Raw genomic sequence first — 60948 nt, 5'->3', positions numbered from 1 at the left:
CGATACTCGTAGACTAGTGTTCCAAAAATATATTTGTTTTTGAAATTTCCCTACATAAACATCTGTAGTCGCAACTATGTCAATTCTCTGCAGATACTCCTCCTGTCTCCGAATTACAATATTTGTCACTCTAACGCCGCTGAGACCTTAAGCGACATGCTTTGGCTGTGGAAGTTCGAGTACAAAAGGCATGTCCTTGAATGGAGGGTCTTGGCTAGTGACATTCTTATTTAATAATTTCTTACTTCCTTATGAACAGGCAAGGACCAAGGAATACGACATGCGAATTTTTATGTGGAAGATGATGACGTAAAGGTTAATCGTGGTCTACACGTGACGACATAGATAAGATACGCTACTCATATTGATGTGTTTTGTTGTTTGCAGCCGCACTGTTCATGACTGCCCCTATATTGGCGCCATAATGGTATCACCGTTCTCTAGGTAAGAAACAATTACAGGGCTTTCTGTCACCTGAATGCAAAGTGGCAGTGCCATTGAACATAACCTAGGGGCAATTTTCAAACATTCCATACCACTATGACTGGCTGATAATAGTATTATTGAGACATTCTAACAGAAGAGTATAAACCCCGAAAAGACTAGTCTAATACGGCGGGGTGTACAGTACAAAGCTTGTGCCCTGAGTACACAAGCGATTACGGCAAAAAATAAAAAAAGACACAAGGGACACTCTGTTAGCTCCTTTTACTTTCCATCTTTATTTCTGCAGGTTCGCGACTTTTGAGCATGTTTCCTAGCGGAAGAAGAATAAGACATTAGACTGACAGTCCAGAATATGACACAATGTTTTCTTGTTTTAGTTGTCCATGCCATTTTTACAGCTACGAAAATACATCACGAGTACAGATACTTCAGGATGTTGAGTTTCACAGCTTTAGTGTCTTCTAGAGGCTTTCTTCCTGCGACTTGTAACTTGAGAGAAGCATAAAGCTGTGTGTTGAAAGATGCCACTTACGTTGTACAATAACGTGGTGTCATTGCCCTTTTTGAAATTCGAACTACGATCGCCGATCATTCCAATGCCAACATAATCCTCTTTAGGGTTGTCTCCCCTAGCTTTCTCCACTTTATAATAAAAACGCCCACTGAAGATAACTTCCGCTGTGAAGTTGCATTTCTGAAATGCATAACAAGAAAGAACGATAACATTAAGTAACATTAGTAATACCAAATAAAGCAGCCAGGACAGGAGCGAACTTTGTGAATGACATATGAGCGTGTGCTGCTGAGACACGCATCAACACTTTAGAAAGGTATTACTTATGGTTCGGACAGTTTTAGCCCTTATTCTTTCTGTCTTAGCTCTGCGATCCCTGCGAGCAAGAATTAACCGAGCAGAAGGATTGCACAGACACGGTTGAACAAAGAAATATACCATTGTAATTCAGTTATAAGGACAACAGTTGGGCTTGACAACGCTGCATTGCAGCTGTTGAGTTGCTATGTACCATGCTGAATTCCCTTGCTATATTAAAGAGAATAAGTCTTTTTTGGCTACCGTGCACATTTTCTTGGCAATGGTATATTGCCCAAGAGAGAGAGCAACGCTGGAGCATTGGCAACAGCCCTCCTCTCACGCTGGCCTTTCCTGCTTTGGCGGCTGCTGGAGAGCTCCAGTGGCGGGAGAGGAGGAGCCATCGCCTATGGCGCATCGTACCACTGGCGAGAACAGGTATATATCGAATCGTCTTATACAGCCACTTTATATTACCACTACTGATGCGCTGGTGACCGGGTCGGTTCTGGACGGAATTAAGCAATGGAACATCAAATATTGCGTAATTATTGTCACGCTCAGTGGCTATGTATGGTGTTAGGCTGCTGAGCACGAGGTCGCGGCATCGAATCCCGCCCACCGCTGCCGCATTTCGATGGAGGCAAATGCGAAAACACCCGTGCACTTAGATTTAGGTGCACGTTAAAGAACCCCAGGTGGTCGAAATTTCCGGAGTCCTCCACTACGGCGTGCCTCATAATCAGAAAGTGGTTCTGGCCCGTTAAACCCCATAACTTATTTTTTTAAAGAATTATTGTCAAGTATAGTGACGGTGAATAATACCGCTGCAAAACTGTGAATGACAAAACTAACTTTTTATTGGGCGAACTTGCGCCCACAAAAGCAAGTTACACTCAAAGAACAGCAATAGCGGCGAACACGGTCTACCGATGGTCGTCGAAATCTGACCTGCCGGTCAAGCGCGTCGGCTTTTATACACGAGTCATCGAAGGTTCCAGAGTAAGCGACGGTGCCCGCGTGTCTTCCAGAAATTTCTACACAATTCGCGTTGCACATGCAATCACACAAGCTTCGGTAACAACAGAGCCATGGATAACGTACGAGAAACTTCCGATACATGCGGACGCGTCCCGCACTGAGGGACAACATTTTCCTGGCGGTGAGAAGCGCTCACCCGTAAAAGATAAACAAGTCCACGTGTCTATGCCCCCCTCTCAAAATCATCGTCTCGATGCTACAAATCTAATAGGAGAGTGAAACACAAAAGGACACTTATTAAACAAAAGTAACAAAAACAATGAAGCAAAGTCCAAAGCTACGCAGTCCAAAGAAAGTACAATGTTCAGCTACGCAAAGTCTCAAGGTTTGTATTTGTACCACACCTATCAAACGACCTTCGTATTTCAGGTTGTGAGCGACGGCGCAACAATAGCGGAATGCCGTTTGGCAAGACATCATAATCGAGTGCGCCAATGCGTCGGATGACCTTGTAGGGTCCGAAATAGCGGCGTAATAGTGCCTCACTGAGTCCTTGTCGGCGTATCGGGGTCAAAACCCAAACACGGTTGCCGGGATGCTACTCGACTTAGCGTCGTCGAAGGTTGTAGTGTCGGCTGTTGCTCCTCTGCTGGTTCTTAATCAGCAGGCGGGCGAGCTGTCGGGCTCTTTCGGCGCGCTGGAGATAGGCGGCGACGTCAAGCTTCCCTTTGTTGGTGACGTGCAGCAGCATGGCGTCGAGAGTGGTCATCGGGTTCCTGCCGTAAAATACTTGTGTTGTAAACAAACCATTGTGTTGTAAGTGATGCTTATACATGGCAGGACGGCATCCCAGGTCTTGTGTTCGACGTCGACGTACATTGCTAGCATGTCGGCGAGGGTCTTGTTCAGGCGCTCCGTAAGGCCATTCGTCTGCTAGTGGTACGCTGTTGTCCTCTTGTCGCTTATCTGGCTGTATTGCAGAATGGCTTGGGTGAGCTCCGCTTTAAGGCCGTTCCACTGTCAGTGATGATCACTTCCGGTGCGCCATATCGCAGCAGGTTGTTCTCGACGAAGAATTTCGCCACATCTACTGCACTACCTTTCGGCACCATCAAGACTGTGTACTTCTGTGTCTTCTGGCGTTTCATTGTAATATTTAGTATCGATAATGAGACGAAAGCTAGTGCTGCGCCTAGGAAAGAAAAGTTAGCTTACAGGGCCCTTTGCCGGCCCCGTAATGCAACGTTTCTCTTTTTTGGAGCGGTCGAGAGATTGTCACCGCTCCTTAGGCGCTGGCGGTGCAACCAGGCTGGAAGATGTGTCTAGTGCCTCTTCCGGGGCGTTAGACGCCCGCTCTTTCGAGAGGTTTCTTCGCCTTGAAGACCTCGCTTCTGGTGATGAGAGCCTGGAAGCTACCAACCCGGCAGTCGATGGCTCTTTGTTCTGGGACGGCGAAGCAGCGCTATCTGCAGCCGCCAAGGGGTCGGGTGCCGTCACCGCCGGCGCGCTGCGTGTGGGCCGGACAGCCGCCGGAGGCTGCTTTCATATAATCTATGAAAGCCATGCATACGGGTTGACTGTACTTCGCAGATTTCCGAATTACCCGATTGATGATGGTGACAGAGAGAGAGAGAGAGAGAGAGAGCAAATGATAAGGAAATGTAGGGAGGTTAACTAGGACTGAGCCCGGTTGGCTACCCTACACTTGGGAAAGGGAAAAGGGGACGGAAAGATTAAAAGAAGAAGAGAAAGTCCACCGGGGATATCGTTCAGTCACTCAGTCCGGATCATAGTCGCTGACTCAATCCAGTAGCCTTCAAATATCGCAGCAGAGCTTTTGTGGCCTTTTGTAGCTGCGATATGCGAGGCCATGGTCCCAAGATCTTCTTCAAGGTGAACGGTGTTCTATCTAGCTGATTGAGAGCTGTGCAGAAGTCATGTCTTTCGTTTTGAAAAGATGGGCAGTAGCACAGTAGATGTTCTATAGTTTCCTCGGCACCGCAGGCATTGCAGTCGGCGCTATCAGTCATTCCAATCAAAAACGTATATGCATTGGTGAATGTGACGCCCAAGCGTAAGCGGCACAGCATTGTTTCTTCATTTCGCAGAAGTCCTGGTTTAAAAAAAATGGAAGTGTTTGTGCACAGCGGGTCTCCGAAAGGTGCAAGCACATGTTCGTGGCATTGCTGTACTGGTACAAGTGCGACACTCGACTGTTTTAGGCCTTCATAGGCAGCTCCACTCTGCGAATCGTGCTGTAGCTTAGGCAGTAACGTCTGTATTGCTTTCAGAAGCTGAATATGGATATTACGCACTAAAATAAGGAGGCTAAAGACTTTATATTTACCTGGTCAATGTGTTTTGGGATAGAAACTACTGAGAACTCCATTCGTGAGTCGGGGCAGCGCCTTTATTTTTACAGATAGTTGATGCGCGTGATAAGGTCGTGTGCATCCATTGACTGGTGCGTGTTCGTGCTTACAGTAAGCAGTGTTCGATGTAGGGCGCGGGCCTGCTAAAACACAGCTGACCCCCCGCACCCCCGCCCCGCCGCAGTAATTTTCAAACCCCAGTCAAACTCGAGAAGTTAATAAGAAGCAATCGGACCAAAGTTTAGCAAGGGTTTTCATTTGGGCAAATTTACTTGTGTTATTGTAAATACATGACTTGGAAACAAACTGAACTAGTGTTAATGGAATTTAGGTGTGTGCAAAGTATTGGAAAGCAAGCTAGCAGCGCTGTGTGCAGGTCGAACGCTCCAAAGCAGGAAGGAGCATGTATGCCGTTGCTTCTAGATTTCTTGCGAGCGACTAAACTGACAACTAAACACGTTCAATGGGAAAACAGCGTCTTCTGCTTGCACCGCTAAACTAAAGCATGCTATGAAAACGATATGTCGCCTTGCGGCATAACATGTGTCATGATCAAAGACAGATTTTACGAGGTAGTTATCGTTCCTGCTACCGGGTCAGCAGACAAAAGTACGACGCACTCAGTGAATGTCGTGATAGGAGGACTTCGTTCGCTCCAAACTTGAACCTGGATCGGCTCTTTCTTGGTGGAGCCGCTGGGAGACAAGTATTTCCTTGGAGTAGCCAATAGAAGGAGCCTCTGTATCCTGTTCATTACGACTTGCTGTGAAGGTATGGGTACTGTGCAGTTCAATGTAGAATTCTGCTGTTGCGTTTATTGCATAACCGAAATTGCTGATGAGATTACCCTGCTTATCTCTGACTGCACACACCTTACCCTGTCCAATGCCAAATTTTCTTGTCACTGGTTCTCGGCTGCGGCCAATTTTTTACTGCTTTCTCAATCTTTCGGACGTGTAAATTTCGAATGTCGCTTAGTTTCTTCTTGCTAGTCAGCTTTGACAATTCAGCGAATCTTATCCTATCTTTCGAGTTAGACTATTTCATACTTTGTAGTTTCTTTATCAGGTCCTCTGTTGCTTGAGAGAGCTTACGTCTTTTTGTCTCTTTCTATCGTAATGTTTCTATCTGACAGCAGCAGCATACTTCCTGTTTTACAATATCGTAGAAAATACAGCAACTGATAGGTGCGAGACTTTGGGAACATTTTATCAGAAAACCACGATGTCATATCTTTTTGTGCCCTACTGTATACGCGGAAATTATTTCTAAGTTTTCCGAAATTTTTAAGAATAGCCTGGTCGTAGAAAACACAATTTTAGTCCTTTAGCTGGCTTATTCAGAGTGACGCACGTTACTTGCATGAGAAATAGAAATGCATATTCAACTAATTAAAAAAAAGAATTACCAATGAACTTATTAAATAATAAATCTACGGCACATATTGCAATTTACGAATTGTAGGCAATGAGTTTTTAAGGTGTATCCACTTTTAATGAATTTCCAGAATGGCACGAGTTTGGAGGAATGCACGATCAAGCTTTCCGAAAAAATGCACTGTTGTTCCACTTTATTAATTAAACGCTCTTTCATGCATTGAAGCACAAAAGTAACTATAGCGCCCATGTATTTCGTCCCACAATATGGGAAATTATATCTCCAAGCTGGTGTAAAACTGGAGATTCAAGTGGATACTTCTTACAAATTCACCGGCTACAATTGCTAAATTGCAATATACACTGTAAGAGTTAATTGAAAGGTTAATTAGTGAACCTTTGTTAAAAAGCTGAATATGCGTTTCGATTTCTCGTTTTTGTAATGTGCGCTCCTTCGAATAATACAACTCAAGGACAAGAATATTGCTATCGGCCCCAGGTGATTTTTAAAAATTTCGAAAACTTAAAAAAATGATAATCCCGTATATGCATATATTTGGTACGCCTTTAATACAGCATACTTTGTGAATAGAAGATCTGTTTGCAAATCATGTGATAATATGTGGATGAAAACAGGAATCATATTTTAAGGACATGCCTAAAGGTTTCTCTTGGTCGAACTCAGACAATTGTAAAATACTATTTCATCCCTGTGTAGAAAACGGTAGTAAGATTCGTAGATCAGACTGCGGCAATTTTTTATGGTGCCTGAAACTTGAAAAATAAAAATAAAGCTTGCGCTGCCTGTCTTGGCGTCAGTTGAATACGACTGCTTCCTTATTATTTATTAATCCCAAATACTAGTGAGGCGCAAGAAACCAGCACAGATGCAGTGCAGTTGGATGGATTCGGTGTAATAAATATGCATGTGCAATTACGCTGATTCGGAAGTGTTACAAACTGTCCTGTTCTTGTAGAAACGGGTGTAGGGCAATTAAAACTGCCTGTAAAGAGTCCAAAGTACGCAGCTTCGCTTAATGTATATATTTCATAATATTAAGAGAGGATAGACTACTGCGTATGCTCTTGGATCTGCATTACATTTTAAAAAAGACGGCTACTTCAGGGTTAATCTACACAGGCTTAGGAAAAACAAATATACAAGCGCAGCGTGCCATTAAATCTTGTACCAGTGCTTGCTGCTCTATGTTATAGAATAACGCGAACTACACATACCTTTTCGTAGTATTTTTTAGTGTAATTAATTGGCGTGGTAAGATTTTCCGGATTCCACATTATCCATGTTGCACCACTCAAATTAAATGTTAAGGCTTCGTGTTTCTGGCCCTTGTATTGGACTTGAACGCTGCCTTGCAGGATAAAAGGCGTCGTTATGCCATCACGTATATACCACATATACCAGTCACGGCAGCTACGATAATCCACGCCTTCCGGCAATTCGCAGTCACCTTGGTTCTTGAACTCGCCTGCTTGCGCTGTAACTTTAGCTCTGAAAAGCCAGATGGAAAGCACAGAGTTTTAGACTAAGATTACTAGCGAAAGCACGCGCAGCAAGATCAAGCACGTTGGAAAAAAACATGCTGTTCCCGGTGCTTACATTTTTGTGCGCTTGTCGCGGTGTATTTTTAGAAACATTGAGTGTTTAATGTTGACAGTTATTTTTGCTTATCACCTAATTCCCACCACAATAATAAATATACGCTGTTTTTAGTATGGAAGTGGCGCTAGGTTCTATATATATATATATATATATATATATATATATATATATATATATATATATATATATATATATATATGTGAAGTCACACCCGATATGAGTGAATATGCATGCGTTCATATTATAGTGGTATTTTGCAGAAGGTACGATGGTAGAAATTAGAAGATAACTGAGGCTAACCACAAAAACAGAACGCATTGGCAATGAGATGAAATAAAACTTAAGGAACCAGATAGTTGTTAGATAATAATAATAATATTTGGGGTTTTACGTGCCAAAACCACTTTCTGATTATGAGGCACGCCGTAGTGGAGGACTCCGGAAATTTTGACCACCTGGGGTTCTTTAACGTGCACCCAAATCTAAGCACACGGGTGTTTTCGCATTTCGCCCCCATCGAAATGCGGCCGCCGTCGCCGGGATTCGATCCCGCGACCTCGTGCTCAGCAGCCCAACACCATAGCCACTGAGCAACCACGGCGGGTTCGTTGTTAGATAGTAAAAAGGAGACGTTTGGGGAAATTCATGTAATAACTATACACTATTTCCTATCTGGAGCTAGTGCCGCACCAGCAGAGCACGCATACTCCGAAGTCTGACTCCCTCCTAGTATAATTAAGGAAAACTTTGAGGTGCGAATAAACTTTTATTGCTGAGCACCTCGAATGATTCCGCGCTTGCTAGGAAGGACGCTTAAGTTATTAGGAATAGCAGAAATATACACAGATTAACGCAACATATGACAAGGAATTTGGGCCAAAAATATTTTTGTCTATGACAGTTATGTGTCGATGATGCTTCACAGCTATGGTAGTGTTTAAAATTGACTACACATTGAATACGTAAGCGAATATCAGTAGCGAGTGCCAGTGTGCAAATCTGACATGTTTATTGAGCGCTGTAGAGCAGCAAGCTTAAGCGATTACAGTGGCTGTCAGCTCATTCACTGTGAGAGCACTCCCTCTCCCAATATAGCCCCAACGACCCTAACATTGATAAAGACTCTTGCAAGCTTTGAAAAGCCCCCCCTCCTCCCAAGTTTGTGATAACGATGACAACAATACGGACGACGTGACAACGATGCGAACCATGACAATGACAGCTGCATGACAGTGTATGACGGTGAAAAATGAAGCGGCCAGGCCTACAGACTGATGGACCTAGACCTGTTTCAAGCCCTTTACTGTCTCTTAGTAAGATGCTGCATGTGGTATCTGTAGCTGAAAAAAAAAGTTTTAGTTTCGCCCAAAAAACAGAGAAACGATAGCGATACCAAAGTATTAGACAATCACACGAAGTAATGTTCGCAGCTGTATTCGCCGTGTAAATTGCAGGAAATATTCGCTCAATAACTAAACATGCATGCTGTCACGCGCACACAGACGAAGATGAACATGTCTCACTCGATGTCACAACGCTGCCGTTATGAGGAGCGCCGGCAGTGGAGAGTGAACCCTTGATGCTGCCACTCGCTTGAGGGTGTCTGTGAAACCTCCAACACCAGGCTTGCGGAAAGACAGCGCGTATGAAGCAGCTATACATCCGAGCTGGCCGTTAGCGCTGGCAGCCGCCATAAACGTCTCCAACTTAAGGCTCGTGGGCCCCGTGTCCGTTCTGCTGAATGTGCGGCCATGGGCAGCCATGCCCGGACAAGAAGAGAAGACGCGCGAATTCATACCCTACTCACGCGCGATCACGTTAGTAACGCTCAGCGCGCGGGAAGATGATGCGCATCAAGCCAGAATCCCTCTCGGCTGACCCTCGCAACACACCGCCCGCGAGCCGTTCATTCTTACATTCTTATCGCACTTGGACGTTTTATACAGAACATCAATGCGAAGTAGTAACTTCACCAGGAGTGCCGATATAATTACTATCATAATAATAAACGGTGCATGAATGAAGAACCGACGAAGCGCATCGCAGTGCAAAACAACGCAAGGACGCATGAACGAGCAAAGGCAACCCTGTTTCCAGCTCTTCTGCCGCAGTAACCTGGCTTATAAGCACGACGCCTGCTGTATCCCATAGTTGTTTAGCAGCGATGGCTTAGTAGCAAGAGCTCCACCACTTACGAGAGAGTTAAGCGGTTGAACTTCTGATACTGATCGAATATGTCTGGTTTTCTTATCGGTAGCTATATAATCTAGCCTAAGCTAGACTGATTGTAGAAGATTTACATATAGGAAGGTGACACCATAGAGACTCCTCAAGCCGTCTTTGGGAGCGCATTATCAAAGCACACACAACTGCCGCGGTGAGAGGTATGCCATGTAGTGTAGAGTGGCGGAATGAAGGACACAGGAAAAAACAGAACACAGGCACCAGAGGGATCGCTCATCCATAGAAAACAATGTGGGTGAGCAATTATTGCAAGTGGTTGACGTTAAAATTGAGTCTGAGATAAAATAATGCATTTGGACAAGTGACACAACATCGCTGTCTATTAAGCTACAAAAATGGCTGACAAGACAGAGAGAGAGAGAGAACGGCTTAATGATACGAAATGCAGAGAGGTCGGCCTGGGATACATTCCTATAGCCAGCTACTCTGCGCTGGGGGCAGGGGAAAAGGGAAAGAAAGAGAGGAGAAAGAAGCGCATGACGGGTGACAACGACGACAGGAGGACAGAAAACATACAACGAGCAATTTGGACTACTCATTTAGACTACTGATTTGGACTACGGTCGTGTTCTTTAAGATGTCTAGAAACGCCTGGATGGCCTTAACGGAAAATGATACCTTCAAGGGTGGCAGGGAATAATATGCGGTCATTATATTAAAAAAAAATTTGACAGTTTGGGCTGAATTCGCTCCTGAAGAGTTGTTATTGGCTATGTCTGGATCTCCAGGAGAGGGCTTTGCCCTTAAGTGGACCTAATTAGTCTTGTGATAATACTTGAGTAGAGTTCCGCGTTTCCATAGTTCATTTTTTTCATCCGTTTTCGGAGATTTCTTTTACGACGAAATGCAATCCGGATGTTTTAGACCTTCTTAGCGACATATGTAGTTCAGCTTTCCATACCGTCAAAAAAACAAATACAAACGTAGCGTCGCCGCAGGAACTTCCTTATTTACATTCAAAATTTACAATAGCCGAACCATCTGTGGTGGTTACGGCTTATTATATATACAAACACATATACTACGCGTTTCTGCAAAGAGCCAAGGTACTTCCAGTGTAATTTAGAAAAAGTAATTTGGACAAAGTAACTTTAGAAATCACCTGTGGCAGTTATCACGAGTATAGACTTTGAGCTAGTCAGCTCGAAGTGGCGGGCATTACTCGCATACTAAATCAAAATGCATAATGCAAATTCAAACGTGTAACGACCTTATCAATTAAAATGACTAAATTTCTCACTAATTACAATATGACACATACTACAATGTACAAACTGTAGCCAGTGTGCCGCCAGAAGTATCCATTTGTACATAATTCTGTTGACATCATTTTCGAGGTATGCGCCATCAAACTTGCAGTAAAAATGCACCGTCGTTCAACTTATTTTTTGCTACCCACCTTTTTATGCAATGACGCATGAAAGTAATTAGACCACAAATTATGTTTTATTTCGCAAAATTAAGGAATGAATATCTAGGAAATTATTTCATCCTTTATTTCAATTCTTGGGGTTAACGTGCCCAAACGGCTGCTTGATTATGAGGCACGCCTTAGTGGGGGACTCCGTATTAATTATGACCGCCGGGGGATTTTTAACCCCACTAGTGCACGGGACACAGGCGTTCTTGTATTTCGCCTCCATCGAAATGCGGCTGCCGTGGCCGGAATTTCATCCCGCTACCTCGTTCTTAGCAGCGCCACACCATAGCCGCTAAGCCACCGCAGCGGGTAAAATGATGTCATCCTGAGAATTGGTTCTTATTCAATACGCCTTGGGACTTACGTGACTAGAACTTGTAAATTCTGATATTTGCCTTAAGGTAATTAGTCAAAGACTTAATCCCTGATTTTTTTTATTATTCGATTACGCATTTCAGTTTTTCGTGCAAATAATGTCTGCCTGTTTGAGCAATAAAGGTTAAGCATTAGAAATGTGCTATGTGCCACACATAATTTTCAAAATTTACTTAATATCTTCGCGGAAACGCTCGGTATATAAACGTTATTGACCCTTGCGGTTTATACGGGACGAAACATGGAAAACACCGATACAGCGTACGCAATGGACATAGGAAAAGCCAGTAGTTCCAACGCAGTACGTGGAAGATAGGGACAGCCTTGGGCACGCGCCCTGCGGGAAACCAGAGGCTCATCTTTTTTTCTTTGGGAGCATGCACGACCAGATGTCACGACTTTTCTAAACGCGATAGTGGGACCGCCTTTCGTTACTCTGATCTGGAGTGGGGCATTCGGAAACGACCATCAGAGTAGCCGGAGCGCCACTTTTAAACCATCCGCACACGATCGATCTTTTGGGAGTGCTCGTAAAGGACCATTCAAAGATTCCATAAGTATATACTGGCGCAGCCGAAGACGCGCCATGACGAAGACGACAATGCGATGGCGACGTGTTTGCCGACGATGTTTGCTGCAAAACGTTGCGAGCACACTGTGACAAGAATGAAATGACGAAGCCGGAACAGAAGGCCACACAACGACCACGACGGCCTCACGAAGACGGCACGACAACGACGGTACGAAAACAAATGCGTGACAACGAGTGTATGAAGACAAACGCATGACAACGGCATCATATACACTACTAAAGGACGACAGCATGATTAAGATGAAATGACGAACGAATGACGACGACAGAAAGACTAAGTCCGGGCGAGGACGAGTGCAGGATGTCGATGGCGGGTGCGATGGGTTGGTTTGCGCCGCCCACGATGAATGAAAGACAACACGACCTAGTGGTGCTCTAGGAGGTTTGCGTCATTGTGATCAAACTGTCCTGTCTCAATAATTCTCATCGATAAGGCATGCGCTTAAACCATTGGAAGCACCTGCTATGCTGCCCAGGTCTGCGCCTATAATTGGCGCGAACGGAGCACAACTTAGCACCGTCACAGCACGTGCTCTCTCACGCACATTACTCTTGCGGCGGACGGCGCCAACAGCGCGAAACGGAGCAGCGAGCTAAGGAAAGCCAACGCTCGAAATTTCGCGGCGATTGCTAATGTTCGTTCGTCACAAAAACAGTATCACTCGGCTAACCTCTAATTTATACTAATTCGTACTACTTTCGCGGTTTCTTGGTCCTGGTTCCTTCACCATTTTGCGGATACAGAGTCTAGTATTTAACGCAACCGGTTACAAGGTCTTTCACAGCAACAGTCTCATTATCCGCACTGCTAGCTCATAGGATGCGGCATTCTGTTTCTGAGCCCGACGTTGCTGGTCGCATTTCCTGCAGCGTCGGCTGCACTCCAACATGGCGGAACGCAATAATCCTCGTGTCCCGAGAGGGCTGGGTGCACGTTAAACTCCATGTGGACAATATCATTCTGGATCCCTCCATTACAGTGTCTCTCATAGCCTTTGGGCTGCTTTAGAACGATAAGATCAATCAACCAATCAATAAATGAATGAGTCTTCCACTCTATGACCTCTTAACATGTTCTATTACACACTACAGTAAACCTATGGTACAGAGAAATCTGCGGATAGCATGAGTCCACTGAACAGTTCATTTCTTAAAGGTCTTTATGACTTTTTATTTTGCTTCCCTGTATGACCACTGTATGACAGTGTAACTCGATAGTTCCATGTCATTCGTGCTAGATATTAAAGATATATTTTTTTGTTGCACATGAGTAGAACAGATTGCATTTTTTTATTTCTGTTCCTTGGTGGTTGTTTATCCAACCTACTATGTTACCCTCCTTTCCCGTCTTTCGTATGAGCATTTGTTGCGCGTTGTTTAGGTAAATATAAAGTATACTGGTGACACTCTTGATATAGTAATTAAGGTATTGTAATCGCAGATGGTACTCGCTTTTGTGTGAGAATAGTCTGCCATTTTTACTTTCAATTTTCCTTTGCGCGAATCATACTGATACATTTTAACCATTTTTCTTGTTTTCTTTTTGAGTTGTTCTCATTTTGGTATGGTATTATGAACAATCACGAAGGACGAGATTTACTTTTTATGTATACGAATTGGCTGCCGTTTTATTTCATTATCTATGTTTAACAAGATATTCCATTGGAGTGTTTTAACTATACCTTCTGTTTCACCTGCATATCCTGCAACTTTATGATCAATAAACTCAAACTCCTCTTTGAGAGAAAAGCGAAAAAGAAGAAGAAAATAATTTTAACATATATTCCATGCAATGGCATAACTGGTAAACATGAACAGCGCGCAATTATAAAAGGGCTCAAATGTTTCTGTTTAAAGACGATGAGGTTAACTCACTTTCCCTTATCGAAGCTTAGCTGCAGCACGGGGCCACCTCTGACTTTTTCTACGTAACTTTTTACCTCTTCGGTTAGGTTTACCATCTTAACCATGCCTAGAGGAAAGAAAAAAGAGAAGGTTCACGCGTGCAGACAAAAAGTGTCAGTGGTGTACGTGTACTTACGCACATTCAAGTCAGATGCAACGTCGTGTCTTTTGCGACACCAGCTCACGTACACGACATTACCCGATGCTTGCATCTCAGATGATTTTGAATCGTCATATTTGCAATGGTTATGACACCAAGTACTAGTAAAAATATGCCCCTATACATTTTATGAAGCGGTATCTTACACGAACATACTGTGTTGTTCTTTCGTTATTAGGTAATTATTTATTCGTGTAAAAGAAGCATGCAGCATAATATATAGTGCACATATAACAAAAAATATATTCCAGGTAATGCAACGTGGAGAAATATTGTTACGTTGCAGAAGTCACATATAAAGGTGCATTTACAACATATGCAAGAGAGACGACGACGCATAAACAAGATGGCTGTCGAGACCGATTCCACCTCTAGACGTCAAATCGTCTTCTTCTGAGTGGCGCCACTCTTGGTTGCTCCGTAACAATAATAATCAAAAAGCTTAGGCTAGTCTTACGAACTTTAAACTGATAGTATACATGTCATTCAACCATCTGAGTGTTCATAGATAGTTAGAGAAAAGAAACATAAAACTTAGAAACACGACTTTCTGAGGGCCACAGTATAGGATCTCCTCGCAGTTCCGCCGGAAAGCCGAAGCATCGACTGCGATAGGAAATTAGTAGATATCTGTACGAAGTGAGGATGGCAGTTTTATCGGCCGTACGCACTGGTAAGCATTCGCTGACTCACTAAATTACCAATGGTAGAATGTGTAAGCGTGACTCAACGCCGCAGTTGTCTCCAATCTGTGCGGAGGGGCGGTCGAGGAGGACATCGAGGCACCCTAGGAGCCGCCGGAGAAGAACGCCCCTCCTGCCTGGCCTCACCCTCCTGTCTCGCGCGCCACAGGAGAGGGCACGCATTCGGACCGCGTTACTCGCTCGCGAACGCGAGATTGAACTCATATGGAACCTCACGGCGACGGCGACGCCGACGGCGACGGCAGAAATGCGCATGTAGTGTCCATGTAATTGCTATCGCAATGATATTATTCACCTCTCTCTGCTAGGGCCCAATAATACCGGGTCTTCTGTATTTTAGAAACTCCTTAAGTTTAAATTTGTTTTGGAGTGCGAAGCAGCGGTTTCTGAAGTTCAGTGCGACGAGACTCGGCGCACGTAAACAACAGGTATTCACAGCAGGTTATTCAGCGCTGTGAGTAGTCTCATGTGCCTTCTATGTCCGTGTCGTTCTGCCTGCGCTACAACAACCTACAAGATGACTTATCAACAAATTCATATGGCTGCCGACACCGCATACGCAGTATTCAGAATTCGGCTGCAGCGAAGTTGTCGTGCCAGCCCAGCGAGGTCCTTTCGCTACCCGTGCTCAGCGTCAGCTTATGGAGAAATAATGTGTGTATATTGCTCGTTATTGCGCATAAGCGGTTCCTCCTCCTAGCCACGTTCTTGCACAAAATGCACCAAGAAGCACCAATAAGAAAGCCCACGTCTGCCCCTGAAGGAAGCCGCTAATGATCTGTGTGTGATTACTGAACGTGGAATGGAAATTGTGTCGGGAAATTTAGTGGTAGCCTGGTTCATCCATCGAGCGGCGAATATATGTCCGCGCAGTGTTGTGAATAGTGGCCCTCTCTAAATATTTCTATAAGCGCAAAAGCCGGCACATCAAGCATTTCGAGCAGCTGCCGTCACTTGTGCAGAAACCTGTACGTAGCATCATAGCATTCTAAAAGACGCCTGTCATCCTCCTTGGTGACCTGTGTCTCGCGCTGTGTTAGTAGACTGTGAAACTCTAACAAGAAGATCATATCAACACGTGCTCTGCATAACGCAGGAACATAGGCCGATGGCAGGCGAATTGGCCATGTGTATATATATATATATATATATATATATATATATATATATATATATATATATATATATATATATATATATATATATATATATATATATTTATATATATATACAACAGCCGGAACACCATCCTACAAATCAGGCGTAAGAAGCGGAAAACTGTCCATCGAAGAAAATCTTGTCGAAACAAACACAGCTAGTCTCGCTCACCAGGCGAAGCGCAGTAATAGCCCCTGGCGCGCCGTAACTGTCACTGAAACTGCCAGCATGTGTTGTCGCCTCGGCGGGAGTATCCAGAAGCGACTACTATAGCGAGCAGGGAGGCGAAGCAGAGACTTTTGCGTCGAGCGGCAGCAAGTAGCAACGCACGCGTCCTAGCGTTGACCGAGGGTAGCGGAGTGCTGTGGTAGTCTTCAAATAATAATAATAATAATAATAATAATAATAATAATAATAATAATAATAATAATAATAATAATAATAATAATAATAATAATATAGGTTATTAGATGTTATAGTTGCTTCACTGTTTTTACAGCAATCGATGCAGATTTCTTAAGCTAGTGTGTTGTTTAAACAGTATTATATCAAGATTCTTACGATATGCGAATGGTAGTAATTTCAAACTAGATTACTCTAGTACAGAGAAAGACAAAGAAAAGACGCATTGTTCATTCCTATCTGGTATTGCGAAACAGATTCTGTTTGCGGAATTTTATGCCCGCTTGGATAGCCTACAATTCAAAGCTGAATGCTGGAAATACTGATTCCTTCTTTTTCTGTCGAAAGACAGCTTCACTCTAGATAGCAAGCAACAATTATAATTTTGAAAGTGTTAAGAAATGGCTATATCTCTAAGCTTATCAACGCGATTTTGTTTCATGAACACAGTTAGGTTTTCGTTATCCCTCTCATTTACAGCCATGTAATGAAACTGTTCACTTTGATAAGCTTCAAGATCCAAACATTCTGGAGTTTGTCTTGAGCATTTGTCTGCATCCTAAAGTGTGCGTGTTTGTATCAGGTTCTGCTTTTGCAATCGCAGTGATTTACGCATTTCTTAAGATGTGTTGCTACAAAGTAACTTATTGAACTTCGTTGTCAAATGCACAAGATGTGGTCACGTAGTAACGGCAACATTACTACGCAATAAAAGGTGCAGACTCAGCGTACCTGCTCGAATCTATGCGAAATAAAGTTTTTATGAAGTGGTCAGCTAAATGGTGTTAAAATAACTGCGATATATACAGTTGTCCTTATGTTCAACGATTCACCGTATCATCTTCTGCAAGCTTTGTTTATCACCACATAGGCCACAACCTTAATGTCATGTAATGTTTATGCACAACACTGTTCACAAACAACACGAGAGTGCAAATGGGAGGTAATGTTGAGGCGCAGCGTGAGACATCAACAAAGTGACATTTGTTGAGGGAGGGATGGTGAGAGGTGCATGCAAAGGAACAATTTACGTGTGCATATGTATTTATTTATTCAGTTATTCATTTATATATCTCGCAGGCTTCAAGTTTGTAATATTTTAGGTGACGGGGAATAAGAAAGTAGTTACAAAAAGAAGAGCACAGCCTTATACAATAATAATAGAAAAAGAATGAACACCTTTCTGTTAGTTACTAAGACGATCATATGGGGCACTAATAAATGAAAGTTTATTGAACATGCCAAAAAAATGCTGGTTTGCAAGCAATAAATAGAAGCTACACAAAAAGGAGAAGCAGGGCGTGATGTGTGTCCGTACGGATATCTGCAGGAAACGCATCCAGCTTTGAAAGCGTAACAAAGGCCATGCTGGCACAAGATTCTCCCAGCGTTTTTAGATCTACAGCTTTCATAATTTCTCTAGGCCGCCGACCTGCACAGAATGTTAGCTTCTTCCTGTACCACGCACGCTCATATGTCCCGACATCCGATATTGCATTGTATAGGAAGAAGCTAGCATTCTGTGCCGATTTGCTGACCAGCTAGCTGCCTAGAGAAATTACAGAAGCTGCAGATCTAAAATTGCTGGGAGAATCTTGTGCCAGAATGTCATCCGTTAGAGATGGATGCATTTCCTGTCAGGAAACACAAACTAATTTTTGCTTCTCCTTTTTTTCTATGTTCGGTTTATTGCTTGTCAGCGAGCATCTACTCGGCATGTACATTAGACATACGGTTGTTAGATCATCTTGATTTTATTTTTTTTTTCGCATGTGTTCTCTGGTGCCGTTTGCAACTACCCTAGTCTTTCTTTTTTTAGACTGCAATAACTCACTTTAATGGCCCTTATGATGCTTCTGTGTACCTTATAAAAGTTTTTATTCGGGCAATGTTGCGAGAGGATATACTGTGGAGCAATAAGAACAGGGTACGCTAGCTCCTAATTACAATATTTATTGTGAAAATGCAAACATTTTTAAAGGTTACCAGAAAGTAGTACAGCAAGAAAGTCTGATAAAATCAGTGCTTGATAAAACTAAACATAATCAAAAGCTAAAAAGAGAGCAAATACAAATAAATATACAAGTCCTGGGAAAAAAAGCATTGTGGTAACCAACTGCGAATGCGACTATCTTCCAAGAAACTGAAGTATTTTTTTTCCCGATGGCATAAAACAGGATGAATGTGCATGCATAAGCAAGCTGTCAGTCTGTCTATTGTAAGAAGAACCGCGCTTATCGAAATGTGCTGGTATGCACGTTTGGCGATTGTAATGATTTTCTTTTTCGGCACTTGACATTTTTATCAGTATTTTCTTTCTGTAACGTTTTTATTTATGTTTGGTTGCATCAAGCACCACTTTTTACCTGGCCTTCCTGCTGTGTGTTTTTTCTGGTAAACTTTACAAATCGTCTCATTTTCACAATAAACCCTAGTTCGAAGTTAGCCCTCATCCACCTTTAGTGTCATCTTGTTGATACTGATTTATGCTATGCGCCCTTGCAACATATGTGTGCGTGTGCGTATGTATTTGGATAAGAAATAGGGGCCTTGGGCGAGGGAATCATTCTTCTCCTGTGCCTCCTCATGGATTCGTTACCTACAGCGCAACAGAAAGACAAGAACGAAGTGAACACACACAGCGCTTCGTTTTTGTCCGTTGTGTTGCGCTGTAGTTAAAAAAGAATACGCGGTAACTCGTCCACTTTTCAGTTCTTATGTCAGGCTCATGAGCCCGCTTGTGCCCTGGAATATCTGCATGACTGTGTATCCTGTAAGTTAATTTCTTGGCCAGGCGCTTGCAAGTCGGGTGTCAATCAACCGATTTTCCTGACAAACTTGTGGGATGTGCTGGCCCTGAAAGTTTCTGGTGAATCCATGTAGGTATGCAGGATCTCATAGCCTGGCACTGCAAGTTCTGTGCTGATTGCTTTCAGCCTCAAACAACCCAAAATATAGTAATCAATGACAGATATGAAATCATCGACTCACAGCCGCTCATAGCTTTACATAAATGTAGAAAGTAGCTTTAGTTAAACGTAGATCATTCCCGGCATCTTCCCAGACATCTAAAAGAAATTCGTCAGGAAAAGGCAGTGAGTTTAAAAGACACAGCCGCTTGAAGTGTGCTCCGCTCAGTTGCATATTTGGAAACTCGCTGAGGTCATCGTGGATCGTCTCAGGAGTGGAGCAGACGCAACAATGAAGACCATTTATATGTAATTTGTTTTCGTGAATTACCGCACATATATAACACCTAGTTTAAGTAAACTCAGCAGTGACTCCTAGCATAGTTATCCTAGCCTAGGAACAAAAATTGCGCATTCCCCGAACTGATTTTATCGCACCCTCTTTGACGTTTGGTGTGAACGTCCACGGTAGATAATTGGGTAGATGTAAATCATCGCCACAGGTCTGCATGCAGAAACACTTTACAGGTTTAGAATTTCTGTTCAAGACAACAGGTGTGAAGCATGCGCTCTGTGTGGAAGCTGCACAAGTTTGGGTGGCGCTTCACGAGCTTTAGGGCAGAGTGCTCATTTCCAACGCTGCGTGCTCGTGTTCGACAAGCACCTGGCGAGAGTTTTTTGCTAGCAGGTTGCGGGTCTAATCGCGATAGCAACAACCACCCCATGTTCCTCAATACCGAATAACGCCACGTGGACATTATCGCTGCTTGCTGCTGCAAAAACCATAACGCAGTGAGTGGATTATGACAACGTGACAAGGGTCCAACTTGTTTCGCTGTCGACCAATGCCTTAATTGGGGAAGAGCGGAGCGGCAAGTGCACCATCCAGCTGGTCAGCCCGGCCGAGTACAACAAACTGCGGAGTACAACAAACCTCTATATATGGCTTTCACAAATTACGCAAAAGCGTTCAATTCAGTAAAAAATACCAGTTCCCATGGAGGCATCCCATAGTCAAGAAGTAGAGAAAGCACACGTGGATATATGACAGAATCTCTACAGACTCCAAGCTACTTCAATTACTCGCCAGAGAACCAAAAAAAAAAAAAGAAACAGGGACAAAAAAAAAGTCAGGTAAAAATATAATTTCTCGAATTCCATTCATGGCACGATTAGAACTATTGACCCGGCGTGGTAGATCAGCCACCATGGCGTCGTGCGGCTGAGAACGAGTTCGTGATCGATCCTCGCTGCGGCGGCTGTGCTCTGATAAAATCGTAATGCCAAGACGCCCGTGTACAGTGCAGTAGTTGCAATTTAAAAAAAGAACTCAGTAAAATCCATCCGAGATCCCCTATTATGGCGTAGGTCATTATGAAGTCACGGACATGGCAAAAAAAAATGGTAGAAGTTAGGTTAAATAGAAAGAGTAGTCAAGCTGTTTTCTAGGAATGATTAGAAGTAAGGACCAAGGGCGAATATCCTGCGGCAGCGGATAAATGAATGACAGTTCTTTATTAGAGAATGAGGAGGCGCAGGTTCTCTGTGGGGATGAACAGGGCGTTCTGAGACTACAAAGTCGTTCACATGGTCAGAGTTTCCAGTAGTTCGAGTGATAATCACTTGTCCGGAGGCACGTGTTTATCAGTCCCCCTAAACCACCCTGATCAGACCGCTCTGACTACTATATTTGGCAAATAATAGCGGCGTGTTAGGATCAGGAAGCAGCGCTTTACGGTAGTTCGTGCACTGTAAGTCCTGTATGGCCATTCTCCCTGTATCGAACACAGAGCATTGCCATATGAAATGATGAAGGTCTGCGTGGCAGATGGGTGTACGTCACTGTCGTAACGTCGGGTCGTCGCCATTTTGCTATAGAGTACGGTGAGTAGGCTGAATTCGTAAAAAACATTATTGACGAAGACCTCTTAAGAGTGTGAAAAGGGATACTTGCTAGGAATGAGGATAGGTGGGGCAGCCTGCTGAAGACGTCGTTTACTTTAAATACGCAGCGACGTACGCACATCGTGCATGGTGGCTACTAAGAGAGAGAAAAGAGAAAGAAAGAGAGAAGAGAGAGGGAAGAGAGAGAGAGAGTCTCCCTACACTGGAGGTGGGGGAAAGGGGAATATAATGAGGAAAAGAGGGAGAGAGCGAACACTGAGTGCGTGTGGGAGGATGCACAGGGACGCTATAACGGTGGCTACCGAGGGGTTCATTTGTCTTGGGAACTCATACGGGTTGAGCCTGAGGGGTAGGGCCAGAGAAAGATTGATAGACCCACCTGCGGAAGCAGCAGCGGCTTGTGTCGCCGTGTTGCCCCCGGGCTCAACCGTACGCCACGGCGTCCAGATGATTTCTATCGCATTGTTTGATTTTACATGCCTACAAATGATGCGTTGAAAAGCAGAAGGTTTAGCGTCCTCCGAAGCTGGGCGAATTATTTCAGACTACGCTGTGTGTGAGTCCGTGAAGACACGAACCGGTTTCTGTATGGTGTGCGGGAGGCTTGCAGTCACTCCCCAAATAGCAAGGAGTTCAGCATGCACTAGGGTTTGCAGCGACGTATAGAGAGGCTGGATAATATCATACGTACGTACATGCACTGCATCATATATATATATATATATATATATATATATATATATATATATATATATATATATATATATATATATACAGGGTGCCCCAACTAACATGAAGCAAGCTTTAAAGATCTGCAAATGCGGCGTAGCTGGACCGAACTAAGGTAATGTTGTTTGTCGCCGCTTGGACACACTCATATTATTTTTTTACATTCCGCCTAATCACATAATTCGTCTTAATTAATTAATAAATTTCTCAAATATGATTATACCATAGTTATATTTAAGCTTCTCCTATATTATACTGTAATAATTATAGTTATTATATTTATAATCAATAATGGAGCTTTTTGTTCCATACGTGCTAAATAAAAGTGTTTTTCTGAGCGAGAAAGTAGCCTACAAACGCACGCACGCTCGCTTGCGCGTGCAGGCGTTTGTGCGTGTGTGCGTGTGCGTGTGTGTGTGTGTGCGTGTGTGTGTGTGTGTGTGTGTATGTGTGTGTGTGTGTGTGTGTGCGCGCGCGTGCGCGCGCGTGTGTGTGTGTGTGTGTGTGTGTGTGTGTGTGTGTGTGTGTGTGTGTGTGTGTGTGTGTGTGTGTGTGTGTGCGTGTCTGTGTGTGTGCGTGTTCACGCATTACGGTGTTGCGTGTTCACGCATTACGGTGTTGCGTGCAAACGTAACAAATTGCAGAATAAGGTCCTGATTCTTGTGATGAAGGGCGACATACATGACTAACATATCGCTTAGGGTCCCATCAAAACACTCGGTGAGCCCACCGATATGAAAGCGGTAGGTCGTGGTGGTCTGGTGACTAACTTGACACTAAGTGAAGAGGGGGCTTCGACAACCCCCAACAGAAACACCCGCCCTCTGTTACTAAAGATCTGAGAAGGAGGACCGCTACGGAGCATAAAACAGCATGGCAAGAATAATGCGGCACAATGCGCCGTGGTGGTAGGGATAGCTGCAGTTTCCGGCGCACCGCGCAAGATGATCACCGGCTCCGGTGGCCCAGCTGTTACTGGTAGATGTTGGGGGAAGGAGTTCATAGAGCTCAACACTTACACGGTCATATGGTTAGGCAGGGCAGGGAAAAGGTTGAAAGTGTGTGACTGGATCTTGAGATGGATTTTTCCGAGGAGTGCGCCATTGAGCGAACAAACTTGCCGATGTTTTGAAGATTGCGGCGTGTGTACGCTGATTAAGCGTCGACCGTAAAGGAAGCGCCGATTTTGGAACTTCGGTTGCGCGATAGCAGCAGTAGCCATTTTTGGCCGACAGAAGCGTAGTTGCACCGATATAGTAGTCGGTCGCGAATAACAAAAAGAACAGCTTGTCGGTTGAGCGCGCCGAGAGGTCGGAAGTGTCGGCGTACCGTAGAGGAGGTCGAGGAGGAGTCGTGTAGCTACTCATAAGCTCTGGTGTCAATTTCGAGAGGCAAGAGGAATAACACCAGAGATGAAACGCAAGTAGGGTCGCAGAGCAGAGGGGAATGGGGAACAATATCGGGCACAGGCATAGTGACACCTAATGTATCTCCCCGAGAATTTATAGTCTGCTGCTTATGTCGATCATCTCCTTCATCGTTGTTTATCATCGGCGCTCAAGAAGTCACCGGCACTGACTGCCATTCTAACACCGTTTGTAGCAACCACCACCAAGGCTTTCACAAGTTGCTTTCATCAGTCCTGACGAACACAACTACACTTGACGAAACGCTGGCTCCTGCTTCAGACGTGCTTTGTTCGACCGCTGTTGGTCACATTCGTAAAACGGTGTTTTAATTTTATCATTTAGAACAGCTTCCAAACCACGAGGAAAGCATAGCATTTGCTGTCATCTGGTTCAGTAGGTTTGCATGTCTGTCATAATGCAACCCATTTTCTGAAATATAGAAAGTCATAACATTGGTGTTCAACAGAAAGTGAGAAAAAGGAAGTACGTTACCTTCTGTTAGAATTATCTGCAATGGTAAATAAGGATATCTGCAATCAGGTACAGTGTATGTGCACATGGCTCTACGTGCAATGAAACATTATTCCGTTTGCGAGTTAAACCCCTCCCCCCCTTTTTTAGGAAACGTACATATCGTTACGCGAACGTGCATATTCGCAATATATTGGTTGTATACAAGCAGTGTCTTAGGGGGCAAAACTACGGACACGTTACTTCTACATGTAGACATGTTAATCAGTGTGGCTTATATAGGTGCCAAAAGAAGGGGTGCAGAAGAAACTTCCTTGCTCCAATAAAATCCATAAATAACTAATCAGCACGGGAAGAAATTGAGATATTCAATAAAAGCAGACACTATGTTACCCCATAAGCTTTTAAGAGGCAGTACATTCTTTTACGACAATGACATTAATATATACAATGTCAATATAGTGCATGTTACTACAGTTGGGGTAAATGCAAGCAGCAACACAATTTTCTGTCACGTAAAGCGCCTACTTTAAGCCCCTAGTGTTTATATAAAAGAGCCCCGCTAAAAGCTTGAGGTTTGAATTAAGAACGGAAGCGACACGAGAAGTGCGGAAACATACTCATTTTTGATACGGCAACCAAAACCGATATCGCCATTACCGCTTGCCGGAAGTGACGCATGACATCCGAGGCGACCCCAGACACACGTACAATTGCTATTAATAGAGCTTCAAAATTCGCAAACTGGATTTAGTTACTATCCGTCGGCCAAAGTGGTGCTCCTGTTGACAAAGCCGGTCTTCACCATGTAGCACGGTCAGAACGAGCGCGAGTGCGTACTCAAGCCCGACCCCGCACAATTGCGCGTGGTTCCGTCTCCTGCGCGTGGCCTTCGAGATTTCGTTGGTGCACAAATGCAATCTCGGAGGCCGCAAATCTGCGTAGCGTAGATGTGGCAGACACCGCAGGGTGTCGCGACAAGTCCATTCGTTGTAATGCCCCTGGCATTAATTCGTTGTCGCGGCGCTCGGACAACCGGCTAGCACCACTATACTACGGTGTAGTAGCATAAATTTCAGTGGGTGAAGCATCTTCGGCGACGCATGCTTCGCAGCTTTTGCAGTGATGCGTGCGATGGAAGAAAAATACTATGGTGGCGATGCAACCGAAGTGGATTGGCCACATCAAGGTCGCGCCATTGGAAACTGCCGGCGATACCTATCGGAAGGTTCATTCGTACTACTTCGCGCACTGGTGCATGCTGTCAAGCCGCTCAAATCGTGTTCATAATTGGGTATGGCATCTGTTTATGCCTTGGGGATAGATTTTTTCTTTCTCTTCTTTATTTCGTTTTATTTTATTTTTAATGCCACTCGGTTCCCTTTGGCGAGCAAATATTTGTATTGTTATTCAAGCGGCATGTACCTCTCGTGTTTGTTCTTGCACGTGAAGTTTTCCGTGAATAGGTATTGGGAAACGCAGACGGAAAAACATATATGTAAACTTCCTGCTTGGCGCTTCAGATAAAACACATCTGCCCCATCCGGCGCCCTTGTACTCAGATTTACGGGGAGTATATATATATATATATATATATATATATATATATATATATATATATATATATATATATATATGAGACTCCGTTATATTCTAATCTTCGGCCCGTACGCCGTGTGAAAAAAAAGCGGCGCCGTGGCATAATTGGTGGTTACATAATAGATATGGCGTTGCGCTGCTAAACTCGAGCCCGCGGATTTAAACCAAGTCGCAGAATTCGATGGGAAGGAAATGAAAAAACGCTCGCGCAATTCTGTTTAGGTGCACATTAGAGAACCCGAGGTGGTGAGAACTGAAAAGGGTTACTCATAATCATATCGCCAGGCGTAAAACACCAGAATTTGTTTAATTAAAAAGAGGACAGAAAAAGGTAGCTGCGTTCTTCCGGTTGTTTTAGGGGTGTAAACGAAATAATTTATTATCGAGTCTGATTACTTAGAAAAACTTGTTACGCTTATCTAATATTTCATAACTAAATGTAATATGGTTTCCAACTCTACGTCCGCTCAACTAAACAGCTTCTGTATTATAAATGGCTGCTTTCAGTTATCCGATGCACTATCATAAGGACAGCAATGAAGCAATTAAGGTAACGGCATGCCTCACATGCACGTACAGATATTTGTAGATCTGCTGTGTTCGTTGAAGAATATAAGTGCGGGACCACATTGGTCGTCCAATTTTAATGGGTTGCAGACAGGGGAGATTCTCAAAAAACGTTTTCCTTGTCTGAATCAACTCAGCAGATTTACAGGCTGCGCCAAAAGGGGGCTTTTATATTGTATGACGGCTAGGAGCTTGTTCAGCAGAACCGATTAGCACCCGTGCATTAATTATATCAGGAGATAGTGCGCCTGGGTTCCAATCATTGCGAATAAGAGTCTTCACTTGCATCAGCCCTTCGCCTTTGAGATTTTAAAAGTGATGTTATGAGTTACATTCGAACGGAAACGGCTATTCCATCATTTTTAATAGTGAACTGAAGTCAAATATGATCTGAATAGCAAATACCGTTCGATTAGGCCATATGTTTCTACTTCATTCAAAACAAGCTCGAAACCTAAATTTCCCGTCAACGTGACAGACTTTACAGCGGTAAACGCTATCGGTTATACCCTAACCAATAGCCGGTTAAAGTATAGATACCGTGAACCCCCGGAAAAGGTTATAAAAGCTTTTTTAAGCATTCTGACAACGTGTTTCACTATATATTCTATTTACGTGCATGCTTATCCTTATCCTTTTCTTTTCTCTTTTTGCCGTTTTTGGAAATATCTTCTCTTCACTTTACCCAATTTCTTTCTTGATTACAACCAGTTGCATCATAGCTTCAATTAGACCCTGTCGCTGGACTACGAACTAGCCTCTGTGCAAAATTCGAAACAGTTCGGGCATGCCTGAGGGGCGAAATGCGACACGAGAACTTAAAACAACTTTCGAAGCTGCAACACGAAAATGCGATGCGTGAGGGCAATATTGAAGTTGCGTACGGAACATGTGTCATGCATTAGAGAAAAACAAGGTTTTAAACATCTTAAATGGAGCTTCTTACAGCGTTGATATTTAGGTATAACATTGTAAAAAGCTTTACTGGTAAATTTTCTTATTTCCGGCAGCGCTATTTTTTTTTCTATTTTGAAGACTAGAATGGGGGGGGGGGGGGGTCCGAAACAGAGTCATCAAGATCCGCTACGGTCCTTTTAAGACGAAAACTGCTCTGTCAATGTGCCCCATTACAGCTGTCGAAGGGAGATTTCTACTGCTGGAGCACTTGAGCACAGAACACCAAGTCCAGCTGCAGGTGTACGCAGACGGATCGGACCACCTAGATGCAGACAGTTGCGCAGTATCCCGTATACTTTGCCTTGTCGTATTGTGGCCGAGGCATACGCATGTAGATCAATTAATTTTCTCAACAACTCTGGAAGGTGCAGAAGTCACCGCCGCTCTACGAAAATTGAGGACACATTGCGCACAACATGTCGCGGTACTGGCAGACGGCGCTACAAGGGCTATATATTGGTCTGCCCTGTGACGAGCTTATGAAAGAGTTTCTGGCGCTGTCGTAGATCTAGGTGAAGATCTAAGACGTGAACTCTTAGTGCGTTGCGTTTTGTAATTGAAGAGAATGAGCAAGCTGACGCTCTTGCGCGCGAGTGGTTTTGACGTGCGCAAAAACCAAGACCCTGACAGGACCTGTGAGAACACAAAGGACGCACACCGCAACAATTTTTGATCTCTCCAGAAAAGTCTCTGTCATACCTCTGTGGCGAAAGCACTTGTTCGCGAGGAGGATACAATGCCATAACGCATTCGATCTGGCTGCGCGCCCCCACGGGCTCGGTTATTTTAGAGCGGACAATTTGAGTCTCCACTCTGTGCCTTGTGTGGTGAGGTGGGTTACGTGGGAGACTTTGTCTGGATGTGCCCGCATTTCTATGGAAAAAGAATGATGCTGATTCATAGCCCACGGACAAAGGATCTCTCCCACCCGGGTTTCCAAGCCGCACTGGTCCCCGAAAGACACGAAGGGATCAGGAAAGGAGCCTTACGAATACTGATTGCCTTAGATGACGCTTAATGAAACACACGTGGAAGAATCACCTGCGAAGCAAAGCAAGTTAGCCCCGCCCATCGCAACACTACCTCTGTTACTGCTTGTCGAATAAAAATAAGGCTAAACTAATTAGCTGTCATTAGCTAAAAGTAGTTCCTCCATAGCAATATGCAAGCGCATAACCAGCTTGTATGCTTTGCCCAGTATAAGAAGGTGGCTAAAAGATGTATTGGAGGCTGTCACAAACGAATACTTACCATCAAAGAAAGCAGACCCACGGCGATTCTATAGTCCATACTTGTTTCAAGTGGACACTCTGAAAAAAGCAAAAATGCCATATTTACAGATAAGGAATGCTGTAGCGCTGTTTTTAATGCAGCGTATAACCCTGCACAATATGCACGAGCGCACATTTCTTGTGAAAACATTGTGCGTTGTCATTCTTATCGCAGTTAGCCGCGTGCATTCATTAGAAGTATGTGTTTAAATACATGATGATAATAGGCTTGACAATGTAGACTACGTCTTCTTTGGCCACAGCAGATGTAGCCTTTGATAACGTTTGACTTATGCTCATTTGTCTATACAGGTGCATGTTGAGGTTTGTTTATTGATAGTTTTTATCATTATTGTTATAATGTGAGTAGGGTACTTGGGATTTCGGGACAGTATGCCCTAAGGAGGCCTGCCTACATTTTTTTACATAAAAATGCACTTTTGCAGATGTTTTACGAAGCGTCGTTTTTCGTTTGCCTCACTGGCAGTCAATTTAAACGCGTCGACGTTAAATGTTCGTTATTACAGAATTGTTGGTGTGCGCTGTCCTAATGTAATCAAGTTATTTTGTCCTGTCACTTCAGCATGAAATGTCGCGAAAAAGCTGGCAATATGATTTCAAATACCATGAAATAAATACATCCACGTTACTCAGACTCTATTCTTTTCACAGCGAAGCTGTATATGGCTAGGATCCCGGGATTTTTTGGCGTCCATCGACAGAAAACTATCATCATCAATGGCTCATACCCCCGTAAGCAACCAAAATATGCAATGGCTGACAGCCCCGTAAGGCAGAGGCTACAAGTACTCAGCAAAGTGAAACGAACAGTGCCCACATTACTTGGAATCACGCATAAAGCACACAGAACAGCATGTTCAAAACTATCATCAATGCGTTATACCCCCATAAGCAAGCAAAAAAAAAAATGCAATGGCTCATACATCCGTAAGGCAGAGGCTACAAGCACTCTGTGACGTCGTTTCTTTTAATTTTCCTACTACATACATTTTACAAAAGTTATTTCTGCTATGAGAAAATGAGTAGCCGTCACCATTAAAGGGTGACTACATCTCTTACTTTTATTTACATTTGAATAAAAAAAAGAACACTCAGCGAAGTGAAGCAAACAACGTGTACATTCTTTGGAATGACGCATACAACATACAGAACAGCATACGTTTCAATAAAGAACAGGCTCAAAACAAGCGTCCGAACGACATAATTGATCATGAGGCACTCGTGATTGCTATGCAAATCACGTAACGCTCCTCGCATACGTTTCTCGTTAAATATTACTGTTGCGCGAGCTTCCTTGGTGACGCGAGCTTGCGACATGGGGTTTGACGTCCCTTGCCTTTCGTGTATAAAATTACCAGCCTAGCAACTAACTTCAATGTCACAGCACCGCTATGGTCGGCGACGTGCTGTCAAAATTACCGTTACTCTCATTGCAACCATTACTCGAAAATATCCCTACTACCATTGTAGACATAAAGCATTGCATGGCTTTAGAGCCGTTGTAGTGGTGGTTTTCAACAGCTTCGCTGGGCATGCACTATCGCAGTGCCGCAATGGCGAGTTTTTTTTTTTCTGTTTTACTCTCAGCGCTCACGCCTGCAAGAAGAGAATCAGGAGCAAGTGTACAGCGCGAAATAATAGATGCTGCCGACACTGCTGCTGAATGCACACGAAACCTTTAGGCAGGCATTTAGTTTCAGGAAAAATGGGTCATTCGTAATTCTGAGCACGAAGGCGGAAAACATACGCGTTATGATGGGATCTCCTAACCCATTCGATTCTTGGCCAATCCTCCATAATATCAAGGAGGCCTTATTATTGTTTCAAGTACAAGTGCAAAGAAAGATATGGCACGTTGAGATGTACCAGAGTAAAAACGTTACTCATACACAGATTAAAATGAGCATGAGCGTGAAGAAAACGAAACACATCTGTCGCGATTACGAGACCGCCCAGCAGGCCATTCGCCTATAGTTCGCTAGTCTTTCCGCGCAGTCGCCTCGTTTTGTATAGACGTAGTTCCGCTTCTGGTCTTTGCTCCGCTTTCTGCCATTGTTCTACGTTGGGCGAACTCTCACTAACATGCACGGCAGGCGCTACACAAGCAAAGCGCTTTGCCACACGTAGCAAGCCTTGTCCCTTGGATGCGCTGACTGCGACGAGAAAGCAATAGCGGCACTGATAGCGTTTTCTCCATGTCATTAGTAGCAGTCAAATCCTCACGACATCTGGCACGGTGAACGGCATTGCTAATGCTTTGCTCTTGCCTTTAAGTGCCGTTGGTTATGGAAAACGAGGATACAATCGCGATCGACTGATTACTCTAGACGCACGAAAGAGTTCGAGTGTTTCTCTGTTAATCTAGAGTTTGACACACGTCAAATAAACTTAGTCAGATGAGATGCTTTCTAGGGAGCTCCAAAAAATGAAAAACACAGCAGCCATCTACAGGCAAGGAAATCCAAATGCATGTTTATTATTATTTATCTTTTACAGGTAAAGTTCAAGGAGCCACGATAGCCTTGCGGAAATAATTACAGAAGTGAGGACAATAAGATTTAACCGTTTTTCATCTAGGTTTGATTTGTTTGTTTGTTTCAAGTGTCTTTTTAAGTGCATAATCATTTGAGTGATTTGAAACAACCCGTCTGCAGTAGAAAGCGTCACGCATAGTACGGCCGGTATCTCCCGCCGTTATTAAGCTTTCTGTCTGTCTCAGATGAAGGTAACCCCATTTTTCCTTTACTGCGGAACCATATGAAGCTGTTGCGCACAACAGAGTGTCTCCCCTAATTTGTGTCAAGCAAAAAAAAAAAAAGAAGAACAAAGAAATTTAAGAGTGGAACACTCCGATAGCATTCAGAGATCCCTGTCTGTTTCTCACGCTTCCCGGCAACTGCAGCTGATGTAACCGTAATGTTTACCAGAAAACGTTGGTGGCGAACGCTATGCACGAAGGTGAGCTTTCTGGTAGAAACACTACCTCTTGCGTGGGCCGCGATGCGGCTGAGGCGAGCGCCATCTGGAGGTGTTGTAAGGAACCGGGCGTGCCGCTATATGGCCTTTGAGATTTGCGCGCGCAAATGTGGAAGGCCATGGCCACTCTATGAATCGCAGAAACGCTGGAGAGGGGGTTTGTGTGTGCTTTTTTTAGTTCTCGCGTAAGATAATTATGTTTTCTCATATATTCAAATTACAATCCGACGCTATCATGTCTGTAGGTTGTGTGTAAGTTATACTTCGCGATATTTCTACGTATATCTTACTTTGAGAAATTCAATTCAGTAAGTTCCTTGCGTCACGTGGAGGGTATGGTTCAGTATGCGTCGTTAGAAATTTCTTTTGCCGAAACGACGTCCGACGCCTGACTTCCTGCGAATTTTCTTAATGTTGTCGCGTTGAAATGTGTGCGCTGCATCAGTGCAACCAACTCAATATCGTTGACTGTGCTCTTGAGCAAAGTAACAGGTATATTGCGCTTGAAAAAACAGCGACGAAAAGGGAGGGTACAGTCGGAGCGCTTACTTTCAGCAGGTGCTTGTTTGAAATTGACACTCATTCAAAATACGACAATAAGCAAAACGAGATAAAGGTAAAAGCGGGAGCCAAGGTTTCGACAACTGGACTTTCTTTTTCAAGGGACAAGTGGAAGTGGTCATGAAAAAGACAAGTGGACTTATCTTTTTCAAGGTTTCGACAAGTCCACTTGTCGAAACTTTGATTTTTGCTTTGACATTTTTTTCGTTTTGTTCATCGTCCTAAATTTCTATCTCCCGCCGTCCCCGTAAGCGAGAGACACAGAAGAAAGGGGAAAGGCAGGAAGGTTAACCAGATGGGTAGATCCGGTTTGCTACCCTACGCTGTGGAGAGAGGGGAGGGGGAGGTAAGTTTTCCATACATAAAAGGAGGCACACATATATAAATACCATAAAAGGTGCCATGAACGTAGGTATGATCTTGCGTTTGATGCACTTATATATGCTTTCGAAAACAAAACTTCAGATATATTATTAAAGAGTCTGCTGGGACGCAATAAAAATAATTATTCTTTTTTTTCTGATTGGTAAAGGGAATGGATGCTTACGAAATCTGTGTTTAAACTTGCAATTTTTCGATACTTCAGTTATTACTCGTGTAAGTTTGTCTTTGTGTGTCAATAAAATAACACTCTTCTGAGAAAACGCCTTGCACCTACAAATGCTACAATGCAAAGCAAGCCACTCATTGTGTCCTTTCTTGATGTTATTACGACGCTCTCAATGCCTATCATTGCTTCGGCTCATATATGCCCGAAATACCGCTTAGCGCAACCGAAAGGTGTATTTGGTATACAGCCATTTCCCTGCAATTCGTGAACTGTGTTCGATGCTATTTTCGCAGGCATGCGTCCTCCGCGGTTGTGAAATGTTTAAATTGCGAATTGTTTTCAACGTGCACGGGACCGAGAAAACTGCTTAACGTTATCGCTTTCCTCAAGCCTTTTGAAACTAAGTGAGAAGTAAAAATTTCATGTCTCTGCTGGTGTCATTTGTTACTACAAATGCATTACGCATGTACTTCGGTTTGAAATAAACCCTTTGTTCAAAGCTTCCGTTTATGTAGTGTGCTCCCAATTCATCTTCGTCCTTTTAAGCACTTTATACGTGCTGCTATAACACCCAAATAGGGTTGAATGACAAATTGTTGAGCAACTGACTGTATGTTTGACTATGAGCTCAAATTGTTATTTGAGAAAAATATTATTCAAGTAGTTTAACGTACCAGTTTAAACGCAACACTATGGATGGATAATATACAAAGCCTGTTGAAGAAATATATAGTTCATTTAGTTTCCCGAAAGATAGTTGGCCTGGTTTCATTATGGGGGGGGGGGGGGAGGTGGCTTCGAAGAAAGCGCGCGATATCGCATAACGTACTACGTGGCTAGGCACTTGTGTGGCACGATATGTATGCAATCTTACAGGTACCGGATGAAATACTTGTGCTGGAAGCGGACCGGACATAAGAATAGGTCGCAAGCAGGAATGGTGAATATTATGCATCCGTGACCATCATTTTGGAGGCATCACAACCTCAGAACTCAAAAGCAAGAACGCTGACGGAGCTTCAAGAATCGCACGAGGTTGAACGAGGGTGAAAGAGAGTGAACACGGGCGCACGAGGGGTGCAAATGATATCTCTGAGAAGGTACAGACCCTTTTGACGGTGTAGTTTGCTCTAGAAAAATGAGATGGCGCTTTCAGCTGCACTCCGTCTGTTTCCTGAGTCGAAAGCACACGAATGCGAAACCATTACCTCTTCTCACGCGCTGCCATGCACTCAACTGATGGAAATGCAACTCGATTATCGTTAACGCGCAGTGTTCTATTCATGCTGCGAAATGTGGAGCGGTAGAGGGAAGATGTGTGCTGCATAGTTGGCCCAAAAATTACTGACTGGCACGTTAACGAAGTTCAGAGACCGCTGCACAAGGAGTGTTGCCAGTCCTTCGCGATGCGCGGCTTTTCTCGAGGATAAAAATATTTACTCACGCACCACCGTTGTATCGCTAACCTTCAAAGAAAATACTTCAAGCCCGGAACGTCGTTGAGAGCGACTGTCAGCCAAATGCAGGGGAACAAAAAGACTAGCGCCACTTCTTGGCATAGAGAGCTTTTCGCACGTTATCTACCCACTCAAACTTACGCCCACTTTATCACCCGTGCATCAGGAATAAGTGAATAGCGCACTCTTGAATAAATGCATGATAACAAATTACACCGACAGCACACTAATGTTCAAGGCTGAGCGTTTCGTGCCTGTCAACAGAGTAAGCGAGCGACTAGCGATAATACGTCTTTGCTACCAGCTGTTACTAAGTACAGAACGTACACGTTCCAAATCTTGCGCGCGGCAAGAACTAATGTACCGTGAGTAATCACACATGCGAGTGATTAGGCCGAACACAACACTCAGATAGCGTCTGTACCGAGGAACGCTACTGAGCCAACAAAATGGCAAGCCGCTGCTTAGAGTTGATTTGCAACTAAAGAAGATAAGAACACACTGATCCTGATTTATTTCAGAAGCGGAACTTTCGAACTGCTCGGAAAAACATTTCAAGCCCTCTTCTTGTACGAGCACCGTATACGCCGCTCGCAGTGTTCGAACGAGGCGTAATGAGCTCAGCAAGCACTTTCATGTCCTCTGGAGCTGCGGCCAAAGCTTCTTGTCGTTCACCTAGTCGTCGTCTAAAAAATCCGTTGAAACAGCGGTTCAGCAGATTCAGAGGTTAATTGTAAACAAGGAGGAAACATACGCAGCCGAGGCCACCAATCGGCGGGTCAGCAAGGGAGAAAACATGGCGGCGCCCACGTGACCGCCGTGAAACGGCTCCATACAAAGCGACTAGAAAGCGGTATGGAGCTGAGGTCGAAAGGAAGAGATGTGCGAACTCAACACATGTTCGCTGTGAATAAAAATTACCTGCTCTAGGACAAAGGCAGTTGCGTTTCAATCGGCTTTTCAGGACTCGGTTTCTCTATCTGAAAGGTCGTCAACCGTTATGACTACAGAGAATAACGCTGTGACAAAAGCCATGAGCTTTAAACGGAGCCGAAAGATAGCGAAGCCCGACAGTGATTGTACACGGGCGACCTCCTTTTGCCGTGCGTCTTTCAGCACAAATATTCACGAAAAGCAATTAAATATGTTCAACGCGGCGCTTAATGTATGGTCACAGAATTCGAGATATGTAGCAGCTCTCAACAATTCTTTTTGAGCAATTCTTGAAAGTGTGAAATTTTTTCATGCAGCAGCAGCTGTAACAACAAAATGAAAGCAAATGAAGGCACAAAAATGAATGGCGAAAGCAAGGTTTGGATACGGGCTAGTTGGTATTCCGTGGTATCAATCGTCACTTACAGCGCATACATAGACGAGGGACAAAAAAGGACGACGAAGATAAGCGCTGTGTGCCCCAGCGCCCCAGTGCCCCAGCGCTTGTCTTCGTCGTCCTCTTTTTGTCCCTCGTCTATGTATGCGCTGTAAGTGACGATTGATACCATGGCGAAAGCGCTGCTTTGTGTACGCATACGAACTTACTCTTCAGTCTCTTTGAGGAGCTAGTTGTCCACTGAACATTTCAGAGGTGCACTCGAGTCCTTATACCTTGCAGTGAGTGGTAGGAGGTTCAGACACCTGCGAAAATAAATGCAAAAATTTTGTTGGTAAAGGAAATATCTTAAAGAAAAAACAATGTTTAAAGCTACGTGAACCTATCCTCACATTTATGACCCATTCTGTTGGACGTCAGCTATATAAAATTCATCTCTACTCTTCTAAACGTACTGCTGCGTCACGAAAATTTGTTTCACTGAAACATTTAGAAAAATATGGTGTCCTTCTTCCCAGGCTTGCTGTCGCAAGAGAGCTTAGTGCTTTGTGTTTTTTTTTCAACTCTAGCTCGAAAAAAGAAATTGTTTCCGCGGGTGATGACCCAGAGTGCCCTCCGACGATACGGTCACGCTTGGTGTTAACGAACTTTGTCGGTCACTCAGTCAAAAGCCACTCAATATCCTTTTACCGTACTCCACAAATACCTTTATTGCATTTTATTTTTTACCTCTTTCTTTAATCGACTTTCGTTGATCTCTCCTTCAGAGATAATGATTGGAGGCCAAATGAAGTTTACGTGCTATGTCGATCCAGTTGATCTTTCTGGAGTCGAAATCCGGGCCAGTGCGTACATCTCTCACAGGAAAAGCAACAGACAAAAACACGAAGAACAAGGTGATGGAATCGACACCACAACGATTGGACTAACAACTGTGCTTTATTACAGCGAAGCTGTACCTGGATAGCCAATTCGTCCGGGCGCCCGTCTGTCGGTCGCCTGTACGCCAAAAACTCTTTCGGCGCAACCCCACGCGCATGTGCAAAAAAAAGAAGAGAAAAAGAAAGGCGCCCGATTAGCCAACATCACCAAGATAGCACAATCCGTGATTACTCCGATTCATGGCGTCCCGCAAACTGGCCCGAAATTTCCATTGACAAGGCTAGCGTTATGAAAGCGGTAACGTCAAAATCTTTGTTGCCTTCTCGGAGCATCCCCATTGTATTCTATGGCACTCGGGCCAGGCAACATGACGTCATAGATCGGAGTGAAAAGGCCTTGTGCTATCTAGGTGGTGTTGGATTAGCTGCGCAGTAGTGACGCCGTTGCTCTCCCTCGCAGCTGAGCGCACGCGCAGCAGTTTCTTTGCGGCTCCGAAATGGCTGCGCCACGCGTCTTACGTACTCCTTAGGAGCCGGCAGCTTTCGATCAGCAACCGCGAGCAGAACCCGGAAAGAGCTCGTCTACGCCGCGACGATGCTGCAGCCCGGGCACAAGAACAGGCTCGTGCAGCCAGTGATAAACTCCGGAGCCGCACATTTCAGCTTCGCTGGTTAACTAACCATATGTACGGAATGCTTGGCGGTGATTATGAAAACAGCAGATTCCCAGCAAGGCTAACTGAGCATACGTAGTACAAACAGCCCTAATCACAACGCAATGACAAAGGGGAAGTTGTGCTAACGCAATCATCACAATGCAAACCTACAGGTTTGCATAGCTATGACTGTATTAGCACTATTTCGGCGCGCTTACTCGAAAAAGGAATTTTCCTTTTTAGATAGGTCGCGATAGATTTGGTCCTCTGTCATTGCCTCGTGATTAGGAATGGTCCTGCTGCGCATGCTCGGTTAGTCTTGCTGGGAGTATGCTGTTTTCAATGAAGCACAGTTGTTAGTCCAGTCGTTGTGGTGTAAATTGCCTTCTTTTTTACTTGGTCCTTTTTACTGGTTTATCTTGTGAGTGGACTTTTCTCCAACGATGTCAACTGATTCGCAGATATATAGCCGAGGCTGCCTGGAGTGCAAAATACTGCTATGGAAGTTTCCAACAATCTTGATAATAATACTGATTGGAATATGCGTCGCTTCTTTGATGTAAATGTTAGAATATCGGAAGGAATGAATTCAAAATGAAAAAAAAAACAACTTGTGTTCATGAAATACAAGTTGCCTGTAGTTGCTCACAATAAAGAAAATGAATGTTCACGTTGGTATAACAAAACAGGCAAGCGCATACAATAACAATAATGCAATAAGAATAAAGCATGCGGCGTGCATAAACTCCCACCGCAAATATTAAAGTTCACTCGTAGAGCATATATAGGCAACTTTTCCAGCAGCACTCGAGTAACCTTCATTCATCACTTTAATTTACTTCTAAATGAGGCGCGAAGTTTCCATTGTCTCTACTGTTTAATATTTTACCTCTGATCAGCAGTTTCACACATATTGCTCCCAGTTAACTTCCTGCGAGAAATTTCACGAATTTTACAAAGCGCATGAGTGGGCAACAGGCCGTCGTCAAGCTATCGTCACTGGCTGACGCTCTTCGTATATTACTTAATAACGTGCAGGTTTGTCACCTAGAAGCTCCTTACATGCACTGCATGCCCTCAATCCAGTGCTTGCAAGACCGTGGTTCCCTGGTTGTCATCCTTTTGGACCGCAGTCAAAAGTACATTGATATTCCAGTAGAATGCTAGAGGGATCGAATCTTTTTCAAAATAGAATTTCATCCTACCGTCGGTGCATTTTCACGCGTTGGTTTACAATATGGGTCTATCTGAACCTAACCTATCAATTAGATTTGACCAATTTTCGTACGGATCCATACATTCTACAACATGTGGATAACATAGCAGAGTCGTCAAATATATCTACAGAGGCCTGACACGTATTGACCATTTGGTGCAGCCCTAAAGCCGACAGTCTACAGATGGTTTACAGCACTTTGATTACGGAATGCGAAATCAATGGCTCACCGGCTCAGACACCGCACGGCGCCATATAACAATTTCAGAGTGCAGCCGAAAGCCTGAATTGCGGCATGAGGAAAATGTGCTTGTTGTGGTAGCTTTTAACTGTACAGAACAACGTACTGTGCATAAGAAACGAAGTGTGGGGTTGTAGACACACACACGCACACGCACACACACACACACACACACACACACACACACACACACACACACACACACACACACACACACACACACACACACACACACACACACACACACAAACACAAGTATTCTCAAACGCGGCGATCTCCACGTGCCTTGCAACACCAATATGATCAACCATCATTTCGCATGTTTGGGTATCATCTCAACCATCATATGCCGGTTTTTATGTCCACTGTAGGACGAACGCTTTTCCCAGTTATCTCCCATCACCCGTGTCTTGCACTAGATGCTGCTAACTTGCACCATCAAGTTTCTTAATTCCATCACCCCAACAAATTTCTGCCATCCTCGATTGCGCATCCTTCCCTTGGCGCCCATTCTGTAACTCTAAATGGTCCACAGGTATGTCCTACGCAATACATGGGCTACCCAGCTCAGTCATCATCATCATCAGCCTGGCTACGCTCACTGCAGGGCAAAGGCCTCTCCCATACTTCTCCAACTACCCCGGTCATGTACTAATTGTGGCCATGTTGTCCCTGCAAACTCCTTAATCTCATCCGCCCACTTAACTTTCTGCCGCCCCCTGCTACGCTTCCATTCTCTTGGAATCCAGTCCGTAACCCTTATTGATCATCGGTTATCTTCCCTCCTCATTTCATGTCCTGCCCACGCCCCAGTTCTTTTTCTTGATTTCAACTAAGATGTCAATAACTCGCATTTGTTCCATCACCCAATCTGCTCTTTTCTTATCCCTTAAGGTTACACCCATCATTCTTCCTTCCTTAGCTCGTTGCGTCGTCCTCAACTTAAGTTTACGAAAAGGGTTCTATCCAGCTCAGTGTTTTTCCCTAAATCAACTAGAAAATCGAGGCACAAGTCTCCCTTCGTGTCTCTTAACATTACGCCCGATATTGTATTGTGATAGCAATTACATGGATGCTTCAGGCGCCTTTCTGCCGTTGCCGTGATGCTCCGTATAAAGCCCAAAGGCGATAACGTCGTCGCCGCGCGCCCTACGGTGTACGTGCGCAAATTAGGTGATTTCAATCGAAACTTGGCATGTCTACAGATCATTCTGCGACTGTGGGTGCCAACATTAATTTCGCCCTTATTTTCCTCATCTGCTGCGCGAACCCTCGCCCCTCCCCTCCCCTCCCAGTTCCTCTGGTACGCCAGCCGTGTCGCGTCACAATAAAATGCTGAAATCCCTTGTCCAGTCTTTCTTTCGTGAGGCCAAAACGCATTAAAATTCGTATGATCAACTACCCTGTATTTCGGCGTTTACACTCGATAGGAAATTAAACACAAGAAGCACCATATAAGACAACTGAACCACCCGTCGCTATTAGTGATATTCTTCGTAGAATAGGGTGCTATTTAAGTCGACCCCATATTTGCGTGTCTGTAGCCCGCGAAGCTCCAAAAGATGGCAACGCGACAGTGTTTGACGTCAAAGGAACGACGTGGACGAAAGCGCGCGCCTTCGTGCATATATAAAGCTGTTCGCGTCGGAAAAGAAGACATTTAAATGTGAAATAAGGCCTAGCCGTTCCTAAACAGATTAACTTTGAGAAAAATGGCGTCTCTGGAATAAAGAGAGCTGAAGGAGCGTGATGGCCACGTCGCAGCAATAGTAGCAATGAAAAAGAAGCGGTGGCTTTATAGAAACCAAAAAGAATTGAGAGACATAATATTATTGCTTCTAACAAAAGTATTCACTGATATTAAAATGATGTGGCTTTGCACATCAACGAGAGGTATTGCCGTTTGTTTCATCATGGTAAAAAGTTTGAACACGCGTGTGCTGCGCGTACCTGAGGTAAATTCGAAATCCAGGAAGATATTACCACTGCAATTAATGCGTTCTCTGCGGCGGAAATATAGCATTAGCCAGGCTGGTCGAGCACCACACGGGAGAATGACTTGGCGGAAACGTCAGTAGATTGAAGGCAACTAGCAGTGTGTCCAAAGATGTCTTCGGGCGTTGACATTGGTGGCAAGGCGTGGCAGGCAGGCGTCCAGAGCGATAAACGATGACCGCAAAACTAGGCGTGCGACTCAGCCGTATGGGCGAGTGACGCCCAGGTATTAAGTTCAATTATGGGGTTTTACGTGCCAAAACCACTTTCTGATTATGAGGCAGGCCGTAGCGGAGGACTCCGGAAATTTCGACCACCTGGGGTTCCTTAACGTGCACCTAAATCTAAGTACACGGGTGTTTTCGCATTTCGTCCCCATCGAGATGCGGCCGCCGTGGCCGGGATTCGATCCCGCGACCTCGTGCTCAGCAGCCTAACACCACAGCCACTGAGCACCCACGGCGGGTGACGCCCAGGTGCATGGCCGTGAAAGCGTCGGGAAGTTTTTGAAATTCGGCGAGCCAGAGATACTTTGAGATGACAAATGAGTGCTCGGGACCAACCGAAACATGCTGCGACTGCAGAAACTGTCATGGTGGGGTGCGAACATGTAGAGGGAAAGATCAGAGGTTGATCCGGGAGGGAACGAATGACAAGACGCAACTTTGTAGCCCGTTCGGAAATGGTAGAAAAGGTATAGAATGCAGATTTCAGAGTCAGCATCTGCGATGTGTAGTGGGTTCATACGATGGCGATACATTCAGTCAGCGTGTAGGTGCGAGCGTGCTGATTTATACATAACGAAGAAGCGTCCTTGCAGTCGCAATGTTCGTAGAACGAAGCAACCCACGGTGTCCTTCCTAAATAAGAGGTAACACAGGACGTGATGATCAGACGACAAGCAGAAACTCTGACCGAGCAGGTACGGTCGTAATTTTGTGAGCTTCCTTAGGAGCGTGCGGCATTCATGCACAGGAGCGCAGTAATGACATTCGGGCAGGGGGAAAAGTCAGCTGGCATACTCTGTGATGCCGTTTCGATCACGCTGACGCTGAGGGAGAACGGCGCTCATGCCAAGTCTACTGACGCTCATACGGAATTCAGTGGGCGCTGAATGATTAGAATTAAGCGAAAGCGTAAACGTTGTATGTAGTTTAATGAGTGTACATAGGCTGCGGCTTGCTCTGGTCCCCCCAAAAAAGGAGCATCTTTCTTGAGGAGGTCGATCAGCAGACGAGGGAAGTCAGCTAAAATTTGAACCTGCCGGGTCAACTATGAACATCTTTTGAGGAGTATTCAGCGGTGGGCTACCACACACGCGAACGTTGCCTCGGTCAGGTTAGATTTCCACAGCATTAGCAAGGCAACCACACACATAAATGTTACGCCAGCCAAAGTACCACTCAGATAAATTAAGCTAGAGTCCAGCACCGCCAAATAATACAAGGATTAGGAGTATGGACAGCCGAACAGGGGGGGGGGGGAGGCGCTCACCGGCAGGGTCACACGCCTGTAAGATTGCGCTGCACCTTGTGGGAATTATTAAGGCTCACGTTTTCCAACGCTCGCATGCTCGCCACAGAAGCGAAGAGATCACGTGCCTTAGTGTTCTCTTCCTGCGCGAGGAGCCAAACGACTTTCCCCGCGGTGGCACAACATTCTTGCAAAATGGTCGGAAACGCAGACAATCACGTGACCACACAGCCCCTTTGCCCCTTGGACCGAACAAAGAACAAGGTAGGGCTGTGGAAATCGGCGCGGCCTGCGAACACCGGAGAGAAGAAAACTGCGAGCCACGACGAACGAAGGAGCCATTCCTATCCTTTGTCGCTAGCTGCCTTCGTTCACCGCACGACTCCTTAAACATCTCGGCCGTAACTAGGATGAACCCAAGCAAATCTTTGGTAGCAGTGAACGTTGTCGTGCTTGTTTTCAACGGTGTGTTGTGCTTCTGGTTGCCCTGGTACTGCCAAAGACCGGCCGTACAAGGCGTGCAACGAGGAGTTGGTTGTCAAGACTAAGCCTTACGCCCGATGGCGGCTTGAGAGCACCATCGCTTACAACCATCATATTGGAAAAGGTGAGTACTGAGTGGAAAAGGGGTGACGCCGTTTCGGAGAAGAGGGCAATTATGTGGACATGGGAACGCCCACCCAAACGCTTCTCACACTTGACAGGTCGAGGTCCAGGCTTACCGTAACAGCCTGTTCTGGGACGAGGCAAATCATCTTGTCTTGAGAATGTACGCCTGAACGTCTGCCACACCCGACACGTCGATCATAACAGTACTGACAAAGATTTCATGCAACGGTTATTTTCCCTTCCAACATACCTGCCGACGGGGCCACTACAGTGCGCTGCCAAAAATCTTGAAACGCGGAAACATCACTAATTATGTGATGTGATGAAGTCAATGTGATGAGTTGGCAACTCGCGCTAAAAGGAGCGTGGCTTCGTGTAGGGTCTGCTACAAGAGACACCGACTTGAGCAGACACTCAGTGCATGCTGTCCTTCCTGCGGAGCAACAGAAACGTTGAGTGATTTAATATTGGACTCTTTCTCTTTGAGCACGCAGCCCTGTGCACTTCAATGAGAGTACCGATCACTTGGTTTATAATGTGCTACAATGGACGGCATTGCATAAGAAGCCACCATTGTGGACGTCATCGTATTTCTGATTGGTCGTGCGTTCAAACACGATCGAGCACACAGAGCCATTCTAGCATATTTAGAGGCGGCAAATCCAGACCGCGATTGTAACCTACGATTCTGCTCCAATTCTGTTTTAATTGGCGCCCCATTCCAACACGTTGAGTCTCACCAAATGAGTGTGGGACGCACACGCATTTTTTATGCTTGAATCGTTCTTCGGTTCCCTCCTCCCCTATTTCTTTAAAATTTTATCCCTTTAAATATCTATCATGTTCTTTATTCGCTATTCTTTTTCGATCTACTTGTTGTATTCTAGATAATGAGAAAAACGAGAACAGCGTAAAAGCGGGAGCCACATTTCGACAAATGGATTTGTGTTTTTCAAGGCAACGTATGCTTTCCTCGGCATAGGGTATAAAGATAAGGTTCTTATAAAGGTGAGAGGGGCCAAGGCGGCTGGGCGAGGCAACGACCGAGGGTGTGTTAGCGGCGAGGGTCCAGACTTGAAATGAAAGGTGTGCTATTCAACATCAGTTGAGAAGTGTGAGGTAGCGCCGTGCGTCAGCCGGCCATGTGTTTTTTTTTTTCACAGAAAGGCCGTGGATCCCGACGGGAGGGGAGCGGGGCAAAGGATTATAGGCTTTGCTGGGGGTCACTGAGCTATTGTCTCTCTGAAAGAAAGAATAAAAGAAACGGCTCAAAAAAGTGCTTTTGGGAAAGCTTTTGTAAAATTTAATAAATAACATAAGAAAAGGAGAAGAAAGAAAAGAAATACAGAACACTAAGCAACCCAATGAAAAATAACTAAGTACTACTGCCTATAGCCTGAAATTTAGCATAGCGAGTAAATTCTAAAGCTCCCATTGAAATACTTAGACCTATTGGTTGCAATATCTCGAACTTTTGGATGAGCTACGATTCTCTGTATCTTTCCGTTCCGCGCGAGACAGAAAATGCAGAGAATTCTAGATGTCTCATAACATTCACGTTAACAGGAACCTTCGAGAGAGAGGGTGACACGGCGCCGCTGCGATGCCCTCTCCTGTCACGCAACACCTGGCGCACTAGCGCCCAGCCGGTGCTAGATAGCTTTAGATTAGGGGATGCAAGCGGCTCGAGTACGCAAGATCTAGGGTCCACGGTACTGTGATTTGCGCAGACTTCTACGTCTGGGTTTGCGCATGCGCAGTAGCGTCGCCCCTAGTTCTTGCGGACGCAAGCCGCTAGCGTCCCCTAACCTAAAACTCTCAATTGATTCTAGCCAACTGTGCTCTGTCGAGGCGCGCTCGTGACATGTCGTTGCAGCCAATATAGGTGCCATTTTTTGCTTGTCCAGACGCTGGCTTTTTTGCTCAATAGGCCATTTCATGGTTTCGCATCAAACCACCGATTTGGAATATGTGTGCTCGTGCAAATACCTGGGCGTGCCACGTCTAGCATAACTTACCTTGGAGAGCTCACAGTCGTGACTTAACTAAAAGTGCCAATCCTATGTTAGGTTACCTACGCAAAAGTTTTTCCCAGGACCTGTATCTCTCAAGCTGCAGCTTCTCAAAATAGTGGTCCCAACTGAACTAGAATCTGCAGCGGCTTTATGAGATCCTGACCGTGAATAACTCTTAACTGACTTAGAAGTGGTACAAACCCGTGCACCACGTTTCATTATTCCCAAACATCGTCGTACCGCTAGTGTTACAGCTATAAATGACGCAATTTTCTTACCCAGCCTTCCTCATGTTAGAAAAGTCTTCCGCTTTTGTAAATTTTTTTCCCTTGAGGTCTGTAGTACAAGACAGCGACTTCCCATTCGATGGAAATGGGCGACATGTGTGGACAAACCTCTAAGTTCTTAGCTTAACTGAGTTTCGAAAATGACTACTAAACCCTCATTTTATAACTATAGCTGTTAGGGGCTCACTGTCATGAAAGTTTTCATGTCCGCCAGTGTGATCATCGGAGTACCAAATTCTCTCGGATAAGTTTACAAATAAATAAATAAAAACTCTCGCTGTGCAGCAAGGACTCGAACACATGTTCAACAGAGTGCCAGTCCAGTTTTCTATGTTTCAGACACTCTGCGCTTCTTTTCTTTCATGGAATTTATTGCAATTAATGAAATGGTGCAAGTACAGTAACTATTTACAATATTGTAAGCAGCAGATGGGTATAACGAATTATAGAACAAGGAGCAGTACAAAAAAAGATTAACATCGTACAAAGCAACGTCCTCATCACACTGAAAGCTAGAAAGGAGAAGTCGCATATCAATCTTGCTGAATTTCGTATTCAACATAAATGTCTTAAGTGCTTAAAGTTTTGGCAGCAGTGTACTCTTGAGCAAATTGTTCTTCCTGTATTTTGGCCTCGCATACGAGTTTTCCGCAGGCTATGCAGGCCTATCAGTAAAGAAACAGATGAAATGGTAGGTCGTCATACAGCACAGAAAAATATCGGATACTGCGGGAATTTAGATGACACTATTCCTGAAAACCTCTATGGGGAACACCCTACAACAAAATGACATATTTACAGTTAATAAAACAGTGTTGATTAGTTTCAGGCTCGTTGCAAAGGCGACACTCAGAAGGCAAAACGAAAATACCCCGTTTTTTCGGGATACATCTTCTATGTGGCCAGATATCAGTGCGCAAATTCTGAAAAAGTTCCTGCGTAAGCGGAAGCTTCGCGCCTAGCGATCTCTTGCAAATAAATTATTTTCTAGAAATCTGACGTGTATTGATAGATAAAAAGGGAACGGAACAACGTCAATAATACATCTTTGTGAAGATTTGTCGTGCCACAGAAAACAAATAATCTGTCGCAAAACCGAACGGCCAGTGAATCTTAGAACTTGTCTAGGCAAGAACCACTGCAAGGTGGTTCGCGATACGTATGAGAAGTATTCCGAAAAAAAAAGAACAACCGTGCTATTAACTGTTGCATATACAAGTGCACTAACCCTAGCCTTCCAGCACTAATTTGTCGGGAAATTGTTAGCACATTTTATCTAAACCTTGCGCAGTAAAAACATGAAAAATATCAATATTTTTAAACGGTGTAGGACAAAAGTATGTGTGCAGCTCTCAAGAGTTAGAGCACGCTCTCTCCCATAGTGTTTCCTTTCCTTGTAGGAATGTAGGTATTTAGGTGGCCCAGAAGGAAATTTGATGCCAGCAAAATGCGATGGTGTAATGGCTATACACCATACCATACAGACTATAATACAGACTATATATACCATACAGACTATAAGAAGGAGCTCTTAGAGTCACGTATTTAGGCACCAGAGGCAGTACCAAGCTGTTTCATTATAGAAACAGTTTTATTATTACTCGGCTTGTCGGTGCCATTGTGGGCTCCAAACTGCTGATGGAGGTCGGCTTTGTTATACTCATTCTGCAGCTCGCTTGGGTGTCAACAGTAGCCTCTAAAATCGAGTACCCGTCCGTTGCTCCAGGACACAAGAATATAATACGAGTATGTCCCCGCTTCTCTTCGCCCTATGCTTAGAACCTCCTTTTAGCATTTTGAATCACAGCAATGTTCGTGGGTTCTACGTCCTGGGGCAACCAGGAGGTCAAGGGGTTAGAATATGCTGATGATCTTGTATTCTTCTTTCTCACACACTACGCCGATGCAACAGTAGTGGAGAATACTGATGCCCACTCGTTTCCACCTGCGGGAAGTTTTTTCATCCACTTTGACTTCCATTAATTTATCGTTTCTTTTACTTAATTTCATCAATATCATCATCATCAACCTGGCTACGCCCACTGCAGGGCAAATGACTCTCCCATACTTCTCCATAATTCAACATAGATAATTTCCCCTATGTTGTCTTTGGTGTCAGTTTTTGTTGGCTTCTTACGATATGACTATATATATATATATATATATATATATATATATATATATATATATATATATATATATATATATATGTGCGTGTGTGTGTGTGTGTGTGTGTGTGTGTGTGTGTGGTCATTCCCGTAACTCTTTCGTTGTAACATATTTGGTGGAGGTTTGCGGTCCCTGTCCTCGCACACGTAGCTTCGCCGCGGGCGCTCGAGAATTTCGCCATGGTCTCCGATGACTCGATCTCGACCACACGGGCCGCCCTAACTACCACAACGACTTTCATCACTCTTCCCACCCCCAGAGATCCTGGCGTCGTTTTCTTTTTTCTTTTTGGCCTGGCCTTGCACGCTCCGTACGGCGTTACGTGGAAACTTGCGCACGAAACCATTCTTTATGGTTAGACTAGACCTTCTTGGCCCCTGTCCCGTATCCACCTTGGGTAGCAAGTGGGTAGCCATGGCTACTGATTATTTAATCAGCCAAGCAGTCACACAATCACCCGTGCTCTGCCTATAACTTGTGGAACTGACGCCGACGACTTTTGGTACGTGACGTTATATTGCGTCACGGCGCTCCGAGACAATTGCTCATGATCATCGCTGATCATGGTAGTTATTTTATCGGTCAAATCATCGCTAACATACTGTGCTCCTGTTCTACTAACACCGACTAACGACTTCTTACCGTCCCCACGGAGCGCTTGAGCCACACTCTCACAAATAGACTCGATGTGTATGTTTCACCGGAACACTGCGATTGGGAGCTTGCTATTCTGTACGTAAATATTACGTATAACTAATCTAGTCATCATACAGTTGGAGTTTCGTACGGACGACAGCCGACTATGCCTCTAGCCACTATGCTAGCACCATCGAAATACAGCCTCCACTAGCGAGTACACACGTGATGCCATTGCATGGGCTTACCACGCCTGTCAGCTTTCCTGCGCTCGGCTTGTAACCTCTCAAAAGAACCAACAACGTCGCTATGATCCTTCGTATCGTGACACGACTTTACCTCCTGGTACGATTGTGCTTTTCTGGTCGCTTCCCAGTGCGTGGGCCTCTCTGAAAGGTTTTTGCTCTAGTACACGTGACAATACCGTGTGCTGCTCCAGGTGACACCTGTTACCTACGAGATTGCCCCTGTCAGCTCCACCACGTCGCCTTTCCTTCCGTCCATTGACGTCGTTCACTTTCCATGGCTTAAGATCTACCACTGTGCTTCCTGCGACTCCATTTAGATCTTTAAGGCAGCGCTTCTGTCGCCGGGCGTAATGCTACGGAGCCGTTGTGTCATTGGCCAAAAGCAGGTCTATCAGGATTAAAAGTACGACGAGGACGGCGATGGTATAACTTGGCGCAGGCTTTTTGTTCTGGGCAGTGCTGCATGCAGATGCGCTTGCAAATGTACCCCTATTTAGTCGTTCCCGTGCCTCTTTCCCCTAACGACATCATCACCAATTACACACCTACCTTAAGAAAGACCACTAATCGCGTTAACATCTCCAATAATTTCCAAAGGATAAATGCACCGCCAAGTTTTCTGCGACAGCGGTTAAGTGTTCGAAATCATGTTTGTCTTGTCTGTTCGTCATTAACCCCGTTTGTTACGCCAGCGACGACCGCTGTCTTCATCAACGACCGATAACGACAGTTTTTTGGTCGTTGTTGGGTCCCCTCTGCATCCTTATCTTTGCCATTTCCACAGGGCGAAGAAACAAATATTTTTAACAACCACCTCCACCGGGATTTGAGCCCAAGTAAGTGAGCCAATGTCAACCTGACAGACGAGCGCGGTAACCACTCAGCCATTGCGAAACATAGGTCCTGGCCATTTAGTACCAGGCTGTGCACTGCACACATACTCTGGGAGCAGTGGCGTCTGTGCATATATTTCAGAGGCCAGAAAGAGCAATAGTGTAATGGGTCAGGGTTAGATTACGTGCATCGCGGGCACATAAGTCCACTGCTTGACTGCGTTCACCCACTAGAGGGAACTGGACAATGACTTGGACTTATAGGGTGTTATGTTAGGAAAGAGGGGTGCGGTCGTATAAAAATTTTTAGTTTTAAGTAAGGACCGAAAAAAGAATATGTCTAGTGTAGTGGAGAAAGGATTCCATTATGTACATTGCGTCGAAATTATTCTTGACAAGATGGACGGTGTATGCGGACCGTCGTTTTCAGGCTCATGAAAACATCGTCGGTGGTACAAAGGAGGCACATGCGACAACGACGACGGGAAGACTCAAACGCGACACATACCAACAATAGTTAATGCGCCGAGAATAGGGGGATCGGTGCGAAATAACGTTTATACCAACAGCGACGTCGCCTGCCACAGTGCCACGTATGTTACGTAGTAGCTCACAGGATTCATAGCCGCCAAGTGCCCTACGAAGCAGCTTTCCAAGTGTACAAAAAAAAATGTGTCATGTTGCTCATAGCATCAGTTTTATGAGAAGTTTAGCCGCACAGTTTATTAATCCCCAGGTGGGGGAACTTTCAGTATGAGTCAGCGAGCTTAAAAAGAAAGAATCCTCTAACACGAAAGCCACCTTGTCACTTGCGGTTTGAATACATATACGCAATAATTAAATTTAAATACGATCAGTTGACACTTCCGATTTCAAGGTGATCTCAAAGTACGACGCTACATACACGTCAAACACATAGATGGTTGGATGTTGCCCTACCGAACGATGGAAAGAAAGTAATACGATTATTTTATATTAGCTCTCAGAGCTAGTTACACTTACCATAACCTCGATAACATAAAAAGAAACAAAAATCAACATGATGCACCAAGATTATCTAAATCAAACATAGTCAAATGGCAGATTGTCGACTCGCATCGAAAATACAAGAGGATTAGCACACTGCCTTAGCGAAACACCTCGGAATAAATGTTGGCTCTGCCCATAAACAGAAGAAACAAAAAAAGCTACCTCTGCAGGTAAATATAATTTCGTTTTAAGGTGACGAAGGTGACGAACGAGGGCTTTTCTTCCTAGTAAAAAATGCCAGCAGAAGGACAGGAAAAACTGAGTGCACATATTATTTTTAATACGAAAGCATCATATGCTCCATTAGGCAAAAATCCGGCATTGTCGGCGGCGGAGTGAGCGAAAGATGGTTCCAAAAATGGCCGATGGCGCGGAGTAAAAACATGTCAAAAATGCGCGGATTGACGTTAGATATGTCAGGCAGGTTTCCGTAAAGAAAGAAAATTAGTGCCTTCGAAAAAGAAAGTTAGGTAAATTTAGGCCTGGGTGGGAATCGAACCCGGGCCTCTGGCGTGCAAAACGAGTAAGCTTGTCGGACTCCACGGTGACTCTTTGTTTTCTAGTTCTTTATTACATGGGAAACAAAACTGAAGGTATATTGCAACGTGGACACAAGTACACACTTAAAACTCAGGCAAACACACACTCCACGGTGACTCCGTGGTCATGGTTGATTAAAGTTGTGCCTAATGCGTGCGTCATTGTACAAATGTCACGTCACCGCCTCCCACGTTTCATTTGCCCTTCGAATTTGACCGGCGTTGGGTCTACTGCGATGCACTCTGGACGCCAAATGTTGAGTGTACAAAATCGGGTGTGCCCACTGCGTGCGTCATTGTACAAATGTCACGTCACCGCCTCCCACGTTTCATTTGCCCTTCGAATTTGATCGGCGTTGTGTCTACTGCGATGCACTCTGGACGCCAAATGTTGAGTGTACAAAATCAGGTGTGCCCAGTGCGTGCGTCATTGTACAAATCTCACGCCACCGCCTCCCACGTTTCATTTGCCCTTCGAATTTGATCGGCGTTGTGTCTACTGCGATGCACTCTGGACGCCAAATGTTGAGTGTACAAAATCAGGTGTGCCCACTGCGTGCGTCATTGTACAAATCTCACGCCACCGCCTCCCACGTTTCATTTGCCCTTCGAATTTGATCGGCGTTGTGTCTACTGCGATGCACTCTGGACGCCAAATGTTGAGTGTACAAAATCAGGTGTGCCCAGTGCGTGCGTCATTGTACAAATCTCACGCCACCGCCTCCCACGTTTCATTTGCCCTTCGAATTTGATCGGCGTTGTGTCTACTGCGATGCACTCTGGACGCCAAATGTTGAGTGTACAAAATCAGGTGTGCCCACTGCGTGCGTCATTGTACAAATGTCACGCCACCGCCTCCCACGTTTCATTTGCCCTTCGAATTTGATCGGCGTTGTATCTACTGCGACGCACTCTGGACGCCAAATCGTGAGTGTACAAAATCAGGTGTGCCCAGTGCGTGCGTCATTGTACAAATGTCACGTCACCGCCTCCCACGTTTCATTTGCCCTTCGAATTTGATCGGCGTTGTATCTACTGCGACGCACTCTGGACGCCAAATGTTGAGTGTACAAAATCAGGTGTGCCCACTGCGTGCGTCATTGTACAAATGTCACGTCACCGCCTCCCACGTTTCATTTGCCCTTCGAATTTGACCGGCGTTGTGTCTACTGCGATGCACTCTGGACGCCAAATGTTGAGTGTACAAAATCAGGTGTGCCCACTGCGTGCGTCATTGTACAAATGTCACGTCACCGCCTCCCACGTTTCATTTGCCCTTCGAATTTGACCGGCGTTGTGTCTACTGCGACGCACTCTGGACGCCAAATGTTGAGTGTACAAAATAAGGTGTGCCCAGTGCGTGCGTCATTGTACAAATGTCACGTCACCGCCTCCCACGTTTCATTTGCCCTTCGAATTTGACCGGCGTTGTGTCTACTGCGATGCACTCTGGACGCCAAATGTTGAGTGTACAAAATCAGGTGTGCCCAGTGCGTGCGTCATTGTACAAATGTCACGTCACCGCCTCCCACGTTTCATTTGCCCTTCAAATTTGACCGGCGTTGTGTCTACTGCGATGCACTCTAGACGCAAAATGTTGAGTGTACAAAATCAGGTGTGCCCAGTGCGTGCGTCATTGTACAAATGTCACGTCACCGCCTCCCACGTTTCATTTGCCCTTCAAATTTGACCGGCGTTGTGTCTACTGCGATGCACTCTGGACGCCAAATGTTGAGTGTACAAAATCAGGTGTGCCCAGTGCGTGCGTCATTGTACAAATGTCACGTCACCGCCTCCCACGTTTCATTTGCCCTTCGAATTTGACCGGCGTTGTGTCTACTGCGACGCACTCTGGACGCCAAATGTTGAGTGTACAAAATCAGGTGTGCCCAGTGCGTGCGTCATTGTACAAATGTCACGTCACCGCCTCCCACGTTTCATTTGCCCTTCGAATTTGACCGGCGTTGTGTCTACTGCGATGCACTCTGGACGCCAAATGTTGAGTGTACAAAATCAGGTGTGCCCAGTGCGTGCGTCATTGTACAAATGTCACGTCACCGCCTCCCACGTTTCATTTGCCCTTCGAATTTGACCGGCGTTGTGTCTACTGCGATGCACTCTGGACGCCAAATGTTGAGTGTACAAAATCAGGTGTGCCCAGTGCGTGCGTCATTGTACAAATGTCACGTCACCGCCTCCCACGTTTCATTTGCCCTTCAAATTTGACCGGCGTTGTGTCTACTGCGATGCACTCTGGACGCCAAATGTTGAGTGTACAAAATCAGTTGTGCCCAGTGCGTGCGTCATTGTACAAATGTCACGTCCCCGCCTCCCACGTTTCATCTGCCCTTCAAATTTGACCGGCGTTGTGTCTACTGCGATGCACTCTGGACGCCAAATGTTGAGTGTACAAAATCAGGTGTGCCCAGTGCGTGCGTCATTGTACAAATGTCACGTCACCGCCTCCCACGTTTCATTTGCCCTTCGAATTTGACCGGCGTTGTGTCTACTGCGATGCACTCTGGACGCCAAATGTTGAGTGTACAAAATCAGGTGTGCCCACTGCGTGCGTCATTGTACAAATGTCACGTCACCGCCTCCCACGTTTCGTTTGCCCTTCGAATTTGACCGGCGTTGTGTCTACTGCGATGCACTCTGGACGCCAAATGTTGAGTGTACAAAATCAGGTGTGCCCAGTGCGTGCGTCATTGTACAAATGTCACGTCACCGCCTCCCACGTTTCATCTGCCCTTCAAATTTGACCGGCGTTGTGTCTACTGCGATGCACTCTGGACGCCAAATGTTGAGTGTACAAAATCAGGTGTGCCCAGTGCGTGCGTCATTGTACAAATGTCACGTCACCGCCTCCCACGTTTCATCTGCCCTTCGAATTTGACCGGCGTTGTGTCTACTGCGATGCACTCTGGACGCCAAATGTTGAGTGTACAAAATCAGGTGTGCCCAGTGCGTGCGTCATTGTACAAATGTCACGTCACCGCCTCCCACGTTTCATCTGCCCTTCGAATTTGACAGGCGTTGTGTCTACTGCGATGCACTCTGGACGCCAAATGTTGAGTGTACAAAATCAGGTGTGCCCACTGCGTGCGTCATTGTACAAATGTCACGTCACCGCCTCCCACGTTTCATTTGCCCTTCGAATTTGACCGGCGTTGTGTCTATTGCGATGCACTCTGGACGCCAAATGTTGAGTGTACAAAATCAGGTGTGCCCAGTGCGTGCGTCATTGTACAAATGTCACGTCACCGCCTCCCACGTTTCATTTGCCCTTCAAATTTGACCGGCGTTGTGTCTACTGCGATGCACTCTGGACGCCAAATGTTGAGTGTACAAAATCAGGTGTGCCCAGTGCGTGCGTCATTGTACAAATGTCACGTCCCCGCCTCCCACGTTTCATTTGCCCTTCAAATTTGACCGGCGTTGTGTCTACTGCGATGCACTCTGGACGCCAAATGTTGAGTGTACAAAATCAGGTGTGCCCAGTGCGTGCGTCATTGTACAAATGTCACGTCACCGCCTCCCACGTTTCATTTGCCCTTCGAATTTGACCGGCGTTGTGTCTACTGCGATGCACTCTGGACGCCAAATGTTGAGTGTACAAAATCAGGTGTGCCCACTGCGTGCGTCATTGTACAAATGTCACGTCACCGCCTCCCACGTTTCGTTTGCCCTTCGAATTTGACCGGCGTTGTGTCTACTGCGATGCACTCTGGACGCCAAATGTTGAGTGTACAAAATCAGGTGTGCCCAGTGCGTGCGTCATTGTACAAATGTCACGTCACCGCCTCCCACGTTTCATTTGCCCTTCGAATTTGACCGGCGTTGTGTCTACTGCGATGCACTCTGGACGCCAAATGTTGAGTGTACAAAATCAGGTGTGCCCAGTGCGTGCGTCATTGTACAAATGTCACGTCACCGCCTCCCACGTTTCATCTGCCCTTCAAATTTGACCGGCGTTGTGTCTACTGCGATGCACTCTGGACGCCAAATGTTGAGTGTACAAAATCAGGTGTGCCCAGTGCGTGCGTCATTGTACAAATGTCACGTCACCGCCTCCCACGTTTCATCTGCCCTTCGAATTTGACCGGCGTTGTGTCTACTGCGATGCACTCTGGACGCCAAATGTTGAGTGTACAAAATCAGGTGTGCCCAGTGCGTGCGTCATTGTACAAATGTCACGTCACCGCCTCCCACGTTTCATCTGCCCTTCGAATTTGACCGGCGTTGTGTCTACTGCGATGCACTCTGGACGCCAAATGTTGAGTGTACAAAATCAGGTGTGCCCACTGCGTGCGTCATTGTACAAATGTCACGTCACCGCCTCCCACGTTTCATTTGCCCTTCGAATTTGACCGGCGTTGTGTCTATTGCGATGCACTCTGGACGCCAAATGTTGAGTGTACAAAATCAGGTGTGCCCAGTGCGTGCGTCATTGTACAAATGTCACGTCACCGCCTCCCACGTTTCATTTGCCCTTCGAATTTGACCGGCGTTGTGTCTACTGCGATGCACTCTGGACGCCAAATGTTGAGTGTACAAAATCAGGTGTGCCCAGTGCGTGCGTCATTGTACAAATGTCACGTCACCGCCTCCCATGTTTCATCTGCCCTTCAAATTTGACCGGCGTTGTGTCTACTGCGATGCACTCTGGACGCCAAATGTTGAGTGTACAAAATCAGGTGTGCCCAGTGCGTGCGTCATTGTACAAATGTCACGTCACCGCCTCCCACGTTTCATTTGCCCTTCGAATTTGACCGGCGTTGTGTCTACTGCGATGCACTCTGGACGCCAAATGTTGAGTGTACAAAATCAGGTGTGCCCACTGCGTGCGTCATTGTACAAATGTCACGTCACCGCCTCCCACGTTTCATTTGCCCTTCGAATTTGACCGGCGTTGTATGTACTGCGACGCACTCTGGACGCCAAATCGTGAGTGTACAAAATCAGGTGTGCCCAGTGCGTGCGTCATTGTACAAATGTCACGTCACTGCCTACCGCGTTTCACTTGTCCTTCGAATTTCATCGGTATTTTTGTCTACTGCGATGCACTCTCGACGCCAACTCATGAGTGTATAAAATCAGGTGTGCCCAGTGTGCGCGTCATTGCACAAATGTGATGTCGCTGACTCCCGCGCTTCACTTGCTCGTCGCATTTCATCGGTGCTGTGTCGGCTGCGATACATTCCGAAGCATCCAGCTCAGCGGCAGCTGCGAAACGTGGTCGCCCACGGAAGCGCGGCTCAGATATAAAATTAATCGCTCTGCAGCAAAATGATCCGAATCGCTCCAACGTGTGGCCAACGTATGCACAAATACACACGCCGATTTAGCGAAAATAACTCTAACGCACGTCGAAAATATCTATCGAAAACATTTCACCTAAGCGATTATGATGCTTTCGTATTCCCACAAGTAAACAGTCTTAAGTCTCACTGCTGAATTTTTTTTCATGCATCAACAATAGCTGCTTGCTGATGTTCCTGTTTTACATTTGCCCCTACTTTTCCAGCGAAGATGTTTGACCAGTGTATCCAGAACTTTTTGGCTGCCACGCTGGATGGGAGGAGCTATATGGGATCATTATTATTTGTTTTGAACACATACAATTACCAGGCTGGCAACTGCCACCGGAAGGGACACAACGCCTGCCTAATCTTCAGAAGGGAGGCGACAGCAACACAGAAATAGAAGATAGGAAGGAGGGGAGGAAAGGGGAAAGGAAGAGCAACAGAACAAATCTAAAGAATGAGGTAGAACACATCACAGATCCCACAGAGTAGGGCCGGTCACTAAAGGTCACGCTACTATATGAGATCCTGATCTCGAATCACTCATAATTGACTTAGAGCCGGTACAAGCCCGTGCAGCATGTTTCATTCTGTCCAACTGTCATCGTACCGTTAGTGTTACAGCTACGAATGACAATTTTCTTGCCTAACCTCGCTCATCGCTGAAAAGTAGACCGACCTTTCTATTTGTTCCTTTGATTGCTTAAGGACTGCGGTACAAGACAGCTACTTCACATTTGGCAGAAGCGGGGGCGCATGTGCGGAGAATCTCGAACGTTCTTAGCTTAACTAAGACTTTCGCAAATAAATACTGAACACTAACTTTGCAACGATAGCTGTTATGGGCTCACTGCCATGGTTGTTTTCATGCGCGCCAGTATCATCCTTGGAGTGCCAAAATACTCTGGGAGAAATTTATCAAAAAAATAAATAAATAGAAATTGTCTCTGTGAAGCAAGGATTCGAACGTACGATCAACAAACTGATAGTCCGGGATTCCACATTTCAGCCACTCTGCGTTTCTTTTCTTTGATGGTATCTATTGAAATTAATGAAATGGTCCAGGTACAGGAACTATTTACAGTATTGTGAACACCACATGGTGATAATCAACGATGGGACAGCGCGCATTATTTACAAATAAAACGAACGTCATATAAAGCAACACTTTCATCAAACTCAAATCTAGAAAGGAGAAGTAGTATACCAATCCGCCTGAAGTTAGTCTTGATCGTAAATGTCGAAGTTCATGAACATCTACCTCAAGATTAATCTTGAAGAAACTATTCTTCCTGCATTCTGGTCTCACGAGTTTCCAATAAACTATGCAGGCCTATCAACAAAACATATCAAATGGTAGGTCGTTATGAGGTAAAGAAAGATATTGGATAATGTGGGAGTTAAGCCCTCTGAAGATCTCTATAGAGAACACAATAGAAGAAAATAGTATCTTTGCAGTTATTAAAACATTGTTCATTAGTTTCAGGCGTGTTACAAAAAAGACCGTCAGAAGACGAAACGAAAATACCCTTTCTCGGGATACAAGTTCTAAATGGCAAGGTTTCAGTGTAAGATTTCTAATAAATGTTTCAGTACAAGTGGAAACTGGCCAGTCAGCGATCTCTTGCAAGTAAATAATGTCGTTGTAATCCCATGTATATTGATTGATGAAACGGGGCGGGAACAGCGGCAATGACAAATATTTGTAAAGATTTTTCGCAGCACAGAAAACAAATAATCTTTCGCAACACTAATGGTCACAAAAGCGACTGAGAAATAAACACCGCGCATCAATTTACTCAAGGAAGCTCGAGAACGGAAATTAGAGAAAACCACCACCGAACCTGCCAAGACATGAACCACTGCAAGATGGTTCGCGATACCGAACGTGAGGTACTCCGAAAAAGTAAAAAAATAAAAAGAGCCGTGAGAATAAATGTTGCACGTGCAAGTACATTAAACCTAGCCTTCTAGCACTAACTCGTCGGAAAATGTTAGCAGATGTAATCTAAAACTTGCCCAGTAAAAAAGAAACATGAAAAACATGAATATTCATAGACGGCGCGGGACAAAAGTATGTGCGCCGTGCTCAAAAGCTGGAACGCGTTTTCTCCCGTTGTGTTTACTTAACTTGTAGGTATGGAGTGGGGCGTCGAGTTATTTACGGGGCACAGAAGTCCGTTCAATTCCAGCAAAATGCGACGATGCAATGACGCACCATACAGGCGATAGACCCGAGCTCTTGGAGTTATGCATTTGGGCACCAGACACAGCACAAGCTCCGCTATAATAGAAAGAGTTTCATCAATACTGAGCTTGTCCGATCCAATGTTCTTTCAACATTACCTGATGGCGTTCGGCTTCGTTAAAGTTCTACAACTCGCTTCGTTGTCAGCAGTGGCCACTCAAATCCCGTACGCATCCGTTCCTCCGTAAAACAAGTACCATCACATGTCCCCGCTCCTTTTCGCCCTATGCTTAGAACCACTCGGGGCATTTTCAATTGCAGCAAGGTTCGTGATTTCAACGTCCTGTGCAAGGGGGCCAAAGGGTCAGCATTGGCCTCCTTGCGCCACGATTGTCTAACATTTGCTCAACATCACTGTACTTATCAGAGCTAGCGTCTGCGTTTTCTTGGTGTTCTATAGGACGTCGGCTTCCCAGTTGTGCAGGTGGTCGCAAATTAAGTTTTCTTCGCCTACATGTAGTGACAATGAATGAGTGTGTCTGGTTCGTCTTCGTTTGTCTCGTTTTTCTAGCGATCGGGTTCTTCTCATGTTTAATGAATGGAGCTGACGCCGTCTGGTCTTCTTCAAGGGCTGTGTGACACCTAGCCGGTCACGCATCATGACTCCTTCCCTTAAACGGCCCAAAGCTCCTCAAGAAATGGAGCACAGACGAGCTCTCGCCGCTGCAAACGGGGAGCAACAGGGTCGACAGAGTGCAAATTAGAGAATAGCAGAAACTCGCCGGCGGTGGCGAGAAGAAACTTTGGTTCCTATTCGCGGGGCCAGAAGGCTCCACCAAAACGATAAACACGTGCGTGCAGCTCAGAAAGAATCCAGGGCCAACTTGGACGCAATGACGCTGATGTACGGCGAGAACTCTGCAGAACCTGATATCAGGGTGCACGAAAGTCACTTGCATTGACGTTCGTGACCAGAAAACAAAATCTCTAAGCATCCCTCTTCAAATTTTACAACCGCCACCAATAAGCTTAACCGCCTGTTCCTGGACAGTGCTTTAGGTTCTGTATGCAATCTATCTGAACGTCTGTGGTTTCAGAATAATCTGAAGCTCGTGGGCACCGTACATGCTCTTTTTCTTCGCAATGAGCTTCTTTCCGAACGAGCCAGTGCAAGATTTTCGTGTCGGTGCTATGTGCCATGGGTCTTTGCGGAGCAGCAAGATTTTGTCAATATTCCGCACCTGTTGTTGTGTGTTCAGCCTTTCCGCATGGATTGTCACAGCTTAATCGAGTGAGCGTCAGGTTAATAAAACATCGCATACCGTTCATGTCTCTACGTCGACTCATACATGCAGTGCAGGTGGCAAGTATGGCAGCCTGCGGTGCTCACAAGCAGAAGGTTTCACATTTTATCATGGTGAAAGGAACCTTGTCAGAACGCTGCGTCACGAATTCGACAGGCTTAGAAAAGCAACACCTGGACGCCATGATGCAGCAATGCTTTGAAATGCTCGCTCAGCAAACATAATTTGCAATACACAAACTAATTGTTGAGTCTCTATCTGCACACAGGCTGTAGGCGCAGTCATTATATACCATAAACATCATTATACCATAAACTTGGTCCCTCAGAAACATGGGGACACTAGTGAAAAAAATCAGTGGCTACACATGTGTCGTTTACGCAAACAGATCTATGTACAGGACGGTGAGGCGATTTACCGGCGGGGAAACGAGTGTGTAGCCTACACTGAGCACGTCACCTAGACGTTGCTGAGCTCTGTGCAGTGCAGATCCGTGACGGTACTGTAGTAGCCTCAGTGTACGTGTCGCCTGCCGCCCCATTTCGATGGGGGCGAAATGTCAACACCCTGCAATCCATGCAAGAATGCAATGCCACCGTAGCGAAATAGGCGAAGCTTTGTTACGACTGCAATCCGGCCTGTAGGCCCTGCCACCCCAGTTCGATGGGGGCGAAATGCAAGAACGGCCGTGTCCTGTGCATTGGGGGTGCATTAAAGATCCAGTTGTGGTCAAAATTATTACGGAGTCTCCCACACGTCGAAGTAGATGAACGAAAGCATTTGACACAACGCGAGAAACGAGCAAAGCAAAGCAAAACAAAGCAAAGCAAAGTAAAGCAAAGCAAGCAGTCCTGATCGCTTTTGACTCAGGGCAGGCGTTTGTCTACGCCACAGGAGGTGTTGACAGTATGAAAAGGAAAGAAAATAAGGCGTAGAAAGTAAGGAGAGAAAGAACATAAAACACAGCGGCCACCAGCTGTGACTGGGCGGCTCTAGCCAGGCGATGTCTGTCTGGGGGTTTCCTTCACCTATTCGGCTCGCCTGCCCAGCGGTTCCCACTGTTCTAGCCGGATCTTCGTAGTCTCGGCGCGGGCAGTTCGGTCCTCCTCGGTGAGTCCAGTCAGCGCCAGGCTCCCAACCAGGGGGCACGATCGGGGATCTGTGGCAAGTCTCAGACATTATTGTAGCACGTGGAGAAGGGTTTCTTCTGCTGCACAGCACAATCGGCACGTCGTATCCACGCCGAGAGTTATGCCGAAGTATTTGTATTCCGATGCTTTTGTGACGAGGTTTCCTTGGAGCGTGAATTAGTTGCTAGTGTTGCTTGCATTTATCCCCATCCACTGTGTTTTGTCAGTGTTAAACATTAGCTGGTCGTTTCCTGTAACTTGGGAGCAGATGTCGAGCTGGTGTTGGAGGTCAGCTGCTGATTCTGCTAGCAGCACAATATCGTCAGCGAATGCCAGAAATGAAATTTTGGTGTATTCTTCTTGTTTGTTGGTTGTTATCGTGGACAGGCGGAGGACTTGTCCCTCATTGTCTGTTTGGAGTAGTTGTGTGATGTATATGTTGTATAATGTTGGGGAAAACGGACATCCTTGTTTTAGTCCTATCTTTTGCTCGATTTTCTTCGACCTTAGTTCTTGTAGTGTGTACACTGCTGTGCAATCCATGTGTAGGTTCTTGTGCAGGTTGTGCAGGTGTGTAGGTTCTTGTGCTTTTACAAGCTAGCCCAATGCTAAGCAGTTTTTGCCAAAGCCTTGAGTGCGGAACACCGTCATAGGTTTTTTCCATATCAAGGAAAGCCAGATATATCGTTGATTTTTCCTTGTTTCATCTCCATAGCTTGGGTGAGGGTGAATATATGGTCACTTGTCCTGTGGTTTAGTCTGAAGCCGTTTTGAGACTCCGTGAATGTGCTATTTGATTCACAGAACTTTTGTAGTATTCTGTTGAGGATTGCGCTGAACAGATTTTGTACATTGCTCAGTATAGATATCGGGCGATATGAATTTAGTTGTTCAATTGATTTCCCTTTGCCCT

General features: G+C 45.1%; 1 protein-coding gene across 1 annotated transcript; it reads right to left on the bottom strand.

The window, feature by feature from the left end:
• Positions 1-707: 707 nt before the first annotated feature.
• LOC142559550 (uncharacterized) lies at positions 708-35793 on the bottom strand. Its single transcript, XM_075671130.1, has 7 exons — positions 35673-35793; positions 35490-35585; positions 28366-28424; positions 24013-24028; positions 14115-14211; positions 7224-7497; positions 708-1141 (listed from the first exon to the last, which is right to left on the bottom strand). Exons 3-7 carry the CDS (start codon positions 28402-28404, stop codon positions 899-901), a joined length of 669 nt encoding a protein of 222 aa, XP_075527245.1. The 5' UTR covers positions 28405-28424; positions 35490-35585; positions 35673-35793; the 3' UTR covers positions 708-898.
• Positions 35794-60948: the final 25155 nt, after the last annotated feature.

The sequence above is a fragment of the Dermacentor variabilis genome, chromosome 10, assembly GCF_050947875.1.
Source record: "Dermacentor variabilis isolate Ectoservices chromosome 10, ASM5094787v1, whole genome shotgun sequence".
NCBI lineage: Eukaryota > Metazoa > Arthropoda > Arachnida > Ixodida > Ixodidae > Dermacentor > Dermacentor variabilis.
Note: the sequence above shows the minus strand (reverse complement) of the source record. Positions and strands in the feature narration are given on the sequence as shown.

Excerpts from the sequence above, each read along its gene's own strand:
- LOC142559550 (XM_075671130.1), bottom strand. The coding sequence starts at position 28,404 with ATGGACTATAGAATCGCCGTGGGTCTGCTTTCTTTGATG. Across the intron at positions 7,498-14,114 it reads CTAAGCTTCGATAAGGGAAA|AGCTAAAGTTACAGCGCAAG; the intron begins GTGAGTTAACCT and ends CTGGCTTTTCAG. Across the intron at positions 1,142-7,223 it reads CTAAAAAATACTACGAAAAG|AAATGCAACTTCACAGCGGA; the intron begins GTATGTGTAGTT and ends TATGCATTTCAG.